The following is a 72089-nucleotide window of genomic DNA, read 5'->3' on the forward strand; positions in this document are numbered from 1 at the left end:
TCATTTGACTAACTAAACAAAGACTAATTAAACCCATGGTCGACCCATACAGCCCATGTCAGTAAATATAAAATTACCAAAATACCCCTCACATAAAAATCCTAGAAAACATGAAAATAATCATAAAATAGAACTATAATAATATTAGAAACATGATTACGTATGGTTCCTATCGATTTCTCTTTGAAACCATTCCAATTTCCAAATATCGCCTCTTCTTTGAATTTACTCTTACTCAAACTTCTTATATTTTGCATTAATTTCATTTCAGCATAACATATTGACAAGCATCAAATTAAGTACCCTCTAAACTAGCCATGTTTGCAATCACAAAGAATACAAATGCTACTCATAAGCATAGTTCCATTGAAAAGCTTTTAGTTCAAAGATAAGTCCCACAAACTATGACAATGAAATTGAATAAACACAAGTACATTATCCAATAAAAACAATTAGCTAGAGTTTATAACTACAAATGCCTTTCTTTTTTCCTCAACCATAGAAAATCGATTAGTTTCTTGTATTTTTATATGCAACCATAAAAGAAATTAGATCAAGCGGAAGAAACAAAAAGAAAACAAAATGAAACATCTAGTTTGTGCATTATGTTATGCTAGGGTATTCCGACTGAAACCAAGATCAATTCAAATTCTTTCAAGTGGTCGTGTAGGCAAAAGGGCAAATGCCACAATCTAAAATATCAATTAGAGAGAGAGCAGGGGTTGGTTTTTGTTGTGTTTGTTTTGAGGCAGAGTGTGTAATTTATTATAGTCAAAACAATGTTGGAATACCTTATAATAAGTAATACGACACTTTAGAAAAGTTGGGGCAGGTCAATATCTAGCAATGGGTTACAAAACTGAAAAATTAAATAAATAACTTTAAATTTTGGCCAAAAGTTAAACAAACATATTACTTCAAACCCCATAATGCACCAAGGGGGAAAAAAGATAACGAAAACTCAACGCCATTGAGACAATACTTACCATTCCAGCATTATTAGTTGCCATTATTTAAACAACTAATTGCATAAATGTGGAAGTGAAAAATATGGAAGCAAACCTCCAATACAAGAGCATAAATATGGAAGCATACCCCTAATAGGTTATCAAATGAAGTTGTCAAGCTTTCTCTAAACCCAAGGTGCACATATCACCACAAGACCAGTCAATAGTATACAAGGATTCCATGAAAAGTACATTTATAGTTTACACCAAATATATATAGATCAGTGATCAAACAGTGAAATAAATTCAAAAATCTTAAAATCCCCGAAATATTGATTTGTGATTATGTATCAATTTTAAACAATAAATAACAATCTCAATCAAACAATCAAAGACAAATTGACACAACGATTTAACGTGAAAAATCACTTTTGGAGTGCCTCCAATTAAATAAAAAAAAAAAACCACGGGCAAAAGCTACAAAACAAAACAATTCACTAAGAAGACAAAAAGGAATTACACAAGTGTACCCTCAATTACCTAGCAAATCCATGCCCGAATTGAACTGACCCCTATGTGTCTCTTCCACCACCGTCTTCACCTCGGAATTGTCTTGCCCAACGTTAAATCCACAACACCGATGTCGAATCCACGACAATAAGCCACTCTAGAATCCACCAAAGCTTCAGGCCCAAGTTTCATGGTATCCACCGAAGAATAACTCTCTCTTTTGTGAATAAATGAAAACGAAAAAATCCTTGATGATGTTATTATGAAGTTCACGGATCCATTGATCATTCTTAAATCATCAAGAAAACACTCAGAAAGCACCCTCCAATATAAAACACTTTGTATCTTATTCCTCTCTAAAAATATGGACGGCTCAAACACTAGAAACAACGATGTAGACACCGCATTTTTTATCGCCCGCAAGGCTCGAGCGCTTTATGTGGTACACATGATGATGAAAGTGGTGTTGTACGTGGTTCGAGGTCTCAACGAAGGGGTTATGTTTAAGCTTTGAAACAATCCCAAACCTTCCATATTCCCACTGATAAAACCCCAGAAATCCATTTTTACACATTGTACCACCATATGCTGAGTCTGAAGCAGAAAAACAGAGGATCACATTGAGGCCCGGCTATGCCTCATTGAGAGCTGACCGTGGCTATTGATGGCCGACCATGCCTTGGTAGCGAGAAACACTGTTCTGGGTAGGCACCTGCCAGCTGTCCATTTATGAAGATATTTATGACCCCTCTTGCTCAAAGTCTATAAAAACGAAGTTGTATCTCTGTTTTGAGAGTTGAAGAATTTCTAAAAAGCTTATACACCTTCTTGAGAGCTTCTTTTTCTTGTGCAAGCAACCTTTGAGCAAGCTTACTACCTTGAACCTATATCCATACATCATATACACCTTCACACTTTAGCCTTGAAACCTTGGTTTAGCCTTGAGCATCACAATTCAAGCTTCAGAGTGTGTTTGGACTTAGTTTGATTCACAACAAAGAGCTTACCTTTCTTGAGAGGTATAAACTTAGTATCTCTTCTCTTGCTTTTATTTCTATCATTTGCTATAAAGTTCTTGCATTTTTGTATTGTTTTGATCTTCCTTCAAGTGTCTAAGCTTGGGTTTGGAGATCCACCAAAGGGTAAAGAGAGTTAACACTCTTTCTTACACCCCCACCTATAGCTCAAACCCTTGTTTTTACACCCTTTTCTTTGCTTTCTGAATTGATTTTAAGAGTTTAAAAGAGGCTAAAAATCATGCTTGGAGGTTTCAAAAGTAAAGGGGTTAGCGACCCCTCCTTGTTCTTTCTTACTAGCCTTATTTTCTTTCTTTGTTGTTTAGCTTTTTAGGCTCTTTTCATGCACTTTAAGCCACTGTTTTTTTACCTATTAGAGGCTATTTTAGGGCTATCCTAGTTTGTTTAATCAATTCATGATTTGATTAGTTTGCTTGTTGTATCACAAGTCCATATACATAGCTTGTTGCATATTGTTATTGGCCTTTCTTTGTTTAATTTCCATGTTTAAGAGCCTCATTTTAATAATCAACTCACCATTCATTTCTTTCATTTGAGAGTTGTTTCAATCGGTTGACGGTTATTCAAAACATGAACTACAGATCTCTACTTAATGGCTTAATCTCTACAGAGGTTGATTGTCAACGACATAGCCTCTTTTTCATGTCGAGAATCACTTCCCATTTGACAGGCTTCTCACTTAGTGGACGTAATCTTTAGTGGATGTAATCATCACATTGGAGTTAATGGATTGAAGGATGGCAAAGACTAATGAATTTAGCTTAAAATGAACTAACCCACATAAAGAAAATGAAGTATATTGCTTGGATTTGGCCGGACGTTATGCCGAGTCTATTGTGTCAAGGGTTGTCTTACATCAATTCAAGGTGTTTTGACGATCCTTGAAGCGCCTTTACTTCCCCTCTTTTAAGCTCATCCCATGATAAATGGGAGGGATGGTTGTTATTCATTGCATTTATTAATCTTTGTCCAAATTGTGTCTGAAATCATCAAGCAATCAACTTACTCATTGATGGTTTTCGAAACGATTCCAACCTTCTCTTGAGGTTTTCCCATGATAAAGAAGTGTGAGAGAGACAAACAGAGTTTAAAATAATCTGTCTACGTTGTTTTCACTTCAGAGCACAAAACAGAATTTTGTATAAAATTAAGGCACGACCGGCCTTATTTAGGCCCAGTCAGGCTTCATTGGGGGCCGACCAGCCATCAATGTTTCGTCAGCAGTACATTTTGCAAAAAACAGAGGACAGTGGCTGAAAGTGAAACAGAGCAGGCCTAGACAAACAGAGCAGTTCTTGGACATTGTGCATGCAACCCTTGTGCATCCTTACTTACATCAATGTTGTAAATTAATGCTCTGAGTATTGTTATAATTAAGTATTATTGTTGTTACAATTAGTCTTGTTGTAATTATTATTATTGTTGTTTATTTGTAATTGTTATCGTTAGTTAACTTAAATAGCTAGTTTATTTCTCATTATTATCCTTATTGTAATAAAGTAGCTAGCTAGTTAGTTCTTTGCTTATTTATTCATTCGGTTTTGTAATAATTAGTTAATTCAGACTTTCGGACTTTGATTCGCACCCTCTTATGTGAGGACTAACATGTAATAAGTTGTATGTCTTCCAACTCCACGTCTTTCTCCCTTTTACTTACTTGCTGACAATGGTTAGTATAGAACATCATGTTTCAAATTAGCATTCTTATGCTTTGCATCCATTGTCTTGCATGCATCCAAGGTTCGGCTCATCATACTAACCCAATATCTATATTCAAATTCATTGCTTGAATATGTGTTTTATCGCATGTCTTGAATGGAATCATATGCCATGCTCATAGCTGAGCCTATAAATTACATAATGGGTGCGTTGCATTTAGTCATATTGCATTAGTTAAGAGCATGCATATTTTCTAATTATTTTTCTTTGTTTTGGCTCAGAGTACTAGGTGAGCAATTTTGAGTTTTAGCATCTTGCACTATATGTCTATGTTGTCATATCTAGCATAAATACCATGAGTCTAATTGCTTAAATGTTATACTTGTTTGAATGCCGATGGGTGAAAGGTAATTGCTTAAATTGGGACAAATTGATTAATGTACAAACTCACAAGTGACGAGTATCAAAAACAATTTTTCAAATGAAACATGAAATCAAAGTGTTCCAATCTTCGCACTATCAAGATATCATCTATCGTTACTAGATTTTGTCTTGAAACATACCTACAAAAACTTGATTTTTCTATTAGTACCCATATTTTCTTAGGATAGAAAAAGTAGCCACATTAGGCCTCTTAACCAAGGTCTTACCGGTATCCCTCGTATGCTCGGTATGAAACTTATTCCTTATGCCCTTCTTTAGCTATTACACTCATTAGCATGTTATTAAAGGAAAGTCTTACTATATTGTGATACTCCTATCTATGTCTATCTAGTCAAGGAAAGATCTCTAGTTAGCCTTACTTTTATTGGAACTAGGCGGCTATGACGAGAAGATGAGAGACCTATAGATATTATCTTACAAGTACTCTAAAATGAGAAACTTAACATTAACAAATGAAATATCATATAAGGGCCTTTACCCTGGCCTGCTCTAGCCCTTTATCTAGCTGGCTTTCTTTCTTTCGTAGTCTACCATTGAAAGCAATAGCAAAATGATTTCTTTTAACAGGACATGAATGTGAAATATGATATTTTTTACCACAAAAATGACATGTAAGATGTGAGTGTCTAGAAGATGCATAAATAAAATTATTTTTGAAAGTTTTTCCTTTTGAAAAAGGTTTATACCCAATTCCAGCTCTACCAAAGGTACAATTTTGACTTTTAAGAAGTTTATCTGAAGTGTCTCTTTCTTGAGTGAATTTCGAAAGAATGTTTTTTAAATCTTCTATATTTTCGTTTAAAACAACTTTATCCTTTTTTTTAAAGAATCATTTTTAATTTTGAAATTATTTAATTCCTTTTGTAAAATAAGGGATTCTTTTGATTTTAAAATTTCATTTTCTTCTTTTATTTATTTTTTGTAATGCTTCAATTTTATTAGATAAAGATTCATTTTGTTTTGTTGAACTTGAAAGCAATTTTTTAAGAGCAATATTTTTAGTGCCAAGTTTTCGAAATTTATCATGCAATTCTTCAAATATGAATTCTAATTCATCAAAAGAATAATATTCATTGTTTACCTCATCATCATCTCCAAATTCCATTAGGCATAGGTTGGCAACTTCATGGTTGCTGTCATCATTTTCTGAGTCACTTTCATCGCTATCTCTCCATGCAACAATCATGGCTCTTCTTTTGTCTTTCTCGTATTGTTTCTTGATTTCCAGACAATTGGCCTTGATGTGATCTGGCTTGTTACACTCATAACAAGTGATTTCAGTTTTCTTATTATTTTCTCCTTTTGTAAAATCTTTTCTACTATATTCTCCTTTGCTAAAATCTCATTTGAAAAATCTTTTCCCTCTTTGATTCTTTTTCATAAATTTCTGAAACCTTTTGTTAAGAAGGTAATTTCTTCATCATCAAATTATGAATTATCTTCATCATTCTTTTCATGAGTAGCAGTGGTTTGAAAGCTATTCCCTTCTTTTTCTTGTTGTCTTCTTCTTCATCTCTTTATTTCATAATGAGCTTTTGTGTGAGAAAAGATCCCATTAGCTTGTTTAGACTTAGCTTTGATAAGTCCTTGGCTTTTGTGATGACAATGACTTTTCTCTCCTAACTCTTTGGTAATGACCTTAGCACTTTTGTACAATTTTAGCATTTTAGTATATATTTTATCAAGAGAGATAAACCCATTTATAATATTAGTAAAACGAGTAAACATTTGAGTAACTAAAGAGCTCATAATCATGGACTAACAAGCTAACTTTAGACTCTTTAACTTGGTCTATTCCCTCATGAGTCACTATGAGTTTATCCCAAACTTCTTTTGCTATCTTACATGTAGAAATTCTATTGAACTCGTTGGCATCCAAGGCATAGTACAACCCATTTGTGGCTTTAACATTGGATTGAGCAATTCTCGTATCAGCTTTTGTCTACTCATCTTCAGGTTTTGGTATCTTGTGGCCTTCTACGGTTTTGATAAGGGGTTTTGAATCATTACAAATGATTTTCCAACATCATAATCGTTGGATTATATGTGTATGATCATCATGGTTTTCCAATTACTAAAGTTTATGTCACTAAACAATGGTAATCTATTGGATGTTTGTCCCTTAGGTAATGAATAACTAGGAATTGCCATAATCTACTCTAAGACGGTTAAGTAAAAAATACTAGAGTCCTTGCTTTGATACCAACTGTTATCCAGGTAGGCAAACCAAGAGGGATGTGAATTGGGTTATTAAAAATAATTTCACAATATTAAATATAATAGCCAAAATATTTCAATTTAACAAATAAAAAATAGAACAATAATAATTAATATAAAAATAAAAGTGATAAGGAAAAAAAAATCAAACACAGCGATTTATAGTGGTTCAGCATGTCAGGCCTACGTCCACTCCTCAAGGATCCTCTTTGAGAATTTCTTCACTATCAAAATGAATCAATACACTACCAAAGCTTCACCAAGTTTGTGGATTTTACACAAGTCATATTCTTATCTGTTGAGCCTCACTTAACAATAAATGTCTCACTCTTACAAAATCCTCTCACAAAATAATCGATAAAGATAAGTAATATTTCAACCTCTTTTATAATGATTCTCTCACAAAGAGTAGATATGAAAGTGTAAGAACAAAGACAGCACTTAGATCTGAAAGTGAAGAGCAAAGTGAAAGTACAATCAAGATTTCTATGCACACAAATTTTTGCTCTCAAAGTTCTTGATTTTTCTCCAAACAAAACACTTATATTTATACCCAAAAATCTATTCGTTGGGAAGATAGACACTCCTCTGCACAGCGCTTGAACAAACAGTACGCAGCTAACTTTACTTTTTTTTCTAACTTTCCAGTTTTGCAGCTAGCAAATTCAAACACTTCACCAAGGGATTGATTTGATTATATAAATATAATATAAAACTCAATCATTCTCCTGTAATCAATACCTTTGAATATTATATTATTTATATATATATATATATATGTATATATGATATCATTATAATATAAATGATATTCACGTATATATTTTTTGTAATAAACAATATACATACACATAACATCATATATATTAAACATAATCAAATAAAAGATTCGCCCTGAGACACCACTTGAGTATGTTTTTTTTGATCTTTTTAAATTATATATTCAAGTGATGCAAAATAATGGCTCATGATATACTCATCATGTGGGTGTGTCTTACGTACAATTAAACTATTAAAAAATGAAAAACAAATTTGAATTCGGTACAACATGTATCAAAAAGATATAATATATTTTTATATTTTGTGTCAAATTATTATAACATATGTATATTAAAAAAATCACAAATTATCAAATAATATTTAAGGCATTATCAAAATTAAACCACATAATTAACAAAATGGGTTTCAGTTGTTGAGATATTTCTACAACAACGCAATCTTCCACCGACTATTAACAACAGTTATCTCTATCAAAATATTCTAAACAGGCAACATTAGAGCATAACTAACAACAATATATAATGACACTCTCAACAAGTTCAACAATGTATAAAGTGGAGCAATTTCAAATCATTATTCATCTAAATCAATTATTCAAATTCTCATCATTTCATTACATTCATACTTAAAACTCCCAGATCGAGTTCTTTGGTCATGGTGTATCGGTGGCCTATATTGGTAGGAGTCAGGATTTTCTAGTTTCCCCAAAAAGATTAGGTGGCGACTCTAGGTCTAGTGAGACGGTCTTTATTTGGTATTTTGATAGCTTAGTAAATTTTCTACGAATTTACCAAATTTAGACGCTCACTCGTTTCACATTATACATTATGAACAAGACTGGGGTGAATTGTCGGTGTAAACACCTCATTTTGACTAACCATAAGACTTAGGTGTTTGGATGCTTCCCGATGATAAAAATAGTGTAGTTTGACAAAAGATTGTGTTTGGGCCACTGTTGGGCTCGTTGAACATCTTTTTGTTCCATCAAAACTAGCCATTTCAATATCTTTCAAAAAGAGAAGGAAGGAGGCCCAATTAAAATCAAGTTTACAGATTTTACAAATAAAAAACTATTTTCATGATATCAATTGGAGTTTTATTGGCCTTTCTTATGCAACTAGATAGTCCAAGACTTGAAGCGTGTACCCACATGTCCAATAGGTACGCATGTTTTTTAAGCCTTTGTATATCTTTGGCCCACCCGCACATCCCACTAAGGGCCGTAAAACAGGTTCACAGTTGCACTACGTATGTTCTGTGGCCACCTCACCATTGTATGGGCACATGCATGAAAATGTGGCCGCATGGGGATCTTTGCCTCAGCAGATTCAATTTTTCAAAGATCTTGTTACCTTATCGGGAGAGAGGCGCTACGAGAAGAAGTGTACATGCATTAGGTTTAGCCCTAATATGTAAGTAATAGTTTAATAGATATAAATAACAGTTAGCCAGTAAAATTTATGTTACATTTTTATTCTTGGCAATCCCGGTTGACAAGACTCCTTTCAGTTATACTTATTTTCGCGCTTTTTTCAGTGAGGCTATGAGTTTTTAGATGCGAATCCAACCCGAATTGTGCCTTGCAGAGAAGTTTGTGATGTTAATACTTTCAAGATTGCCACTTCGCTGATTATGACGGGGATCGAGCTACCCGGTTAGCTTGCGGGGGTCTAGGGGGCAGCGCCCCTTGGCGGGTCCGGGGCAGTGCCCAGGCGGGGTCAAGGGATAGCGCCCCCGAAGCAAAATGAAAAATTGCATTAAAAGTTGCATGTCCGCCCTTCCTCGCTCGAGCGAAGTAGTTCTCACTCGAGCGAAGGCTGCGTCTGTAAAAAACCTAAGAAGGATGATTTTACACTCGAGCACAGGTTGTTTGGCTCGAGCGATGCCACTTATAGAAAACACGTGTTTTTGGTTCCTCACTCGAGCGAGAGAGTCTTCGCTCGAGCGAGCTTTGCAGTCCTAGATTTCTATAAGTACGTTTTTCTATCAGATTTTAGGATTACTTCTCCAGATCTTCTTTTTGGATATTAAGGTTTATATCTAGGGATATTTTATTAGTTTTCTTTGATGTTTAATTGAGTATTCAACTCATGGGTTAAGAAGAATACATCAAAGGTTCGTTTGTTCATTCTATACAAAAGAGAGAGTTATGCTTCGGTGGATTCTGAAGAATTTGAGCCTGAAGCTTCGGTGGATTCTGGAGTGGCTCATTGTCAAGACAATTCCGAGGTGAAGACAGGGTTTGGAAAAGACACATAGGGGTTGGTTCAATTTGGGCGTGGATTCGGAAGGTAATTGAGAGTATACCTATATAATTCCTTTATGTCTTTTTAGTGGATTGTTTTGTGACTTTTGCTCGTGATTTTTTATCACAATTGGAGGTATCCAATTGTGGTTTTTCCACATAAAATCGTTGTGTCGATTTGCCTTGATTGTTTGATTGGAATTGTTGTTCACTGCTTAAAATTGATACATGATCACAAATCAACATCTAAGGGATTTCTAAATTTTTCAATTTAAATAGTAATGGTTAAACTATAACTGTAAAACTCAAGGCTACTAGAGTCCACCAAAGAGACTTGTCCTCCTAACCATTAAGATTGGACATCATAATATTTGGAGCTCCCTCTTTTGCGACTTTGAAAACCTTATCACAGATGTCTACACCGATTATATACCTGCAACGCCATCGGTAGACCTCAAAAGAGATGGTAAAATATTCAAAAGGCTAAATTACCAACATGTACCAATTGACTAAAAGCCACGCTTTGTTTTTAACCTTCCATATTTTAAATTTTTCTCAATTTATTTTTAAAATTAATTTTTTTTTTCTTTTGAAATTAGACAGAAAATGACACATTAATAGTCACTTGATATAAAAATATTTTATTATATATAATTTGCACCTCTGACATAAATTCAAATTTTAATATAATAATATATTTTTTATGATATGTGGTAATTATTGTGATATTTTCTGTCTAATTTTGAACATAAGTTAACTTTGAGAGTAAACTATAAGAAATTTAAAATATGAAAGGCTAAAGTAGGAAAAAATAAACTTTAAAGACCAAAATAAAAAATTAACCAAATATAAAAGGGCAAAGTGTAATTTACCTTTTATTTTATCATTGTTTTCTGAGAAATTCTATTTATATCACCAATTTAACTCCTTACACCCTCAAAATTTTATTTTTTTATTTTTTTTATAATTTATGTAATTCCTTTATTACCTTTGTCCCTAACCTTCCTCCTCATCATTACACCCAAAACCTAAAAAACCCAAATCCTAATTCTCTATCACCATCACCTCCAACCACCATCTTCATCGCTACGAGCCCTCTAACCACCTTATTTTTCTTCTGTCCCAAACCTAACCCTGATATCATTACCCACTGCCGCCTTCTGCAACTACCATCGCAGACACCACCACGCAATCACCACCCTCTCACTACTACTGCCATCGTATGGAGTCGTTGTCGAAGAAAGTGCCATTACCACTTTTTGTCGCTACGATCCTCATGATGATGATGATTTGTGGTATGAGAACTAGGATTGGTGAAATCCATGGCAGAATTGTCTGTGATCTCTATGGTGATTCTTCTATTGACCCTAAAGGTCATGTTTTACAAGGTCTGTCCATCTCTCTCTCTCTCTCTCTCTCTCTCCCTCTCTCTCTTTATTTGTAGACATATATATGTAATGGACTACAAATCTCATGGATTGTTTGTTCTTCAATCAAATTTTTGTCCATCAAACAACCTGATTGAATTGAATTGAATTAATTGCGTTGTTGCTTGGTGATAGGAAAAGTTGACCTTGATCTTGATGCTTTCATTACTTCATTTCAACTTTATGGTTTTGGTTGCGATTTATGATAATCTTTATAAGTTACCTCCATATCTATGTTGGGTAAGGTTCGGTTTTTCTTTACTTGTTGGGCTGTAATTGTAAAGAACTAATAAAATTAGGGTAGTGGAGTGGTGGCGGAGTGACAGTAGAGTGGCGGTGCGGGTAGTAGGCCAGTGGAGGTGGTGATAATGGGAAAGAATTAGGGTTAGGGTTTTTTAGGTTTTGGGTGTAAAAAGAAGGAGAATGAGGAAGGTTAGGGATGTAGGTAATAAAAGAATTATAGAAATTTAACAAAATATAAAATAAAATAAGAGGGTTGCTATTGGCACTTGCTTAAATTCTTTGGACCGCCCATTTCTTTGAGCCCCCACCCTAGACCCTAAATTTCAATAAAATTTCTTTGAACACCCCACTTAATACCAAATTTACCCTTATTCATAATATTATCACACCTACAGCACACCCACTTAATTTTGCACACCTTCTCTCATTCTCCTTTTGATGACCGTCCATCTCCTGTTAAAAAGAACACTGACGGTCATTACATCAGTAAACACCATTGCCTTAGTGAAGAGCATATTGCATCGACAGTCCATCATTGAAATTCCTATCAACTCTCAACGAAAGGAGGAATCAATTCGACGGTGTCCAAAGAATACCGTTGAAAAACTCGTCGGAAATTCCTGTCCACTATTGTGGAAAACTCGTCGAAAATTCCTCTTAGGTAAATATCGACTCCCCACCTTATCAACAACATTGCCTCTTTTCTTTCTATCACATTTTTTTTTTTTGGTTTATTTCGGCATAAAAAGGAGTTTTAGAGGGAAAAACCTTCACGAAAAACACAATCTGGTGTTAAAGATACAAAAATTGAATCGTTTGGTACACTAGTGCCAAAAATAAAGGTTATATTCGGTTCAACAGTACCAACTATCTGCATATTGTTCGGAACCCATATATTAAACATAATAGCAATGATTGAAAATGACAAACCATTACCGAACGGTTTGAACAAAATAGCAAAGATTGAAACTGATCGAGAATGTTAATATAAGACAGATAAACTTACCAATAGAATGCCAGCCTCATTAGAATTGTTGTTATCATCCTCAATTGCTCTACAAGGTGAAATAACGGATGAAGAGTAATACGTTGGACTTAAAAAGAGCTTTCTGGTTCAGGGTTTCTGATTCAAGAGGGTTTATGATGGTGATGAAGAGGCTATATTCAGGGTTTAAGATGGTTATGAAGAGTAACAGGTTTAGGGTTTATGTTGGTTAGTTATGAAGAATAAAATGTTTAGGGTTTAGAAAGGTGAAATACATATAGTTAGAGGTGGAGGTGGAGGTAGAGGTGGAGGTGGAGGTGGAGTTGGAGGTGGGGGTGGGTGTATAATATTGTATAGTGTTAGTTCTTATTTAATAGGTGAGTGTTCCATTAAATGATATTTTTTAATGTAATTTGATTTTAGGGTATAATTGTAATAAAAGAAAAATGGGGGATTTTGTGATAGACCCCTCACTGTTTAATTTGTCTTTTAAAAGGACAAGAATTATACAGATCCTTTCAAAACCCCCTAATATTTTAAAACTCGTTTCTTTTACTATATCCTATCCTCATATATATATATATATATATATATATATATATATATATATATATATATATCAGCTCTCCTGTAAAGTCATCCTCGCAGTATATATTTCAAAGTAAAATTTTACTTTGAATCCTAGTAAATTTTACTTTGATTCAAAGTAAAATTTTACTCTGAAATTTTACTCTCATTCTCTCAAAAAAAAAAAAAGGACATACCAAAGAAAAAAATAGAGAAATAGAGAGATAGAGAGAGCATATATATTGACTTAGATTTGGTTCAAACCAGATTAAAATTTTACTGTCTGAAAAACAGAGCATGATGAGAAGACAAAGAGAAAAAGAGAGAGAAAATATAAATCTGAGATGATCGATCTCAAATCTAAGGTCATCAATCCCAAATTTGAAGTCTTAGACACCAAGGATGACAATGGTGGCATCGAATGGCGCTGGTGGTTAAGATGCTAGTGGTGAAACAGTGGTGGCAGTGGTGATGACAAACAGCATCGATGGTTGAGACGGTGTTGGTGGAGACGACAGAGGTGGTGGAAACGATGGTAGTCACGGTAGTTGTGGTAGTATAGATAGTGATGGTGGTGGTGGTGTAGACGGTGGTGGTGGTGGTGGTGGTGGAGAGAGATCTTAGGAAGACATAAAGAAAGAAAGAGCTGAGAGAGAGAGGACAAACTGATGGAGAGAAGGAGGAGAAAAATAGAGACTGTGTGTGTGAAGGGATAAATTTGTCACACAAAATATAAATTTGAAAATTTTTGTCCTTTATACAAGACTTTATAATTATGAAGGGGTTTTGAAAGTATAATTTTTTTTTTTTTTGGTCCTTTTAACAAGAAAAGGAAGATAAAAGGAGTTTATGGCCAAATTTTCCAAGAAAAATTAGAAATTGGGGTGTCCAAAAAATTTAAGCATGTGTTAATACTCTAAAAAAAAATTGAATTTTATAGGTGCAAGGAGTTAAATTGGTGATATAAGTAGAATTTTCCTTATTTTCTTGCATCAATCTTAATGAATTTTTATATGTGTCGTGATACTTTAACGATATGTTTGGATATTTTATTTTTATTTATGGGAGAAAATAAAAAAGCTAGAAACTGTGTGGGCTATTTCAATTTTGAACTTACGAAACCGTGTGGACTATTCAATGAACACAAGGTTTTGTTGGTAAAGGTGTCAAAATCAAATGATCAAAAACGTTGCATATATACCGATCAAATGTTGAGAATTCCAGAAATAATCAAATGTTGGGAATTCACTAAGAAAAAAAAAGTTTAATACTTATCAATTTGAAGATTTAACTAATATATGATATACATATAAAGTAATACAATTTTAATACTTGATTAGTGCACTTGAGGATGCGTGACTAACTAGATACATATGAAAGCATGGCAAATATTTATTTATTTATTTTGCATGATATTTAGTGATTCAAGAAAATATAGGCTTGAATCTTATTTTTAAATATTTTTCATGTCTAAAAAGTTAATCCTCCCCATTTGTACACATATATTGATTTGTTCACTATACTAATTGATTCATAGCCGAGTTAGTACCCAATTCACTATAGATATGATAAATTCACAATTAATACGATTATTATAAAGGCATTTTTCTCTTTAATTCTTTGAAATTACAAGCTAATTACCAATTTTCATTTTTATTAATTGTCATTCCATTAAAACTCGTCCTTTTTCTATTGTGTGTATCATGTGAGGCGAAAATAAGTCCAACATTATGACAATTATCACTATTTTATTTTATGGATTTTTAATGGTCCAGACAACTATATATGTGGCTCTGATAGTGTCATTGAAACCATACTAGTGATCCACAATGTTTCCCTTTCTGAGGGGTAATAATATTCAATAATGGTGACCAAAGACCAACAAGAAGGAAGGGATACATTTGAAATTATGCTATGGATATAGAAGTCTTTGCTAAAAGGTACTGGTTGACTTTGAAGTCTTTTCCTTTGCCTAAAAAACACTTTGGTCTTTGTTTTTTTATTCATTCATTTTCATCTACCCAAATCGAGCTTTATCTATCTATCAATGGCTTGTGCTCTACCTCATCATCTACTCTTCTTCTTCTTGTTGCTCTTCCTCCTGCCATTTTCTATTGTTGCTAGAACTAATGGAACCGTGGATGTGGGTACATATATCACTGCAAATAACAAGGACACCTCATGGCTTTCACCCTTTGGTGTTTTTGCATATCACCAAATACTAGACCAAACCATTGTCTGGTATTTTGATAGAGTTTTCACAGGCATTACATAGATTTGTATAGAATTATGAGACTTCCTAAACTAGCTATAAAAAAATAAAAAAATAAAAGAAAAAGAAAGAAACTGTTAAAATATCATTAATTTCTAAAATTAATTTAAGACCAAATAAGAAACAAAAACAAAGACTAATTAAATAATTTGACCCACAAGGTGACTCATGGGCGACCCATACAACCCATGTCAATAAATATAAAATTACCAAAATACCCCTCGCAAAAAAATCCTAGAAAACATAAAAATAATCATAAATAGAACTATAATTATATTAGAAACATGATTACGTATTGTTCCTATCAATTTCTCTTTGAAACCATTCCAATTTCCAAATATCGCCCCTTCTTTGAATTTACTCTTCCTCAAACTTCTTATATTCTGCATCACATTCATTTCAACATAACATATTGACAAGAATCAAATTGAGAACCCTCTAAACTAGCCGTGTTTTCTATCACAAAGAATACAAATAGTACTCATAAGCATATAGTTCCATTGAAAAGCTTTTAGTTCATAGACAAGTCCCACCAACTATGGCAATGAAATTGAATAAACACAAGTACATTATCCAATAAAAACAATTAGCTAGAGTTTATAACTACAAATGCCTTTCTTTTTTCCTCAGCCATAGAAAATCAATTAGTTTCTTGTATTTTTATATGCAACCATAAAAGAAATTAGATCAAGCGGAAAAAACAAAATGAAACATCCAATTTGTACATTATGCTATGCCAGGGTATTTCGACTGAAACCAAGATCAATTCAAATGCTTTCAAGTGGTCATGTAGACAAAAGAGCATATGCCACAATCCAAAATATCAATTAGAGAGAGAAAAGGGGTTGGTTTTTGTTGTGTTTGTTTTGAGGCAGAGTGTGTAATTTATTATAGTCAAAACAATCTCGGAATACCTTAGAATAAGTAATACGGTACCTTAGAAAAGTTGGGGCAGGTCAATATCTAGCAATGGGCTAGAAACCTGAAAAATTAAATAATTACCTTTAAATTTTGGCCAAAAGTCAAACAAACATATTACTTCAAACCCCATAATGCACCAAGGCGGCAAAAAGATAACAAAAATTCAACGCCATTGAGACAATTCTTACCATTCCAGCATGATTAGTTGCCACCATTTAAACAACTAATTGCATAAATATGGAAGTGAAAAATATGGAAGCAAACCTTCAATACAAGAGCATAAATATGGAAGCATACCCCTAATAGGTTATCAAATGAAGCTGTCAAACTTTCTCCAAACCCAAGTTGCATATATCACCACTAGACCAATCAGTAGTATACAAGGATTCCATAAAAGGTACATTTACAGTTTACACCAAATATATAGAGATCAATGATCAAGCAGTGAAATAAATAAAGACCCAAAGCAAGTCAGGAAATAACAAATACAGGACAAAAATTGAAAAAACACTTTCAAATACACACACACACACACATATTCAGATTTGGAAATCGGCAGCAAAAAAAAAATGCAGATTTGGAAGAACCAACAGCAGAAACATCAAGGGTTGCACACATTTCAAATTTGCAAATTTGTAAATTGAAGATAATGCAACTGGAAGAAAATTGTAACCATTAGACAAATTGATGGTGAATAAACAAACGATATATTTGGTGTAATAGCCATTTCCAATACAGGCCAGGCTTCTCTCCAGTCTGAGATTGGACTGGAGCGTACGGTTGGGCCCGTGGGGGCTCATCATGGGTCCTGTTTTGATAATTATTGACAAAAATGGGATCCAATTAAATAATAATCGATATCCAATCAACGTGGGACAAAGTATTCAATGAGCTCTATACATTGACTCGTTCGGATTATCGAAATAGAACTCGTGATGGGCCTCACGGGTCCAACAGTACTTTCCAGTCCACAAAATGGACTGAAGACAAGCCTTGCCATTCCAAATCTGATAAAGTGACAAAGATAATGAGCGATATTCCATTTAATATAGAGAGATAGAGTCTAGATGTCAAAGCAATGATGAGAATAAATGAATTTCAAACACACTTAGAGAGAGAGAGAGAGAGACTGGAAATGACAAAACAATGACCCTTTAAATTCCGTTTGAATTCCGTTTACCACATTTACCAGACATCAAAAAATTGTCCATTCCTAATACAGTGTTTTTTAAAATGTTTCCTAACGTAAAATTTTAGTGACGCTATAAAAACATTATTTTATAAACGCCACAATAACCCATGTTTCTTGTATGGATGGTTTGGTGAAGTTGTGGCTACCATGGGCATGGAATTCTCCATTTCAAGATTTTTCTTCACTAAATGAACAGGTGAGAAAGATCCCTCATGTGACACAAACGAGTTTGAGACATTATCCAACCGTTGTTATTGTTCTGGTGAACAGTTTTCTAGGTTTGAGAAGAAAGCTAATATAGTAGGGTGATGCTATGGTACATTTAGGTGTACCATACATTTAGTTATGAACTTATATGATTTTATATCATAACCTATACCATATTAGTCATAACTATCACCATATTAACTCATAACTTAGTTATATTCAATTATTTACTTATACCATATTACTTCATAACTAGGTCATTAAAAGTGACCTGCTAAACAGGTCACTTTTTATAGTTATGAGCTAAAATCATATTTCTTCATAACTATAATCAAATTGATCATAACTTAGCTATAACTACATCTCATAACCAACACCATTTTGTTCATAACTAATATCACATATTTCATAACCACATCTCATAACCAACACCATTTTAGTCATAACAAACATCACATATCTCATAACCAACACCACTTTGATCATAACAAATATCACATATCTCATAACTATTGATCACATATCTCATAACCACATTTCATAACCAATCCCTTTGAGTCATAACCAATATCACATATCTCACAACCACTAGTCACATATCTCATAACCAACACCTTTTTGTCATAACTAATATCACATATCTCATAACCACTAATCACACATCTCATAACTACTACCCACATACATCATAACCACATCTCATAACCAATCCCTTTGAGTCATAACCAACATCACATATCTCATAACCACTAGTTACATATCTCGTAACCAACACCTTTTTGTCATGACCAATATCACATATTTCATAACCACTAATCACATATATTATAATTAACACCTTTTTGCTCATAACCACATCACTTTGATCATAACCAACATCACATATCTCATAATTCCTAGTCATATATCTAATAACAAACATCACATATCTCACAACCACTAGTCACATAACCAATATCTCATAACTCATAACCATTAATACATATAGCATAACCACACCCTTTGACACCACTTTGCTCATAACCATTACCCACATATCTCATAACCACTAACACATATAGCATAACCAAATACCCTTTGACACCACTTTGCTCATAACCATTACCCACATATCTCATAACTACTAACACATATAGCATAACCAAATACCCTTTGACACCACTTTGCTCATAACCATTACTCACATATCTCATAACCACTCATAACTATTACCCACATATCTCATAACCACTAACACATGTAGCATAACCAAATACCCTTTGACACCACTTTGCTCATAACCATTACACACATATCTCATAACCACTCATAACCATTACCCACATATCTCATAACCACTAACACATATAGTATAACCAAACACCCTTTGACACCACTTTACTCATAACCATTACCCACATATCTCATAACCACTCATAACCATTACCCACATATCTCATAACCACTAACACATATAGCATAACCAAACACCCTTTGACACCACTTTGCTCATAACCATTACCCACATATCTCATAACCACTCATAACCATTATCCACATATTTCATAACCACTAACACATATACCATAACCAAACATCCTTTGGCACCACTTTACTCATAACCATTACCCACATATCTCATAACCACTAACACATATAGCATAACCAAACACCTTTTGACACCACTTTGCTCATAACTATTACCCACATATCTCATAACCACTCATAACCATTACCCACATATCTCATAACCACTAACACATATAGCATAACCAAACACCTTTTGACACCACTTTGCTCATAACTATTACCCACATATCTCATAACCACTAACACGTATAGCATAACCAAATACCCTTTGACACCACTTTGCTCGTAACCATTAGCCACATATCTCATAACCACTAACACATATAGCATAACCAAACACCATTTGACACCACTTTGCTCATAACCATTACCCACATATCTCATAACCACTAACACATATAGCATAACCAAACACCCTTTGACACCACTTTACTCATAACCATTACCCACATATCTCATAACCAACATCACATATATCATAACTACTAATCACATATCTCATAGAGCAATGAAGAGAAGAGAAGAGAAGAAGAGAATAGAAGAGAAGAGAAGAATACCTGCAAATCGATGATTCGATCGCTGCTCGCCGCCGTTGTCGCCGATCGCCGATCGTTGCTAGCCACCACTATCGCTGCTCGTCGTTGCCTCCGTGAGAGAGAGATAGAGACAGTGTTGTTTTGAAAGTTAGGGCTCCGAAACTTGGGCTCTACAAACCTGAAAGGAAATGAAAAAAAATGGGGAAAGACGGGGAAAAAACAAGGGGGAAATTGAGGTTTTGTTAGGTTTAGATTTTCGGAATATTTTTAATATTTTAATTTTCTAAATATTTTTAATATTTTTAATGTTTATACAGGCCTAAAAAATTAATTGACAGAAAATAATTGACATAGAAGTTGTTGGAAAAAAAAATGATTTGAAAAAAAAAATATTCAAAAAAATTACTTAAAAACAATTAATTGAAAAAAAAAACATTTTTTTAGTTGAGTATTTTAAAAATAGTTTGGTTATGACTGTTGATCAAAAATACGGATATGGAGTTATGAGTTGTGTGTTTGATTATCAATTATATGTTGAATTAAGTTTTGAAAACTATTTTGAAAACTCATCACCAAACAAATTTTTTTATTTCACATGTCACATCAAACTTTCAAAACTCAATTCCACATACAAATCAAAACTCAATTCAACACTCTATTAAAAAATCATAACCAAACAATTTTTTGTAGTAGAGGAAAGGGAGCGACAGTAGTGGTGAAAGTGATAGATAAGAGGTGGTGGTGGTGGTGGTGGCGGTGGTGGTGATGGCGAAGGAGATTAGTGATGAAGTTGTGGTAGTGGTATGGGAGATGGAGTGGCGGTGGTGGATGAGAGGTAATAGTAGTAGTAGTAGTGGTGGTAGTGGAGTGGTGGCAATGGTAGTAGTCATGGTAGTCGTAGAGGTGAAGTGGCGACAGTGGAAGTAGTGGTAGTGGTGGAATGGCATTTGCAGTAGTGGTGAAGGTGGTAGAGGAGATGGGTGGTGAGAGAGAGATGAATGAGAGACAGATAAAGGAGAGAGAGAGAGAGAGAGAGAGAGAGAAAGAAAGAGAGAGAGAGAGAGAGAGAAAGAGAGACAGAGTGATGAGCGAGAGAGAGACAAAGTGGTCGCTAAAAGTACATTTTCTTGTAGTGCATCGATAAATCGAGAGGGAGCTCAGTAAATAGAGAAGACGGGAGGGAGAGAGTGAGCAACGCAAACATAGTGGGAGAAGAGAGAGGGAGAGAAAGAGAAAGAGAAAGAGATAGAGATAGAGATAGAGATAGAGATAGAAAGTGAGAGACAGAAAAGAGACAGAGAGAGAAGAGAGATAGACGAGAGAGACAGAGAGAGATAGAGAGAAGAGAGATGAACGAGAGAGACAATGAGAAAGATAAAGAGACAGAGAGAAAGATAGAGAGATGAGCGAGAGAGACAGAGAAAGATGAGAGATGAGAGAGGTTGAGAGAAGAGAGATGGGCGAGAGAGATAAAGAGAAGAGAGATGAACGAAAGAGACAGAGAGAGAAAAGAGATGAGAGAAGAGATAGATGAGTGAGAGACACACACAGAGAAAGAGACAAATAGACAGACAAATAGAGAGAGAAGAGTGATGAGTAAGAGAGAGAGAGAGAAAGAGAAGAAAGAGATGGAGATGAAAAAATGGATGAAAAGATATAGACAGAGAGAGAGAGAGAGAGAGAGAGAGAAAAGAGCGAAAAGAGATAAACGAGAGAGAGACAGAGAGAGATGAGCGAGAGAGATAAAGAGAAAAGAGATGAGAGAGATAAAGAGAAGAAAGATGGACGAGAGACACAGAGAGAAAGAGAGACAGACAGAGAAGAGTGATGAGTGAGAGAGAGAAAGAGAAGAGAGACAGAGACATAGAGAGACAAAGAAGAGTGATGAGTGCGAGAGAGAGAGAGAAGAGAGATAGAAAGATGAAAAAATGGGTGAAAAGAGAAATGTTCAAAAGAGTAAGACGACGTCGTTTTTATTTCTTTTTTGTAACAGAAAAATACTGTTGCATTTATTTAAACCATTTTATGACTATATATATATGAAGCTGTCTCAAAGCCACAATATATATATATATATATATTTTTTTTTTTATTTTTTATTTTTTTTTGCAACGGTACGTATTACAATCGCAAAAAACTCTTTTTTTTTTTTTTTTTTGCGACTGCAGCTGGTACCGTTGCAAAAACTCTATTTTTTTTTTGCGACAGCAATCTCTGCCATCGCAAATACTCTTTTTTTTTGTATGACGGCAATTTCTGCCGTCACAAATACTCTATTTTTTGCGACGACAAGTTGTGCCGTCTCAAAAAGTCACATTTTTTGGCGACAACAAGTTATGCTGTCTCAAAAAGTCATATTTTTTGCTTGAGACGGCAAGTTGTGCTGTCGCAAAAAGTTCCGTCTCATAAGCCCACTTTTCTTGTAGTGAATCGTAGATAAAAATTTTCAACACATTTTTTATTAAAATTTAGTCAAATTATTTATATGTATGTCTATGTGTATATAAATATTTTAAAATGTATATTGTTTGTATATTACCCTTTTTATTGTATTTAGTAAATAAATCTAACATAGAGATATGTGGTTAGTGGTTTTGAGTTGGTTATGATCAAAGTTAGGGGTTATGGGTGAAAATGATGTTAGTTATAAGATGTGGTTATGAGATATGTGATGGTGGTTATGATCAAAATGGTATGGTTACGAGCCAAAAGGTATTGGTTATGAGATGTGGTTATGAGATATGTGATTAGTGGTTATGAGTAAAGTGGTGTGGTTGTGAGCCAAAGAATGTTGGTTATGAGATATGTGATTAGTGGTTATGAGTAAAGTGGTGTGGTTGTGAGCCAAAGAATGTTGGTTATGAGATATGTGATTAGTGGTTATGAGTAAAGTGGTGTGGTTATGAGCCAAAGAATGTTGGTTATGAGATATGTGATTAGTGGTTATAAGTAAAGTGGTATGGTTATGAGCCAAAGAGTATTGATTATGAGATATATGACTAATGGTTATGAGATATGTGATGTTAATTATGATCAAAGTGGTGTGACTATGAGCCAAAGGGTGTTATGAGATATGTGATTAGTAGTTATGATATATGTGATGTTAGTTATGAGCCAAAGAGTGTTGGTTATGAGATATGTAGGTAATGGTTATGAGATATATGATTGTTGATTATGAGATATGTGATTTTGGTTATGAGCAAAGTAATGTAGTTATGAGTCAAAAAGGTGTTTGGTTATGAGATATGTGGTTATTAGTTATAAGATATGTGATATTGGTTATGATCAAAGTGATGTGGTTATGAGCAAAAGGGTGTTGATTATGAGATATGTAATGTTGGTTATGAGTCAAAGGGGATTGGTTATAAGATGTGGTTATGAGCTATGGGGATTGGTTATAAGATATGGTTATGAGCTATATGAGTAGTAGTTATGAGATATGTGATTAATAGTTATGAGATATGTGATAGTGGTTATGATTAGAGTGGTGTGATTATGAGCTAAAGGATATTGGTTATGAGATGTAGTTATGAGATATGTGATTGTAGTTGTGAAATATGTGATATTGGTTATCAACAAAATGGTGCTGGTTATGAAATATGGTTATGAGATAAGTGATGAGAGCTCATAACTAAGTTATGATTAATTTGATTCTAGTTATGAACAAATATGATTTTGGCTCATAACTATAAAAAGTGACCTGCTTACCAGGTCACTTTTAATGATGTGGCTCAATCTGAGCCATTGATTTTCGATGTACCATACATTTTTTAAACAAAATATACTATAGACTTTGGTTATTGTCATTTTTAGCTAATATTTTATCAAAAATTTTAGGTACCTTAGGTTTGAATTATCTACCTGGGTTAATGGTTTTGAATAAGTCTTGGTGACTTTTAGGGTTGTTAACAGCCAGGATAATAGTTATTGTCACAATCTCATCCATGTCTACTGGTTCCCACTCTACCAAATCAAAATAGGTGAAAGATAGAGTTGCTATATATATATATATGGCCCTTCCTTTTCTACGTGGAACCTATGTATGCACGTACTTTATGTTGGACAATTCAAATTTTACAAGGCACAAACTTTATTGTCAACTAACATATTGAATCAGAGACTTCTATGGTTTTCCAATAATGAATTCATTTTCACATTTTCCCTGTTTCTTTTCCTCAGCAAAATTAATTAGTGTGTTTGGTTTGAGTTTTGTGAATTAAGTTTTTTGAAAATTGAGTGTTTTGTTTTTCGTGTTTTTTTTTGTTTTTAGTGAATATTTTTTAAATTTTAAGCATTTTTTTTAACCTTTTTAGATGCATCTTACTTATATGTGTCTAAGAAGTAAAATATTTGTGAAAAAATATTTTAAAAAATTAATAAATACATAAAAATACAAAAAATATACTAAAATTTGATATATATATATATATATATATATATATTTATATTTTTTGTATTTAGTGAATTTTTTAAAGACTTTTTTCACAAAAATTATACTTTTTAAGTGTATTTATGTTAGATGTATCTAAAAATTAACCAAAAAAAAATTGCTTAAAATATTAAACAAATTTAGTCAAAAGAAAAAATATGAAAAACAAGAAAATAGAATTTTCTGAAAAATGTTTTAGAAAACTCAAACCAAACAAAGTGAATAATCATATAGTTAGCTTTCACGTATTCTTTCTGGAATTCTATTTTTGGCAAAGACCCAATCTACACTCATTGTTCACGATGCCATGTTTGACCTGTGTATAGCTGGGTAAATTCGGGATACCTAGAATTAGCATAGAAAAAAAACACACAACGTATAGAGTTGATAACAAAATTGTCACATAATACACCACTATGGGACCCACACATTGTCAGATCCCATAAAATAGATGATTTACTTTAAGAATTATACTTGTCAGTTCATTTTTTTAGACATGAATATGATAAAATTAAATGTTATGATTATTGAATCGACTTAATTTTTTTTTCATGAGTGATATACATGGAAGACCTTACAAAACGAATGGTTTGGTTCATTGAAACATAACCCATAATGACCCCACAAGCCCGAACATGACTGTCAAGTTTAGATTTGAACTTCAGAAAAACCCAACCTTAGATGAAATTATTCATAGAAACATTTAATTTCATCTCAATTTTATTTTCCTAATTTACAAAAATTGTACCTTATTCTTATATATTTTTTTACTATATTGACTCTAAAATAAGGTTTTGAAAAGCAGTTGCGGTCGCCATAATGGTTGCGGTGACGTAGTAGCGGTTGCGGGATGTAAAGGCCGTAGTGTAACGGTTGCGGTAATCGGAACCGTGATTTTTTTTTTTTAGTGATTCAAGAAAATATAGGCTTGAATCTTATTTTCAAATTTTTTTCATGTCTAAAAAGTTAATCCTCTCCACTTAGTACATGTGTATTGATCTGTTCACTATACCAATTGATTCATAGCCGAGTTAATACCTAATTCACTATAGATATGATGAATCCTCACTTAGTACATGTGTATTGATCTATTCACTATACTAATTGATTCATAGCCGAGTTAATACCTAATTCACTATAAATATGATGAATTCACAATCAATAGGATTATTATAAAAGTGCTTTTCTCATTAATTCATTGCTGGAAATTAGACTTTTAAAGGCGTTTAAAAAATGTCGTTATAGCTATTAAAAAGGCCGCTAATTCTTCTTGCGACATTTAGTACCAAACGCTGAAGATGCGGCCGTTGCTATAACTTTATGGTGCTTGAAAAACGTCGCTATATAAATATAGGTGGCATTTTTTTAAAACGCCGCTAAATGTGTTGGATAACACTACAATGACGTCACACGTATTTAGCGACGTTCTAAAAATGTTGTTATAGCTTCATTTTTTTTTTTTTTTTTGGTTGTTGAAATTGTGCTATTTCTATGAGATTTAATTTTTCAAATCTAATGTCTTTCAATCACTTCTTTTTATCTTTTTGATAAGCCAAGATCAACTCCATCTGAAATCCAACTATTCAAAAACACCATTCTGTCATGTCTCAAATTACATGATTCAAGACAATACTATCTTATCAAATTCTAAAGCATAGAGAAAGTGCAACCTAAGAGTGCAACCTGCATCGGAATCAAGACTACATGGTTACAGCTAATTTAACAAAAAGGACATCGAATGTGATACAACAAAAATGAAAATTTTGTTAATTACAATTTTCTCAAATATCTGAGATGCCAAGCTTTCCTCCCAAGACAGCAGCAGTAGTGCAAAATGCTTGTCCGTTGTTAAAGGCAAAACATAATCAGTCCAACATAATAAAAATTAAATGTCATTTTATTACCTTAACTATAAAGAGTATCACATATATTTTCTCAAGATTGTAATGTAAACAAAATTACTGAGAGACATTGTTAAGTCAGAACTAGTGCAAGGAGAGGTCACACATTCTAGGTGAAATTGAAAACCTAAGTATGATTTTTTCTCAGGTGAAAAAAGGAGGGTGCTAACATATGTTTGCTGCCAGTTTTTAGGGTTTCATGCAACCAAGAAATTTGTGGCTGTAAAGGTCCTGTCAATCTTTTAAGTAACAATTATCAATTCATGAAAGATCCAAAGGGTCTAATATACTGTCCTGGCATCATTAATCACCAACCTATGTGGGCACGAGGGTAGATGTGTATCTGTGCATGTGGGGGCTAGTGCGGTGCTGGTCTACAACTGTGCATGAGAGAGAGTGCGTTTTCATATTTGCAGTGATGGGTGTAGCTGGTCAACATATTTTCCAGCGATGGTTCTGGCTACTACCAGTCCAGCTGCCAAAGCAGCGCCGAATGTAACGCCCTCAAAATAAACCCATAATATCATACATTCAAGATATAGGAAAGAGATATTATATTACAATCATCAGAGTATTCTTACAACATGTAATACAACAAAAGGTGGTCTAATAGCCTCAAGCCTTCCAAGCTATGTCCTTGGAGGTGGCATAACACCTGTACCTGAAAATGATGTCCCATATAAGGTGAGCCAACGCCCAGTAGAAATATGCTAAACATAGTATGAACAGTAACTAAAACGTTAGCAATTGATAAACGTTTAACTCTTACACAACAACTTATAACACACTACAATCCCATGACTAATATGACCATGTTCTATTCCAGTTTCCATTTCTTATCAGATTCCCAATTCATAACTATGACTCATAACTTGGCCAATCAATTTAAACGAGATCACATCTCATATCAACCGTATTTCTATTTCAGGCGAGATAATAACTCATTTTAAAAATTTCATACCTCATAATAGATGCACATTTTAGTACTGTATCAATCTCAAACAAAACACTTCCATACTTCACAAATGATACACATTTTAGTGTTGTATCAATAACAAACAAAAACACTTCTATACTTCACAAATGATACACATTTTAGTGCTGTATCAATATCAAACAAAAATCCGGTTTAGAGGTCCATCCCCCATCTTCCAATAAACCGTGGAGTACATCCCCTATCTCTTCCCACACAAAACAATGTATATAACCGATTAACATGTACAAATTCGATCAATCAATACAAAATTTTGATGTATTATACCAACCACCCTATTCAATAGCATACTCAACTGATTAGTTTTAGTTTGCCTAATCCCCATGCATTGTCTACAACCCTCAAGACTATCCTCCACCGATAGCCTAAAATAGTTATTTTTAAACAGAGGATAAATGCACCAAATGGATAAAATATCAACATTTTGTCTAGGTGAGCGATAAATTAATCCAACTACACCCTTTTAATCCCATACCTTTCTAATTTGAATATTTCCTATTCAATTTCTCATTTCCCTAAATTAATTATACAAATTAATTTATCATAACAATTAGGGTTTTTCCCCATATTCTCAACATCAACCCTAAGGCTCCAATATTACTAACAACCTCAACAATCTCTATTTTAGAGCCAAAACACGTATGGATGAGTCAAATAAACAAAACCCCTCTTTTCAAAATAGCACATTTCAAAACCCTAACTTCCCAAATCAAACCATTTAAACAAAAGCCCAACATCTAGGTTAAAGCTCATAAAGATGAGTAGGAATCCTCACCTCGAAGTGAAGAACTCAAACGGAGATGATGACCAAAGACCAACGTGCTCCAAATCCCAAGTTTCTCATATTAAAACGAAGCCCTCAACCCACTCTATCTTTTTAATAAAGGACTAAGGTTAGATACTCACCCTAGGTAGATCAATTCTTAGAGAGAAGACAAGTTCAGAGAGACAGAGAGTTGGCTCTAGGGTTTGAAAAGAAAAGATGATGAAAAAAAACATGTTTAACCTGCTGCTGCCTACTGATATGTAACAAGCCATTAGGACCTTACAGTTACACCAAAAATAATGACCATTAAACAAGAAAATGGTTACACCAAAATAATGACCATTAACTAAGAAAATGGTTACACCAAAAATGACCATTAACCAAGTTCATGAATTCTATTTAACCTCCATTTATGACCAAGAGGTTACCAAAGTAATGAAACCCCATAAACAAATATAAGATATTAAGGATTGGTCGCTCTAATGGACCACTAATAAGGATAGTAACTGAACCACTAATAAGGATATTAAATGAACCACTAATAAGGATATTAAATGAACCATTAGGAAAATTTAATGGACACTAACCCTTGGTTTCCAAACGCAACCAACCTATTTTAAACCTACCCAACATGACCCAAGACTCATATACAAAGAGTAAAGGATGGAAACGGGAAAAAGATAACAACACATCCACGGAACCGAGTCTGAAATACAATTAAACAATGAAGGGAAAACCGGGATCGCTATACGGAATATACTATGCAATCTCACACAGTAATACTTCGCCATAAAGATCTCCATTTTGTCCTATAAGAATGAAGTCTCAATACCATAATAGAGAACTAATCCGATTCAGCTATAAAAAGAGTAAGAACTAGGGTTCATAACCATCCAACATGTAATTCTATAGTAAAAATTGAAGCTTAAAATGTTACTACTCACCTTGTAGTTCTGCTCAACGTAGTTGACGACTAGTTTTCCAACGAGCAAGGTTAGGGCACAGAGAAACTGAAACAAAGCTATGATTAGATTTAGAATCTTGGGACGGGTAAGTATGATGCACTCCAAATGGCACTAAAGATCATGTGGCACAGTTAGTCGAATGATAACTTTGTAAATCAAAACAAAGCATAACAAGAAGGATGGCCCAAACATAGAAGAATGAAAACTTGCTGGGAGCCTTACTTGCCAACTATATTTACAACTGATTCTTTCTTAGTCTTATCTACTCCGGTATCAAAATCATAAACGTTGTTGCTGCCCATTTTACACAGAAAACAAAGGAGTAAAAGATAGTTCTACTATGAAGATGTTTACAGTTGTCTTGCGCATTTTCGAGTCATATTAAACTGAATTCCAAAAACTATCAAGGCGTCTTAGTATCACACCTTAAATTTAGACAAGTGATTATAAGAATTGAGGAAGCGAATAACACAATAACGTCTAGTAGAGTACAGGCCGGTCTGCAAATAAGCAGCTGCACTTCCAACCTGTTTTTGTAGAAGTCGAATTCTAGAAATTTCAAATCGACTGAGCTATTTGGCAAAAAATAACCCAATAATAGAAAATACTGGATTTAAAAAGAAAAACAAAACTAGTTAATCAAAATTTTAATTGATGACTATGAAGATCAAAGAGTTAAAAATTGACTCACAGTGAGAGGAACCAAGGCAATTGAGTAAATTGGTAATTTGATTGCTCTCCATATCAAGATTGCTCTAGAAATGTCCTCTTCCTTTTCCTCTTCATAAGTAGAATTCTTGGAGGAGAGGCACTGGCATCTATGCCACCAATTGAGTCATCTTGTGGAAGTCCTATTGAGATATCAGAACACATAATAGCAACCATAATAAAAGCAGAACACATGCTCATTGGAACAAACAAGTATAAAGTGAAGATGTGACCCAATTTGTTCCAATGCCAGCACATTATAGTAGTCATTGGTTCCAAATCATCAAGGACTTTAAAAAATTAATAACAATCCACAAGGAGGAAACGAATTCACAGTACCTAAGTCAAATCATTTGAAAATAATAAAATCTACAATTTTTAGTAACATAAATTGATATATATTTGCACACAAACAAATATGAACACTGATACATGCATATCATCTCAGTTTCTCATTGGTGAACGTGAGTATGCATATATATATATATAAATCATCACCTCAGTTTCTCGTTAGTGAACGTGAGTATTCAACAAAGTCAACCGCTTCAGATTTCAGAGATGCCTCAGAAGATCAGCTTCAGGTCTTGTAGATCTAAATCTTTTGATTGGAGATCAAGTCCATCATCTCATTCGAATCAATCTCGCGTAAATCTAAATCATGGATAAGATTTCAGCAACTACAAAGGATAGGGTATGTCTAATCATGGTGGATTTGGCAATGTTGTTTAGGTCACTGGAGTCAAATCTAAACCAAGATGGAAATGCATAGGGAGTAAACATGCATTGTAGTTTGTGAATTATTGGGTGAATGATACAAGTAAAAACAACACAATGAGAAATATAAAACAAGTGTGGAGACTGGAAAGTACTTAAGCAGAAGGAAAAAATGCAATCACCTTGCATTAAAGAGGCCTCAAAAGCCTAGATTCATGGTCGCTGTCAAGCTCATTTTCTCAGCTAGCCTGAGTTGCAAAATCACCCTCCCAAGTCCACAACTAGTATTGCCGCGACTTGGTTGCTGCCACAGCTGATGTTATTGAGATCTTTAACCAATAATCTGATAACAGTCTAATCCAAATTAAATTATCTTATGAACAATCCAAGAGGGGCTTATGGCATCACCAATAGAAATTGAGCACGAGACTTAAAATTTATGGTTAGAAATTGAGCTATTATAATGATTTAAAGTTTAGATGGTACAGAGGGATCTCATTTCTCCCTATCATATGGTATTTTATTTTATTTTAAAGTTAGTATATAAAAATAAAACAAAAGATTACAGCCAACAAAAATTGAAAACAGAACAAAAAATATTTACCTTTTTTGTCACAAAATACAAGGCCAACAGAGGAGCTTTATCTAGATAGTTCAACCCATGCTTCCTCCTGTCCACTATCTAGATTTGACAAAACAATATATCTCCATGATATAAAAAATATTGGACAAGGAACTCACAAATCACAAATGCATCAAAATAAAAAATAATTTACTATTTTTGGAAAAGGAAAGAACAAACAGTCATCATGCAATACAAAATCAACGTTCCACCCTTACTCTTCTTAACTGCAACCTCTTCAAGAGTTCACTGATTGCTGAGATATTGTCATTGCCCTCCTCAAGTTCTCGCCCACTGAGGCTTAAAAACAAGGAAGAGAAAAGAACAGAAAATTTTCAGCATATTTGAAACAATGAAAAAGCAATTTTGACACACATTACATGTGCCAGTGCTATAACAAGATAGCAGTAAAGAATAAGAATAAGAAACAACGGGAAAAGAGAATCTGGAAAGAAAAGGAAAGAAGAGCAGAGACAGGCAGCTGTAATATCTCGAAGTTTGAAAATTATCAATACAAAAGACAAGTTTGAAAATTATCAATACAAAAGACAAGAGATTTGAAAATTATTTATTCTTTAAAAAGTTTGTAGATTATCAGCACAGAAAAGTTAGAAAATTCCATCTCCAGATAAGAGGAGGTTCCATTTGTTCAACAAATAATAGATGCAAATCAGCCTTAAACTTTATTAACTTATTAACTTATTAACTTGTGCCTCTGAAATGCATTAAGCCACTGCTAACATATCAAATCGCAAACAAAGGGACTGAAATATAATCAAAACAACATTTAAACAATAGAGATATTTAAACATCTAACTGAAGCTCCTTGGCTTCTTAAATACAGTTAACATGATTCTAAAGACATAATTTGAAGAAATTCACTTTTAAAACAGATATGGCACATCACAACAAGTAAACCAGACATTCATTATCTTCGAATCAAAAAGAAGGTTGATATGTGCACCTATGACCAAAATATAACACCGGCTAAAAATGCAAGGGTGTGTGCACTATTTCATTCTCTGCATTGAGACCTGTGTACACAAGGAAGTCTCTTGATCTCTGGAGTAAAGAAGAAAAATTAGATACAGAGAATAGTGTTCCAGCACAACCAATCCATAATCTAACAACATACCACTCACCTTCCATTATTTGTTGCAACACTATTTCATTCTCTGCGTTGACAATCAATAATGAAATAGTACCACAAACACCATAAGATACACACCATGGGAAGGTTGAACCAATAAATTAATGTTTCACCTACATTTTTTCCTTCACCATAACAAAAGTTATTCATCAATGGACTTGAAACTGCAAGATTTTAAATGCTTAATTAAATGATGCTACTGTCACAAGGGGAGAAATTATGCTGAAGTTAGGCACAACTAAAAGAAAAATAGGCATCCATGAAGTAACTAGTTAGTCTCTATCAATTCATCCTGATTGAGTTCACTAATTCTACACAGCAGACAAACCCAAATGATCTTACTTTTCTTGTAGTGACTCCTTGTAACTTAAAGTTGTTCCAGCTATTGATCACAATGTGGAACATCTGACTATTCAGCGATGTTAACCTGCTGACCACGACATTGTTTGAATTGCTGAATTCTAGGGTTTGTAGTTTAATGTTTCAATTAATTACTTCAATCAATCATCTAAGAATAAAAAAAGCAACTAAATTAGGGAATATATTGTTACTGGTCCCAACAAAATATAACTATTGATATTAGAGAAGCACTAAAATCAAGCTTGTCTTATTCTATGTTTCACAAACTCTTCAAAATAAATCAAATACCCATATCGGACACCCGACACTTGGACATGGGTATGGAATATGTGTAGGATACTTTTCAACGGATACTTCTTATATAATTGTATATAACACTACTATTATATGTACATATTGTTGTATAATTATTATAAATGTCATTTTGACACTGTAAGTTACATATAGTACCATTTTATCTCACATACTAGAAAATATAAAAATATGACATTTTTTTGCCAAGTCTGCATACCCTTAAATTTATGATTTTATGAGTCCGACCTCTAGATACATACCCGCACCCGACACCTATACTCGAGTCCGTGTAACATAGGTCTTATTTAATTCTAAAATAAGACTAAAATATCAAATATTACCGTGAACGTTCATTTTTATTTCTTTATCTCTTATATATATGTGTATATATCTATATAAACCCTATCACTTATCATTATACATAATATACAATATCATCTTTCATTTTTATTAGTATTGTCATTTTTATAGTTGTAAAATTAACCTGCCTACTGCTCCTCCTCCTCTGCCACCTCCCTGATTTGCCCTGCCCCCAATATGATTTGAGGTGGGGATGCGGCACTACAAACCAGTGCCCGCTGTCATCCCTAGCTGTGATTTATAAACATATGATGAAATGCAATATATACTCTACCTTGGTAATAATAGGATCAAGATTGCCAAGTATACTCTGAGATGTAGCCATCGCTAGCCTTGTGGATATAACTGAGATGTAACAAAGAGTTAAAACAATGTTGGTTGGGAGGACATGAGGATCAATATTCTCTTTTGATCTTAAATCTCTGTTTCAGTGGAAAAAAAAATATGAAGAAGAATAAAAATTGGAAACTAATTTCTTATACTTTCTATCCTACTAAAAAATGAAATTAAAAATTGCTAAAAAATTAATAAAACAACATATATATATATATATATATATATAGAGGGAGAGAGAGGGGGGGGGACATATACCCTCCAGCTATATGGCTGTAGGAATGGCAAAGCTGTGGAGAAAGAAGAATGCAGTGGCGCTATAATAACCAAGAAGGTGCGTAGGGTAGCCATTGAAGGTGCAATTATGTTTAGAATTCAATTGCATATCTAATATCACTATAAAGGCTAGGGATACTCTTTGAGATTGTGTTTGGATTATAAATTTAATTTATTTTTTTTTTAAACGCAATGATAATATGAATAGAACATAAATTAATTGTTTTTCTTTATTTTGCTTTACCTTTCTAAATGTCGTTAATTAAATGAAGAAGAATCGAAGAAGAATCACTGAACTGAAGAAGAATCGAGAGAGACTTGAATGAGAGAGAGAGAGAGCAACTAACCTCTGATCGAAGAAGACAAAGAGTTCCAAATCCACGGAGATAAATCACGGAGCTATGCTCAAAATCAAACTTCGAAATCGCAATCCAAGATGAATCACCGAACTGAAGAAGAATCGAAGAAGAATCACTGAACTGAAGAAGAATCGAGAGAGATTTGAGTGTGAGAGAGAGAGAGAGAGAGAGCAAGGAGTGAGTGAGAGATTTGAGTGAGCGAGAAGGAAACAGTAGTGCTCAAAATAGGGTTTTCAAAATAAAAGTTTAGAGAGATAGAAGAGGGTGTGAAGAGAGATAAGGTTTAGAGGCGTTTTTTAAACGTCTTCTATTTACAAAATGGTACCATTTTACCTAACAACAAAGGCGACGTTTAAAAAACGCCGTTAATTATAAAAAAAAAAAAGGTGAGGTTTAATAAAATATCGTTCATTAAACACCGTTAAATCCTCATTTTCCTGCAGTGATTCTTTAAAATTACAAGCTAACCAATTTTCATTTTTATTAATTGTCATTCCATTAAAACTCGTCCTTTTTGTATTGGGCGTATCATGTGAGGTGAAAATAAGACCAGCATTATAACAATTATCGGTATTCTAATTAATGGACTTTTAATGGTCCAGGCAACTATATATGTGGCTCTGATAGAGTCATTAAAGAATGGTGGCCAAAGACCAATAATGCTATGGATGTAGAAGTCTTTGCTGAAAGGTACAGGTTGACTTCAAAGTCTTTTCCTTTTCCTAAAAAAACACTATGATCTTTCTTTTTTTATTTATTCATTTCCATCTACCCAAATCGAGCTTGATCTATCAATCAATGGCTTGTGCTCTACCTCATCATCCACTCTTCCACTTCTTGTTGCTCTTCCTCCTGCCATTTTCTATTGTTGCTCGGACTAATGGTACTGTGGCTGTGGACACATCTATCACTGCAAATAACAAGGACACCCCATGGCTGTCACCCTCTGGTGTTTTTGCATTTGGGTTTAAACCACTTGATGAAAAGAATCTCTTCTTGCTTTCCATATGGTATTACAAAATACCAGACCAAACCATTGTCTGATATGGGCATGATGGTGTCCTTGTCTCAATTGGATCCAAACTAGGCCTAACTGTTGTTAGAGGGCTAGTGCTCAGTGACCCTCAAGGCAAAGAATTATGGAACTCTCAGCTTATTCTCAACAATAATGTTGCTCATGGTTTTATGAATGATATTGGCAACTTTGTACTTGTGCACAGCGATTCTGTTAATCTATGGAAGAGTTTCAAAAATCCAACTGATACCATGTTGCCTACACAGATTATGGAATCCGGTGGGGTAATATTTTCTTGCCTTTCGGAGACCAATTTCTCGCAGGGAAGGTTTCAACTCCGTATGCTCCAGGATGGAAATCTTGTCCTTAATACCAGAGACATCCCTTCCAATTTTTCTTATGATGCTTACTATACCAACGGCATGTCTGATTCCTCCAATTCGTCCAATTCTGGTTACCGAGTGATCTTCGATGACAAAGGAGTCATGTATATATTAAGAAGGAATAACGAAATATTCTATATCAAACCACAAGGTATGTTGTTCCCAGCTACTGAATATTTTCACAAAGCAACTCTAGATTTTGATGGAGTTTTCACCTAATATTATCATCCGAAGACTTTCAATAGTAGTACAAAGTGGACTCCTATTTGGTCACAACCCGATAATATATGTGTTGATATTGGTGGAGGTGAAGGCAGTGGGGCTTGTGGGTTTAACAGCATTTGCAGACTCAATGATAACCAAAGGCCAGATTGCAAATGCCACCAGGGTATTCCTTACTTGATCTGAACAATACATATGGCAGCTACAAGCCAAATTTCACACAAAGCTGTTTAGAAGATGACATCAATTCTGTGGAAGATATCTACGATTTTGAGACACTAATCAATACTGATTGGCCAACATCTGACTATGAACAATTCGTGCCTGCGACTGAAGCGCAATGCAAAAGGTCTTGCATCAATGACTGTTGTTGTGCTATTGCCATTTTGGGAGAGGGTAGTTGCTGGAAGAAGCTGCCACTTTCAAATGGGAGAGAGGACAATGTTGTTAATCGTCATGCTTTCTTGAAGTTTAGGAAAAGCGATCCTCGAACTCTTCCTTCTCCTCTGGTTCCAGAAACAAAGAAGAACCAGGGGACCTTAATTCTCGTTGGATTGGTTCTATTGGGTAGCTCTGTGTTCATCAATTTTGTATTGATTGGTGCTATTTGCTTGGGCTTTTTCCTCATCCACCACAGGAAGAGCATAAAAAATCATCATGGGGATCACAGTGCTGTGGAGACTAATCTTTGTTGTTTTGCTTACAAAGAGCTTGTAGAAACTACAAATGGTTTCAAGGAAGAACTGGGAAGTAGAGCTTTTGGTATTGTTTACAATGGGGCAATACAAATGTGTTCCAGAGTTGTTGTTGCAGTGAAGAAACTAGATAGGGAGGTTCAAGAGAAACAGAAGGAATTCAAAACTGAAGTAAATGTAATTGGGTAGACACATCACAAGAATCTGGTCCGACTGTTCGGATTTTGTGAGGAAGGACAACATCGGATGTTAGTGTACAAGTTCATGAGCAATGGGACTTTAGCAAGCTTTCTCTTTGGGGAAAAGAAGCCAAGTTGGAACCAAAGGACCCAAATTGCATTGGGGATTGCTAGAGGACTTGTGTACCTGCATGAAGAATGTAGTACCTAGATCATCCATTGAGATATAAAGCCTCAGAACATACTTTTGCATGATTATTACTGTCACACTCCAAACCCGAGTATGATCAGCCATGGCCCACAGGGCCTTAGCCCAAGGCACACGTAAGCCTAAATACGAAACCATACACATTGAATAACTATAAAATAGTCCATTAATAAATAACCAAAACTCAATCCAGTGTCATGCCACAAGTATAAACGGCAAAATCAACTGTAATCAATACCATCCAAACTTATGGGATAAAAACAACCCACATATCAAAATAATCCTAAATGAACCTCAATAAAAATAAATATAAACATGCACGAACTTGACATAATAGTCTAAAACAAAATAAATGAATGTCCTAGAGGTCCAGGCAATTGAGTCCTCGATACGCCATGAGTCCGCTCTAGGTCCTTCTAACACCTGGAAATGGTAAACAACTAAGACAACTGATAGCTCAGTGAGTAGCAACATGGATAGTAAATACAGTTTTGAAAATAAGGTTCGATTCCAAAATAAGATATATATCACAAAAACTAAATTGGCATACAGTTTTGATAAAGATAATCTGTTTCAAAAAGAATGTTCCACAGTTCAACTGTTAAAATATTCATGTCTCTCAAGAACATGTTAAATGACATTTTCCACTTAAAACAGATTACAACATGAACACCAATAATTTTCTAGGTACCAATAAAAAACAAATAATATGTCACACAGTTCTCAAGGCTATAAGCCCCGTTGGATCCAATACTAAACTAAGAGTCATCCTCAGGGTGGCAACCTGGGTCTTTTCTTTAAGACGATTAGATTGAAGGTCACCTAGCTTAACCTAGGTCTTTTCCTTACAACTGTTGAGCACTAGAGTCATCACGGCCGAACCCGGATCTGTTCCCTAGTGGCCAGAGTCACCACACATAGTGGAATAATTTCCCTCGACTAAAACACACAGAGGGTCCTAATAATCAATGCACATCAGTTTCGCAAAACATGGTAGTTCACCATTATAAACGTATTAGACCAAAACAAATAGTTTACAATATGCCAAGTTCACACATGTTTCAGAAATAATTTAATTCCATTGATAATATAATAATTTATCAAAACAGTTTAGTCCTGAAACAACAATTAAATTTTTCAACAGTTCAGGGTAGGGAAACATTTATAAAAATGTGTAGCATGAAACTACTCACCTGAAAACGAAATAATATAATCCTCGAATAGAGTATGAAAGTCCAATTAGTGCCCTGAACCAAGTATGAAAACTACACGTCACTACAAATTTAAAAATACTAAAGAATAAGAACTAAGTAACCCCAAACTAAAGCGCACTAACACGGCTCAACCCAACTCACCGTTACTCTTAAATATTACCTACATTCATGTTCTTCAAGGTCTAAAATCATCCAGGACATGGGTTTCGGTCGAAACTTAATTAAATGTGACTTTCAGATAAAATAGAATTTTTGATAGGTTTTCCCGAACTGTTCACTAACTCTGAAAATTAAAAACCCACTTTACACCATTCGAAAAATTCCAAAACCCTTCAGATATCAACTAATATATCCTAAGTTTCAAACCCAATTGGTTTTACTTGATTTGCTTATCAAAATAATTATTTACAATTAATTACGCCCAAACAGGTTGTTTTTTGCAGCACTTTAAATAAATTAATGGTTCTCTTAGTATACAGGAGCAATCAAGGCAAGGCCAAAAATATAAGAAACTAGACTCGTAACCGGTTCTAATGACACTGATTTGATAATTTTTTGATTTATACCCAAAGAGAACAACACTCCCGAATTTACTGTTTAAACCAGTTTTCTGGACATATTTGAACACATCTGTTTATATGGATGTTGACTCCCAAAAATTATGAAAAAAATCAGATATTCAACTCAATATGTAATTGATCTACTGCAAAAATTTCAGCTCAAAATTCATTCGTTTGATATGGTTTCGTGATTTCTAAAGTTTGCTGGCAGATTAATATTCTTAGGAGCAACATTATGAAATCAATTAAAATTTCTAGAATACTATCCCAATCAGCCAATCCATTCCTTTTTCTTCCACCAAATCGCAACACCCACAAGCACCATAACTATGTAAACAATATATTATAATAGAACAAGAATAGATTGATTAATACCTTAGAGAGTTGTTGAGACACAAGGGTGCTTTCTCTCCCTCTCTTTTCTATCTCTTGCTCTCTCTTCCTCTCTCATGTTTCTACTGCTGCTGCTGCTATAGTGTTGATTAGGAACCCTAGGGTTGTCATATATATATATATAAACAAAACTCTAAATAATTATCCTTTGTTTTGTATTATTTTTTTTCCTCTCACCATTAATTTAAATAAAATATAACTATTATTATATCAAAATATACTTACTAACTTGTCTCCTATTTTTTTTTTTAATAAAAAATCTTACCTCTAAATTAAAGACTTTTACCATAAATTTATTTTAGGTTTTAAAATTAATTAAAAGATCCTCCAATAAAATTTAATTTGCACCTTATGATTCACCATCAAGATATTTGAGATTGTAAAATAATTATTATTTAATTATTTACTAAATCTTTATATTCGGGTTCTCACAATTACAATGCTCAGATTTCTGACTTTGGGTCGGCTAAACTTCTGAAGTTGAATCAGAGTAAGACTAATCCTGCTACCATTAGAGGGGCAAGAGGGTATGTTGTTGCAGAGTGGTTCAACAGTGATCCAATCACTGCAAAGGTTGATGTCTATAGCTATGGTGTGTTGCTACTGGAGATCATTTCTTATCGAAAAAGCATCAGCGATTTGGAGGTTGGTGAAGAAGAGAAAGTAATCCTGACTTATTGGGCTTGTGACTGCTTTCATGAAGGAAGATTGGATACTTTGGTTGAAAACGATATGGAAGCGTTAAATGACTGGAAGAGGCAGAGAGATTTCTAATTGTTGCCATTTGGTGTATTCAAGAAGATCCATCTCTGAGGCCTACAATGAGGAAGGTCACCCTGATGCTTGAAGGAGTTGTTGAAGTTGATGTGCCTCCATGTCCATCTCAGGTTTCTTTTACTAGTTAGGCTTGCTTTTGTTGCTCTGCTATAGTGGTCCTGTTATGTATGTTGTTCACTTAAAAATAATGTATGGTCATTCAATTTGTGTGTTGTCTATAGCAAGAGAGCTCGTTAATTGAACAGATATAGTGTATGGTTAGCTAAGTTTTTGAGTACAGGTAAGTTCATCGTGTATTGGCAGGTTCCGTCTTGTGTTGTTCCTGTTATATGGCATCGACTCCCATTTATATTATTAGAAAGTACTCACTGAAACTCTCTATATTTCAAAGGAAAGACTAAAAACAGCTTTTGGGATAGTGAGACAGGATGGTTTGATGACATTTTGTTAATACTCACAGAGAATGAAAACTTCAACAATTTGGTTTTGCTAAAGAGATAGTATAACTGTGGTATCACTGCAGGAAATCATGCTCTTAGTGTTTCATAAGTGCCACCTTAGGTCTGAAAAAACGCTACCATAAGAAAAGGGGACATTTCTAAATTGCATCACATTAGGCTTCCGACATTTAAAAAATGTCAATAATGTCTTACAACAACAATTATGAAAAAAAGTTTCTATATCCTAACGTCTATCACCTTCTTTCCGTCTCTGTTAACTAATGATGTCATATCCAACATTTAGTGGCGCTTTCAAGAAATGCCACATTTTTTTAATTTTTTTTCTTTTTGGAACTTCCAAACCCTTATCATACCAATTTTAGCCTTTTGGTTTAAAAAAAAAAAAACAAAATCTAGTATTCCACCAAATCAAAAAATCATTTGAAAATTCTCACAAAAAAAAAAAAAAAGATCATTTGAAGAAGAAAAAAAATCATAGGACGACCATTATTCCTACAAAACCAAATATTGTCTTGAAACCACACAATCCATAGTTTTAGGCTCAAAATGGAAGAAGATTGGAGAGGGGAGGGGAAACAAAGGGTGATGAAATAAAGAACCTATTCTTATATATATATATATAGTAAGTTGAGGCAACCTTTTTAGACATTTAGATAAGAGCTAATTGACTTGTAAGCAGATTTCTTGTACAAACTTCTTACATACACTCCGTAAAACTCCCATTAGTCATCACCTGCATCAAAACCAATTAAAACCAAAAGATCAGTCAGGTTCACAAACCAAGAAAAATTAAAAACTAACACACACACACACACACACACAAAAAGGGCTAAGAATGTAAACAGAGCCAAACTGATGTAGGATAGCATGTGCATAACATGTGACAGTTAGTGAAGCGAAAATTATAGCTTGTTTTCTAGAAGAGGATAACCACTTTGTAACTAACTTTTAAACATGAATATTGATTGATTGAGATATTTCTCTCTAAATTCCCTCTCCCTAAATTCTCTCTCATTCTTGATTGGGCTCTTCATTATTTGGTATCAAAGCACAAGAGTTAGATCCTAGCCTATTGATTATCACAGACCATTACCTCAAAAATAGCCTGATCTTTAAAATCCCAATCTTAGTCAGATTTATGAATTGATCTCTAGAATCGTCATTACAGATTGAATTGAAGCCCTAATTTGATTGGCAATACTGAAACTGGTTCATTCTTGCTTCGAATGGAATTGTGATTGGAGTTAGCTCTCGGAAACGAATGTCGCAGAACTTGAGTTCATTCGAAACTAAGATCGATACCCAGTCAAGATTTCGATTCATCATCATGATTCGAGTTGTGGGTTTGACTCAAAATTTGGCTTTGCTAATTCACTGTTGATCAAGCGTTGGAACTTTCGATTCAAGTTCGCTGATTGAATCTTTGCTTGGGTTCTTTGCTGGGAGTTCGTCTAAAGAACATTGGTGGGCAAATCAATTTTGATTTGACATCCATACAATCGATTTCGTGATTCGATCCAGTGCCGTAGTGCGACTTCGTGGATTCAAGGCTTCAAGGCTTACTGTGACTTACAACTGGGATTTAACACCCCACTTCTGGGTCGTTAAATAAATATATATAAGTTTTTCTCCGAAAAATAATAACTACAAAGTTGTCTCCAAATTGTATAGTATTCTCTAAAATAAACAATATTACAACTATCTCCAAATTTAATAATTACAGTGGTGGGTCCCTAATCTCTATATTAATAAATCTTTCTAATCTTAATTTTGATTCTGCTACAATCTGCTCCACACCTGAAAAATAAATTAATTCAGGAAGTATACAATACGACAGGAATACAAGGCTCGGATACAGAATAAATTAACAGGAATCTAACAATTTATGACATTAAATCAACGATACGATTATCAAACAATTTACCAAATTGCACAACAAATCAACCAACTATATAATAATTTATCCAGGACCAAATATCTGGTCCTACTCAGTACATGACCAGTGAACAAATTCATTAATTCACCTACCTCACCCAAGCTCCACGCTTGTGACGACCCTGCCACATATAATATTTTATATTTGGTTAATTAAGGAGATTTGGGATTTTAAGTAGTCATTATCCTAATTTAATTTGGGATTTATGAGAATTGTGGAATTTGATTCGTATATGATTCTATTGAAGATTTATTTTAAGGGTCCAAATGGCTTAAGGAAGTGAAATTAAGAAGTTGAATCGATTTAATTTTAATTACGGACCCATTTGGGAGTTAATTAAATGTTTGATTCAGTTTAGTAAATTTGAGATTCGATTAATTAGGCCTGAATTGGAGCTAATTAAGTTTATTAAATTATGAGGATTGAGAATGGTAATTATTATGAATTAAATTTATTTATGGGATGTTCAATTTGAATATGCAATTTATTGACAAAAATTTGGAGTCTGATTAGAAATTGAAGGCCTAAATGGTTTGGAAAATCGAAATTGATGATGACAATAAGTTTAATTTAATATTTGGAGCCTTCTGGGAGTTTGATTAAAAATATGATTCAGATTGATAGTTTTAAATATAATTAATTGGGTTCTAAAGGAAGTCAAATTAGATAAATTAAATCATGTGGAATTTATGATTAGTAGTAATTAATTTAATTATGTATTAATTAAGATTTGTAAAGACTATGTGTTATTTAATTAATCTAATCTTAATCATAAATCAAATTAAGAAGAATCCAAAATTGTGAGTGCATGGGTGTGCAGAAAAACCTGTGTGGGTGTGCAGAGAAATCAGATATGTGTATATTGTTGTTGTGTTGGCAGCTTGGATCTGTGCACGTGTGTAGTGTGGATGCCTCAAGAGAAGTTGTGTGTGTGTGTAATACATGTGTTGGAAATTAGATTCAAACAAATAGAAAAGAGGAAAGAGAGAACTAAGAGAGAGAGATCAAAGAGTGTGCTGGAGAAGGTGATTGAAGTAGACTATTGAGAGAGAGAAAGCCATGAATTGAAGGGAAAAAAAGAAGCTCAAGAATTCATCAATTGTACACCAAATTGAAGATTAAAGGTAAGGATTTCAAGCTTAAATCTTGTAGAATCCTTATATTACACTTCAATTAAAGATGAGTTTGGGTTCAATTTCATATAATTTGGAAGAAATTAGAAAACAAAGATGAAGAAATTAAGGTAGGTCCATGGTTATGGAAATTAATTATTTTGGATTTGATGATGTAGTCTTGCATGAAATTAAGCCTCATTGTTACATGCATGGGCAAACTCTACAAGATTAATACTTTAATTAAGCATGCATTATAGAATTTCAAGGTTTTGAATTTTAATTCATGATTAAAAGGTTTATGGATTTGAATTTGAGTCTAATGTGGAGAAAATTAATAATTAGAGCTATTCTGATCAAAATTATTTAGTTTTGACCTTAATTTCATACATGCAAAGTTTCATAACTCCAATTTCATGATTTAAACGAATTTTGATGTAAATGATTTAAAAATTGATCATATTCTTTTCGGTCAATTAAGAGTTTGTGTGTTTTTAAACAAGCCATGCTAGGTCCCAAATTTTGAGAGTGTATTTTGAAAGTTTAATTCCTATTTTAAAATTTATGAGTTTGAAATTGGGTTCAATATGAAGGAAAATTAATTTGGATAAATCAAGAAATTAATTATGATTTAGAATTTGACAATCAAGAATTGACTTGATTTTAATTTGAATTCATACTTGCAAATATTTTTCAAAGAGCTTGTAGCTTAATTTTATATTTTGTAAGAAAGGAAGAAAAGTATTAAAATCGTTAAATTCATGAAGATTTGAGCTAGGAGTTAGAAATGACTTTAAATATATATGTTTTTGGGAGTGTCATTGCATATTTGAATGTATTATACAAGGAGTGGACCTTTGGAAGTGTGTTTTGAGCTTCAAAGAAAATTCTAGAAATTCCAGAATTTAACATGTCTGCTTAAGCGAGGAAAGTGTCGCTCGAGCGGAGAAATCAAGCTTCCAGAAATTTTGAAAATTTTGCACCCGACTAAAGTTGCGCTCGAGCAGAGAGCCCTGTTTAAATTGTTTTTGAAAAGCTAGTTCATATTTCGATTTCCGTTCTCTTTCACTTCTAAGCACTCTTAGGCATGTACTGCGTATTATAAATGAACTACAGAGTTGGAAAGAGCCTAAGAGAATTAAACAAATTAAAGAACGGAATGAATTGTATTGTGACCCGATTTCTATGTGTATTACGAATTGTGTAGGGTCAAGTGCAAGGATGCATCGAGCATTGGAATACTGTGAGTAATATCCTAGTAAAGATATTTTCATGTATATTGTCTTCTAAATGCTACTCATGTGTAAGTTTTCTGGCTTGTGACTTTGAATTATGAATGAGCATTCTATTCGTTTGATACGTCTGATAAGAGTATAAATTGGGCCTGAGGCTGTTTGTCGTTTGAAATGTTTGAATATTTTGATGGGCCAAACGCCGTTTGAATATTCTGATAGGCCAAAGGCCGTTTGAATATTTTGATGGGCCCAAGGTCGTTTGAATATTTTATTAGGCCAAAGGCCGTTTGATATTTTGATGGGCCAAAGGCCGTTTGAATAACTTAATGGGCCAAAGGCCGTTTGAATATGAATGTAATAGGCTAAAGGCCATTTGAATAAAAAGCGACCATGATCATGAATATGAAATGTGCATAGATACAAATACGGAAATAATGGGCCACAGGCCATTGAATAAAAAGTGATCATGATCATGAATACGAAATGCACATAGACACGAATACTGAAATAATGGGCCCGAGGCTGTTTGGTACGTTGAAGTGTTTAAATTGGGCTCGAGGCCGGTTGATAAGCCCGACAAGTTATGCAGTGGGCCTGAGGCCGTCTGACATGTTTGATGCAATGGGCCCGAGGCCGTTTGATATGTTTGATAAAAATCTAAATTGGGCTCAAGGCCATTTGACATGTACAAGAAAACACAGAATGGGCCTAAGGCCGTTTGTATATGAAATTTATGGGTTCCATGTACTTAATATGAATCTCATTCGTATAACCTCTTTACTATGGTATTATTCATTGGGCTTTTGCTCACTCTTCATATATATGTATGTAGGTGAGCAGTAGGATGCCCAACCCTAACCGTAATGAACCCAAGAATGAATGTCAAGTTTGTTAACTCAACCATGACACATCTCACGAAGGAGGCCTTAGTTTCAGAACTATCGTTTTGACCCTTTTGTCTTCTTTTGATGGTCATGTTTGACCTTATCTATATATAAGCTATGATTTTGTATAAATATGCTATTACATAGATCTAGACATAGAATGTCTTTTATGTGGGTATGTTTGGTGTGAGTTATTAATATAAGAAATGTTTTTGTTCATTCCATTTATGCACAAGCTCATTGGACAATTGTATCTTTTGCTTCCACTTTTGGCCCCATATGATTATTTAAAATTTGTTTTCTATCTGAGGCCGTAGGTAATCTAATGATTACAAGACGTTATGATCCTAACCTATAGGGGCGGTTCGGGTCATGAAAATGTTTATCCAGGCATATTGGTGTAAACAGATTAACAAGATTCACTCGATCTATATACGGAGTATTTCTATGTCATTCAGCCAGACAAATCACCATTTTAACACAGAAATATTTACAGAGAATTTTACCAAATGACCAGAATATCAACGATTCGACAACAAATGATTTTACAAAATCTATCAATAATCACAATAATTAAGTGGATTACAAATTGAGGAAAATTAAAAATAGAGAACTCTTTGCAAAGAGATTTAAATAGAGCATATTGTGTACAACCCGAATTTACCTCAAAATAATTAACTCTGTCACCATAAATTTGAAATTGCTCCATGGATCTCCAAAAATAACTTTGATTAAACTTCTAAGACATAAAGTATGTATGATTTAATAAAATCTACAACTCTCAGTTTTTTTTTTATTATAAAATACTCACTTTCACTCTAAACACTCCCATATCTAAACTTAATATTTCTACTCTACACAATCTATGAGGCAGAGAGCTGAATGTAGAGAATGAATGAAGAAGAAGAAAGGAATGTGAGGAGCTCCCCTCACTCTGCTCGTTTATAGAGAGGAAATGAAAGAGAGAAAGAAGATTAAAAGATTAAAAATAAATGAAAATACAAAATGATGGAAACGTGGGTTTGGTGTGGGAGGCAAGGAAAACTATGGGTTGTTGCCCACGGTTTTGTTTTTGTTTTTGTTTTTCTTTTCCTCCTTGTGATGGGGGAAATTTGGGAAAATTTGATAAATTTATTATTAAATGAGAATAAATAACAACGAGATAGATATAAAAGAGATGAGTTAAATACAAATAAATAATTTTAAATTAGATTCCTATCTAAAAATCTCACCACTAAATTATTATAACAAATCACCAATACCACTCACTAAATATTAATACCTCAAAATACAGGGTGTTACATGGAATGCTTTTGAGTTTGGGACTTTGATTCTTAATTTGTAATTGGACTCTGGTTCTACACAGGTATTTCCAATCTTTGTTTTCAATTCTTAGGCTGTTCAAATTCCTTATACAGATTATTTGAATCAATTCTTGATATTATAGTCTTGTTGTTGACTTTTGAATATTTGAGACTTCATACTGCTGTGAGTTGATAGTTACACTGAGTTATCCTAATCTGTGAATTAGATATGAAATCTGTATAGCTTGACTACTTTGGAAACATACTGGGTTGTTGTTATGGCTAATCGGGGTCAAGGTCGTAGGGGTGGTCGTGGTAGGGGTTATGCCTCGGATTTGGGTAATGATACCGACAATAATAGGGTTCCATATCCGAGAGATAAAATGGCCGAGATGAGATGGCAAATTGCCATGCTAACCAAGACGGTGCAACGTCTCTTTCCTTCTTCTACTGATGGTAGAGATGATTCTTATGATATTGAAGGTGGTACTCATCATTCTTTTGATAATATCTTTTGGGCTCCACGAAGGCGTCAAATGGATGTGGGTAGGATGGAACACAAATGGGAGAACATCAAGATTAAGTTTCCCGACTTTCATGAAAGCCTTAATCCCGATGAATTCATTGATTGGCTCAACACTATCAAGTGAATCTTTGATTATGGTAAGCTTTTTGACGATAAGAAGGTCAAGCTTGTTGTCATTTGATTAAAGGGAAGAGCTTCTGCTTTGTGGGAACAACTTAATCATTGGCGATGTAGCAAGGAGAAAATTCGTGATTGGGAGAAGATGAAAAAGAAGTTGAAGGGTCATTTCTTACCATTTAACTACCTTGAAAGTGTCTACCAAGCACTTCATGCTTTCAAGCAAGTTAGGAGTGTGGGTGAGTACACCGAGTCTTTCTATCAATTTATTGCTCGGGTTGATTTTAATGAGAGTGAAGAGCAATGGGTGGCTCGTTATGTGAGTGGCTTGAAGTCTTCGATCCAAGATGTTCTTGCCTTGCGTACATTGTGTAATGTTTCCGAAGTCTATAATCGAGCCTCAGTCATGGAAAAGCAACAAAGTTGTCGTGTCTCTCAAATGGGACAATACTCCCAAGGAGGGTTTCGAGGTGCTTCTAGGCTGAGTCTTTCTCCTCCTAGCTTTGGCAAAACTAGTCCTCCTTCCAAGTTTATAGACAAGGGTGCTTCTTCCTCTCAAGCTCCTTATTCTAATGGTGCCTCCAAAACCGAAATCCACCTCAAGCTGGAACTTTAAAATGCTTCAATGCGGAGAACGGGCCATAGATCTTCCGATTTACGCAAGAATATGGGTACTAATCAAAACAAGGCACTTCTTATTGAAGAAGTTGAGGAACACGGTGACTATGAAAGTGCTCCAATTTATGACATTTCGGAAAATATTGAAATTGGTGGAGATAATGATGAAGAAGAGGGTCTTGCTCTTATGGTGAAGAAGACGCTTATATCACCAAAGCTAGAGAGCCAAGAAGATTGGTTGTGTACCAATATCTTTTTTACCACTTGTAATATTTGTGGACATGTTTGTAACATGATTATTAATAGTGGAAGTTATGAGAATGTGGTTTCTCAAGAGGTGGTGGCTAAGCTTAACCTTCCTGTGGAGTACTATCCACATCCTTATTCTCTATCTTAGTTCAAGAAAGGCAATGAAATCAAGGTGACCAAACAGTGTTTGATGATGTTTTCTATTCGAAAGAAGTACTTTGGCAAGGTGTAGTGTGATGTCGTGCCTATGGATGCATGTCACATTCTACTTGGGCATCCTTGGCAATATCACCGGGAATTTTTGCATGATGGCAAAAGGAACACTTACACCGTTCTCAAGGATGAAAGCCATTTTACCTTGCTTCCAATGAAGGAGAAAGTTACTTCTAAACTATCTTCTAGTTTTACCACCTTGCTTGCCTCCAACGAATTTTGGAAGAAACTCTAGATTTTGAGGTTATATTGGCCTTGGTTTCGATTGTGCACTCAAATGCTACTAAGGAAAAGGTTGATGTCACTACTCTTTTGGAAGAGTATACCGATGTCTTTCCCTAAGAAATTCCTCCTGATTTGCCTCCCATGTGTGACATCCAACATCGTATTGATTTGGTACCTAGGTCGGTGTAGACACCCCATTTATGACCGACCTTAAGACTTAGACTTCATCGATTGAGCGCTCGGTGATGCTGCATGTTGTGCTCGTTCTGAGGTTTCGGAGTTTCGGCGGAGAGCCTTACCCCCGGACCTCGGGACCCTTTTGTGCTTTGCCTCGATTTGTGAACCAGGTCTTGTTTTCTCTTCCCGAAGGGAGGGAGAGGTCTCGTAGACCATCTCTCAGTGGCCGTAGGCTACTTTTCGTGGTTGTAGGCCACTTTTCCTGTTTGGAGACCAGTTTCCGGTTTTCGGAGACGTCGGTCATGCGCCTCGGTTCAGGACCGCTTAACTTTCTCAGTTTGGCACAGTTTTTGGCACACACCTTGCTTTCTCTCTCCAGAGGGACACTGTGGCCTAGGAGACCACCTTTGTGGTCGCGCGCCACTTTCGATGCTTAACAGCCTGTTTTCAGGGCACCCGGCTGTGCGTTTTGACACCCGAACCCTCGTTTTGCATCTATCTTGGTTCATTTTTGGCATGGACCTTGTTTTCATTGTTTGGGAGGTGGTACAAGGGTGGAAGACCACATTTTCTCCTTGGAGACCACTTTTCTCCTGCCAGCCGATTTTTTTGTCAAAAAGCTGGTCTCCTTGGTCTTTGAGCCACATTTACTGGTCTTCCACCATACCACTAGCTTGCATTTAATGTGGAGACCATCAAATGGGGCTGCTGACCACCTTTCATTGAGTTGAACCTTTTGAACTGGTCGGCCTGCCTCCCCCAGTTGTTGCCAGCTATACCAGCTGGAAAGCACAGACTGGATCCTCCATACACGTGTATGGAGGATCTTCAACCTTGGTTTTTAGCTTCTTTGAGAAGCTTTGGTCCCTTTTGGCTATAAAGGAGGGCCTCCCCCTCCTTTGTGAGGGTTGAGAAGTTTATTGAGGGCATACAATACATCTCCCTCTATATCTCTCTATTTTGGCTCAAAAAGTGTATTGTTCTTGCACCTTTGCACACCACCTCATAGCCTAACCCTTCCACCATTGCTTGGAGCTTCTTGGAGGCCATTTTCAGAGGTTAAGGAGTTGGGTTTTGGGTCCAGAAGTTGCTGTCTTGCTGAGCTTCAAGGGTAACACACTTTTTTCCTCTTTTAAGCATTATTTCGATCCATCTCTTAGCCTTATTTTCATGCATATTTGAGCTTTGTTGTCAACTAAAAAAAGTCTTTTTCTAAGGTCCTTTGATGTTTTTTTAAGGCCCTTTTGGTGTTGGGGGTCTTCTACCCTCTTGCATGCCTCATTTGGCCTTGTTTTGTGCCATGCAATAGGGCCTTTTAGCTAGTCCTTGCTTGGCCTTTTAGCCACTGAAATCCAGCAGATTTTCAGTGGTTGGCATGTGGTTTTGAGGTCCTAAATCAGAGAGGGGTGACCCTCTCTCTTTTTGATCTTGTTTGCTTGCATTTTGGCCTATCAAAGGAGCCTTCATTTTCACACCTCCAAGTCTTGTTTCAGGCCCTTTTCAGTGACTTTTAGGGCTTGCCTAGGCTCTGTCCAGAGTTGGTTTTGCCACCTTGGGTGTGTCTATTGCATGTGTAGAATAGCCCCTCTTATAGCCTATCAAAGGAGCATGACATTCTTGCATGCATTGATCATGTTTCAGTGGATTTTTGGGCTTTATTTGGCATGTCATGTCTCTAAATTTTTCTGTTTTAGTGGCCTCTTGAATGCTTCATATGCTTGTAGTGTAATCCATGTTCACTAGCTCACATTGCATGTTGTTTTGACCCTTGATTCTAGCATATTTTGGCCATGTTCTAAACTGATTTTATTCATGATTTGGGTTGCCTTAGCTCTGTTTTGTGGTCCCATGGTCGAATGATGCTTGCCATGCATGCTTGTAGTGTAATACCCTTGCCTAGCTTCGAGTTTTGAAGCCTCTTGCATGCTTAACTTGAGTTGTTTTCATGTTTTGGCATCATTGAACATGTTATTTCAAAGCTTATACTTGTGCCATATTCCCATGTTTTCCACTCTTTAAATGCGTTTGAGAGTTGCGCTTGTATGCCTCATTTTTGGACTATTGCATGAGCTTCATTTTTGTGCATTGCAAGCCATCATTTTAGTCCACTTTGCCACTGTTTTGGGTCTACATAGGGACTGTTTGCGGTTGGTTTGGTCATTTGGGCATCATTTTGCATACCTCTAGTGTAATGCACTTCACTAGTTTCGATAATTGTGCCATCCAACATGCATCGGGTGAGTTGTTTGCATGATTCGGGACCATCTTATATGTCATTTCAGAGCTGGAACATGTGTCATTGTATGCCATATTTCATCCTTGTCATGCTTTGGTAGAGTTGCACTTTGTTCCTTAGGTTTGGTCCCTTGTATTTGTGCATGTTTGCATGTACCTTGTTGCCTCATTTTCATCATATTGGCCACTGATTTGGGTGCGGCTGAGGTCCATCCATCTTGGTTTAAGTCCATCTTGCATTGTGTATGCCATATAATCCATGTTATCGCATGTTCGATCATTGCATTGCGTATGCCTCATTCATAACATTGCGTATGTTAGTGCATTGTGTATGCATGCCATATAATCCACGTGCATTGAGTATGCCCTTGATTAGTCCATAGCATTGTGTATGCTAGTTGCATGCTTGCATGTTATTCTTTGCATGTTTGCATCATTTAGTCGCATTACATTTAGGATTGCATACTAGAGTTGCATTTGTACATGCCATGCCATCCTACTTGTTGCATTGTGTTTGGAATAGGAGTCAGTCCAAACACGGGAAACGAGGGACGTTTCATACTCCAAGTGATGAAACATGCCTCGATTCTCGGTCGCTGACACTCTCGATCACCCATGATGGAGTTGTTGGCTTTAGTTGCTTATATGTGCATTCATGTCCCATTGAGTCGTGCAATTCGACTCCTCGACCATCATGCATCGGGATGCGTGATTGGTGGCCCGAGGATCGAGCACTACGCTCCCTAGAGCTTATGCAATGATGGGGGGAGTGGTCATGCACACATATGTTGAAAATACCTTGCTTTCTCTCTCTCTTGCCCTTGTTGCAGAAAAAGCAGAAACCAGGATAATAAACTGGTCGGCCGACCAGGTTTTCTGGCAGGCCGACCACCTTTTCTGGTCTTTACCACCAAGGGTGGTCGGCAGGTGGTCTCCCTTGCCCATAGCTGGTTGGCAGCCTTCCCCACAGCTTCCCTGGGTGGAGTTTCATCTCTCTGGAGCCTCATGCAACTTTCTGAAACCAATTGCAAACAAAGGCGAGTCAAGGCATCACGATGGATTTCTCGACAAGATGACTCGGGCATGCATGCATCCTTTATCATTCAAGGTAGAGCTGAGGCAATCCATTTCATGTAGCTTGCATGCTAGTTTATTTGCTTCCTTAGTTAATTTGTTAATTAGCTCGTGTTGTGTAATAATTAGCTGTAATTCGTTATTCATCTGGGTTGTGTAATAATTAGTTTAATTAGCTTAGATTAGCCAGTTGGTTCTATATTATTCATTCGGACCCTCTGAGGAGGGCAATGTTGTAATAAGTGTGCGTGTGTGTGATGTATGTCTTCCAACCCCACTCCTTTCTCCCTTTTATTTACCAGCTTATGATGGTTAGTTTTAGGGCACGTTTCAATTAGCATCCTTATGCTCGTATGTTTGCATCCATTTATCTGTTTTGCATGCACCGGGCTCGGCGCATCATACTAACTGCATCGTATTTCAATTCCAAGTTGAATACATGTTACCTGTAGCATCTCATATGCCATCTTAGAATAGCCGAGCCTATCTTAGTTGCATTCTTGCATGTGTTGCATTAGGCATCTCAGCATAGTTAGGATTCATACATGTTTTCTAATTAGCTTCTTTCTTTGGCTCGGAGTACTCGGTAAGTGTTTATGCTTTAGCATCTTTGCATGCGTGTGAGTGGCTGCCATGATAGCATGTTTACCATAAGGCTATGTGCTTATGTGATCTAACTGCCTGAATGCCTATGGGTGAAGGTTAGGTTGTTTGAATTGGAATAATTCGTCGAAACCCGTGTTTTAGCCTACCTGCGAGTAGCAAACTTCAATCCATTTTCAAAACAAACGGATATGCAATGCTTTGTTCCAACTCAAGAAATCTAGTCTATACTTGTATGCTGTGCGCATCACATAGTAATTCTAGGTTAATAGCCGGAATAAATGCACATGTGTTTTCAAAAACAAGATATCATGCTTAGTAGTGGCCGATCTTTGATCGGGCGAGGGGGGGTGCTCATGAAATGACCCTCTCCAATCGTACCCAAGTTCCCAAGCCGAGGTAACTTTGGTGATGACGGACACGTGGCCTTGGGCACGAGTCAGGGTTTCTTAAATTCCCCCAAAATAAAATATTTAGGTGGCGACTCTGTATCTAGCAAAACAGTCCATGTTTGGCACTTCTTTCTAAAAATCAATTTTTCAAAACGATTTGCCAGATTTGGACTCTTTGGTGATTTATCGATCTTGCATTGCACTTTGCGAGATTAGATTCAGAACCATGACATTGAGTCCGAACTATAGTGAGCCCAATGAATAAAACGAGATTCTTCCCAGGACGTTCGGGCATGTCTACAGTCGGCACTTCCAAATAAACTAGCCTATCGCATGTCACCAAAGGAGAAAAAGGAGTTACAACAGCAAGTAGACGAGCTCTTGGTTAAAGGGTATATTCGACCTAGCCTTCGTCCCTATGGTGTTCTAGCTCTTTTGACACCCAAAAAGGATGGGTCATGGTGCATGTGTGTGGATAGTTGTGCCATCAATAAAATTACCATCAAATATCACTTTCCAATTCCAAGACTGGATGATATGTTGGATTGTCTTGTAGGGTCAAAGGTGTTTTCTAAGATTGATCTTAGAAGCGGTTATCATCAAATCTGCATTAAATCGAGTGATGAGGGGAAAACGACTTTTAAAACACCTCATGCACTATTTGAGTGGCTTATGATGTCATTTGGACTTACCAACGCTCCAAGCACTTTTATGAGAGTGATGACACAAATGTTGCAACCACTTTTGGGTGTTTGTGTAACGGTTTATTTTGATAATATATTGATCTATAGTCGAAGCTTGGAAGATCATTTGTGCCATCTTCGGCAAGTCTTTGAGCTTTTGAGGCGAGAAAAGTTCTATGGCAACACTAAGAAGTGTACATTTGTCATTAGATCAAGTCATTTTTTGGGGTTATGTTGTGTCTCTCGTGTGGTACTTATGGACACGAAGAAGGTCAAAGCGATTGTGGATTGGCCTACTCCTTCTAGTATTTAAGAAGTGCGGAGTTTTCATGGGTTGGCTACCTTCTATAGGCGGTTTATCAAGAACATTAGTAGTCTCGATGCTCCTTTAACTAATATTCTCAAGCTTAAGACTTTTGAATGGAGCAAAGAAGCCGCCAATAGCTTCCAACTTTTGAAGAAGGTACATACTGAAGCTCCAATTTTGGCACTATCGGACTTTGACAAAACCTTTGAACTTGATTGTGATGCCTCGGGATTGGGCATTGAGGGCGTCCTTAGCCAAGAAGGGCAGCCAATTGCCTTCTTTAGTGAAAACTTGAATAAAGCCAAACTCAAGTATTCTACTTATGACTTGGAATTTTATGCCATTCTCTAAGCCATCAAGCATTGGAGCTACTACCTCACTTATAAGGAGTTTTTGCTTAGCACTAATCATGAGGCCTTCAAGTACATCAATAGCCAATCCCATCTCAACAACAGACATACCAAATGGGTCGCTTACTTGCAACAATTTACATTTTCTTTGCGACATAAATATGGGGTTCTTAATAAAGTGGCTGACGGTTTGAGTAGGCGAACGACTCTTTTGGTTGAGATGAAGAATAAAGTTGTGGATTTTGATGAGTTGCGCACCTTCTATGCAAGTGATCCTTATTTTTTCAAGATTTTTGATGCTTTGCAAATGGGGGATAGAGTTACTTATCCAAGCTACATGATTAGGGATGGTTTCCTTTTCCAAGGCCTTAAGTTGTGTGTGCCTAGTTGTTCTTTGAAGATGCATTTGTTGGTTGAGCATCACAAATTGGGACATTTTAGCAAAGACAAGACCCTTGGGTTACTTCAAGATGCTTACTATTAGCCAATCATGACCAAGGATGGGGACAATTATGTGAAGCGATGTCAAATTTGTCAAAGAAGCAAAGGAACTACAACTAATGCAAGATTATATATGCCTTTACCGGTGTCGAATGCTCCTTGGCAATGCTTTAGTATGGACTTTGTGTTGGGTTTACCTCCTACACAAAGGAGGAGTGATTCTATCATGGTGGTGGTGGACCGTTTCTCTAAGGTGGCACATTTCGTACATTGCAAAAAGACTATGGATGCTACAAATATTGTTAATCTCTTCTTCAAGGAAGCCTATAAGCTACATTGGATGCCTACCTCTATTGTGTCTGATAGAGACACTAAGTTCCTTGCTTACTTTTGGAGAACTTTGTGGGAGAAAATTGGCACAGACTTGAACTTTAGCACTACATTTCATCCTCAAACTGATGGCCAAACGGAGGTAGTGAATCGAAGTGTTAGTAACTTGTTGAGGTGTCTTGCGGGAGATCATCCCAAGGGTTGGGATGGTATTATGCATTTGGCCAAGTTTGCTTACAATTCATCGGTCAACCGCACCATAAATACTTCTCCCTTTGAAGTATTTCATGAAATGAAACCTTCAAGTGTTGTGGACTTGGCTCCTTTGTCTATCTCAAGGAATGGAAATGTTGAAGTGGAGGACATGGCCACATTCATAAAGAATGTTCATGCTCATGTTAGGGCCCAAATTAACAAGTCCAATGCCAAATACAAGTCGGTCGTCGATGTGCATAAATGAAAAGTGTTGTTTGAAGTAGGAGATCTTGTTTGGGTTATGTTAAGCAAAGAAAGGTATCCTCATGGTGTTTACACCAAGTTAAGTGATAGGAACGTGGGTCCTTGTGAAGTGTTGCACAAAGTCAGTGACAATGCTTATCAAGTCAAATTGCAGCCTCATTTATGCATCTCCTACACTTTTAATGTGCAACACCTTGTATCTTATTTGCCAAATGATTCCCATGCCAACATCATTGCAGATAAGTTCTTCATTGCGAGATTTGATTGGATTGTATCTTCTAGTTTTGGTTTCAATCTAGTGCGTTAATTGTGTTTTGTTGTCTTCACTTGAGGACAAGTTCTTTTGAGTGGGAGAGTATGACGTAGGATAGCATGTACATAACATGTGATAGTTAGTCGAGGGAAAATTGTAGCCTATAGCTAGAAGAGGATAACCCCTTTGTAACTAACTTTTAGATATGAATATTGATTGATTGAGATATTTCCCTCTCTAAATTCCCTCTTTCTAAATTCTCTCTCATTCTTGATTGGGCTCTTCATAAAAAACCCATTGAAGAAACAAAGAAAATTACCTAATCTTTTTTTAGAAAACTTATCAACCTAATCATAGATTATAAAACATGTAAACTCTATGAACTACAAAAAGAAAAATCAAGGGAATAACAACAATTCAACATCCTCTTAACCAAATAAACAGTAATCATTGACAACGTAGTTTTCAAATAGACAACTGTTAGCTTTCTTCTTAGTTTTTAAATAGACAACAATCAAAGAAAAATCAACCTACTTGTTAACCACTACTCAAAGCAGTAGAGCCATATATAGAATTAGCTTACCATAATGAGCTCTAGCAGAGGGATGACATCTATATCCAGTAATATCTGATTCTTGAGGACAGCCCAACATTGATATGTTCCGAGAAGCCATAAATAATTTAGAGCCCCTATCAGATCCTCCAACATAACTCTAGTATAAGTAGGTATCAACTACAACAAAAAAGAAAACTTGTGACAAAACAAATAATGCAAGAAAGGAAAAATTCAATATTATAGTTGAAGTGTAAAAGTATGCAAAACTTTGATTAGGGCTAGAGAGAAAAAGAGAATGAACAAAGAGAAGACTGTATATATTATTAAATGTATCTTTCTTTGTTCCTTTTATAAACCTAAAACATCAGCAAACATATATGGAATACAATATGACCATAGTACCCTCACTCAACACAAAAAATAACAAGTACTATATATTCTAACACTCTTCTTAAGCTGGAGCAAAGAGATTGAACACACCCATCTTGGCAGAGAGATGCTGAAACGAAGAATGAGCAAGTGGTTTGGTGAAGATATCACCCAATTGATCATCAGAGCAAACATATGGTATCACAAGTTGCTGACACAAAAACAAATCCCGTATAAAATGACAGTTAACTTCAACATGCTTCATACGCTCATGAAACACGTGGTTATTGGCAATGAAAATAGCAACTTGATCATAGGAGTAGGAACACAAATACCAAAATCCTTCAAAAGATAATAAACCTATAATATCTCAGAGACGGTATGCGCCATAACACGATACTCAGCCTCAGCACTCGAACGAGCAACAAGTGGTTGTTTCTTGCTATGCCAAGTAACAAGGTTACTTCCAACAAAGGTGCAATATCCAAATGTTGAACGACGGTTAGTCTGACTGCCAGCCTAATTAGCATCACTGAAGCCAGTGACAGTCAAGGACAATAAAGTAAACCTTAACCTGGAGCCCATTTGAGATAATGCAAGATTCGACACACAGCATCAAAATGGGGTTCACGAGAAGCATGCATAAATTAGCTAACAACACTCACAGTATAAGTGATATCCGGACGAGTGATGGTAAGATAAATCAACTTCCCAACTAAACGACAATACCGGCGAATATTAGGAAACAACTCTCCAATCTCACTATCAAGTTTAACCGAGGAGTCCATAGGAGTATATCACTTGAACAAGTGCCCAGACGACCAGTTTCAACAAGAAGATCAAGAACATACTTACGTTGAGAAAGAAACAAACCCCGAGAGGAGTGAGCAATCTCAATCCCAAGAAAATACCGCAAATTACCCAAGTCCTTTGTGTGAAATTGCTAACCCAAATAAAGCTTCAAATCAGCAATACTAGCAAAGTCACTGCCAGAGATGATGATGTCATCCACAAAAATAATGAGAACATTAACCCAGTAGATGAGTGGCGAGAAAAAATAGAGTGATCAGAAGTGGAACGACAGAACCCATATACAAGCACAACGGCACTAAAGTAATCAAACCAAGCATGAAGAGATTGTTTGAGACCATACAAAGCCTTCCGTAACTAAAAACCATATTCTTATGACTAGGAACAATATAGCCAGTGGGCTGATCCACATAGACCTCCTTGTTGAGATCCCCATGAAGAAAAGCATTCTTTATATCAAGCTGATATAAAGGCCAAGCCTGACTAATGGCAACAGAGAGGAGAATCCGAACAGAATTTAGGCGAGCCACGGGAGAGAAGGTCTCCAGATAATCAACGCTATAGGTTTAAGTATAACCTTTGCCACAAGATGGGCATTAAGCCGCTCAACAGTACTATTAGGAAGATACATAACAGTATAAACCCAACGACAGCCAACAACAGGTTTCCTAAAAGAAAGAGGTGTAAGTTCCCAAGTCTGATTATGTAACCTTTTCTCTCTCTTCTTGTGTTTTACAGGACCTCCAAACCAAGAAGATGATTGGTTCGAGGCATGAGAAGGATGGCTTACATTTTTTGGACACTGTTGGTTCTCCTCCTTCTGGTTCTGCTATTTGAGTGCTACCATGTCTCCCTTGTAATGGCATTTTCGTCTAGGTCATTCGTCCTTAGCAAAGCTTAAGTTAGCTATTCAGAGTTTAAGCCACTTGTCTCAACTTGAATGTGAAGCATGTTAGCTCAGCCAGCATCACTGTAATTCTTTTTCTAGTCATAGTATTAGTCGTGTGTCAATGTCTTTTGATTTTTGATTCAGGCTAAAGAGAATGAGAGAAGGAACAAAAAGAAGACTGTATATATTATTAAACGTATGTTTCTTGGTTCCTTTTATAAACCTAAAACATCAACAAATATATAGAATACAATATGACCATAGTACCCTCCCTCAACACAAAAAATAACATATACTATATATTCTAACAATTATCACCAAAGCATTTGCTAAATCCATAGTTTTGCAGAAAATACTAACAAAGATTGTGTCAAACATCCATGACATCAACACATAGCAAATAAGAAAAACAAAAAGCAAGTCACCAATTCACTAGATAATAGATGTTTAAAATTCTACAATCTCCGAAAAAGTTCATACCAAATATGCGTTTTGGTAAGATGCTATTACTTAAAGAGTGAAAAATGTAAAAGCCCCGAAGATATTGATTCATGATTATGTTTCAATTTTAAATAGTGAATTCCAATCCGAATCAAACAATCAATAACAAATCGACACAACGATTTAATGTTGAAAAAATCTCAATTGGAGCGCCTCCAGTTGTGATAAAAAAACCACAGGCCAAATCCACAAAAAATCCACTAAGAACATAAAAAGAAATTGCACATGTGTACCCTCAATTACCTAACGAATCCTCCCGAATTGAACCGACCTCAATATGCCTCTTCCACCACCTTCTTATTCTCGAAATTGTCTTGCCCAACGTTGAATCCACAACGTTAATGTCGAATCCATGACAATGAGCCACTCTAGAATCCACCAAAGCTTAAGGTCCAAGTTCTCTAGAATCCATCGAAGAACACCTTTCTCTTTTGTAAATAAAAAATTAAAGATAAACCCCTTGATGATACCAATATGAAGCTTGTAGATCCACCGATCACTCTCAAATCACCAAGGAAACACTTATAAAAATACCCTCCAAAATAAAAAACCGTGGTAGCTCTGCTCTCCTAGAATTTGGATGGCTTCAACCCTAAAAATAGAAAAAGGTGCACTTTATAATAAATAGTACCGCTCGAGCGGTGTGAGTAAAGGCGATGCAAAACATATAGGCCGGCCGCTCAAATGCAACATTCACTGCTTAAGCGGTAAAACTTACTTCCCAGAAGTTCAGTTTGTAGGCAGAGATACTGGATGCTCATATTCACCACTCGAGCACACAAATGACCGCTCAAGCGATCAAACAGCTTGATCCTTGTACAAAGTCAACAAAATGGCAAACACAAAAGGTTCAAGATCTCAAACTTCTCTACATCGGAACAATTCAGGTTGGATTCGCATCTAAATACTCACATCCTCATTGAAACAAAAAATTGAATAAAGTTACAACTGAAAGGAGTTTTGTCAAACGAGATTGTCAATTATAAAAACCTAGCAAAGAGAAACATGGAGAAATCAAACTTACCAAATAGGAAACAATTATAAATTCTAAATGCCACTTCCTCAATGCATTGTCACAATACCAACTAACCTATTATAAATACCAAAAATATTTCTATAAATGGACTTGTATAATAAGATATTGGAGGTAAGTTTCATCAACTAACATTTAGTTATTATCAACAAGCATAATTATCAAATTTCAATTCCTAAATTTCATAGGCCAATCCTTGCTTGCTTCAAATTTAATCATATGGTCAATTATGACAGGGCACATCAAACATATCATGTGAGTTCAACAATTCAAAAATAGAGAAAAACAAGTATGTTTGAAACTCCACCATATTCACCATAATAGAACCTCGTGGCCCCTCATTTAGTCAAGGAAACATATAAAAGTTCATTATAGAAGAAATTTTTTATGAATTATTTTTTAACAAAAAAGCTTACCATAGGCATCAGTAGTATGATAATGAGAATTAAAAGTTCATATATTATAATTACATAAAGAAACAAGAAACAATACCATTTTATTGCCAGTGAAATAACAATGAATGTTTATGGAATCAAATGATTGAAACTTACTTGTCATTCTGATGTAGGACAAATAGGGTCAGCATTAGATTTTCAAAACAGCGGTTATTTCATGGCCTATACAGTGAGTAATTTAGGATTTCAAGGGTTAAATTGAAGGTTAATAGGTAAAGGAAGGAATTAGGGTTGATTTGAGGGTGATGGGATAGAGTTGAGATTGAAAAGTGCACTTTAGGGGGCTATGAATAGTAATTCGAGAATAGTAAATTGAAACAGAAAAGAAGAAGAAAGAAGAGAAGAAGATAGATCTATGTATCACACCTATATTTGTCACGACCCAATTGTCACGACCCAAACCCGCCCCTACAGGTTTAACATCGTAACCGGCCAGTAATCATATGATTACCGAAGGCCTCTGAAATAGATTAGCAAAATAAGGGGCTAGCAGAAGTAAATAACAAAATATAATTGTCTATAGAGCTGTGCAGACTTATATGAGACATAAAATTTAAACTCATATATACATATATTATAACGTCATCTTTACATCAGCTAAAAATAGATATGTCAAAAGGGGACTTAACCTACCATACAAAATAACCATAACCATAAACTTGTCCAAACAAAAGAAAAGAAAAGAAAACTGTTCACTTAACATAACATTGACCACAAAGACTTCTGGGAACCTCCATGTGAGGCGCATTGGTTAGCTTGACAAGAACAGATCCAGACTGGAACTCTCAAGCCTGGTCACGTGCCTGGTCACCAACATACATAATATAAATAATGAGCTAGAGCCTAGTAAATAACAATAGAGTAAAGGTTTTATAAATGATGTCCATAACAGATTCAGAAATCATAATTCAAATCAGAAACAAATTCATATATATATTTAAACTTGTAAACAATCATACGTGGTACATCCATTAGTGCTAGCAGATTAGGTTGGTCATAAAGACCCATATACAGAGCAAATGGTCTTCAAGACCCTTATTCACACGAGATGGTGATAAAGACCCACTTGCAAATCATATAGTTGATTATGTATAATCAGCTCCATAAATGGAACCAAGTCACATATAACATATCAATCATGCTAAGGATACCACGATACATTTTGAAAATACAACAATCATTCATCTATACAGAAAATATCATTTCAAAAAACAGAGCTTATCATATCATTTCTTCAGAAATTTCATATGGTCAAACATAGCTTTACAGAGTTATTCCTCACTGATAGCTCCCAAAGCTGAAAAGATAACTTAAACAGATCAGATGGACAGTTGCGCATGACCTACACATAGACACATAATAGATACACATTGAAACACACACTCTGTTGATGTTTAAACTTATTACTTTCTTTCTATATGTGTTTCTAATTCATATCCCCATTAATATGGCCTAAACCATGGCTTAAGAATGCCTAAGATGGAATGGGGATACAATTATGCACTTTGAAACACTTGCAGAATTTTTAGAAAACAGGCCAGTTCGCTCGAGCGAAGCTTTGGTCGCTCGACCGGTCTGCAAAATTTACAAAAGTATTGGGAGCTCTTATTTTACGTGCGAGCCAACTTTTGATCGCTCAAGCCATGTACCTTGCAAAGGTAAGTTCGCTCAAGCGAAGCTTTGGTCGCTCGAGCCAACTACCTCGACTACAAAAGTACTGGGAGCATACAAAGTGCGCTCAAGCCAAGGGACCATCGCTTAAGCAATCAAGCAGAATTCTGAAATTTCTAGATTGCTGATCCAAGTTCAAAACTGAAATTAAACACATCAAAAATTAATCTTTTGGGCCAAAATGAAATTAAACATGTAGAAACTCTTAACACATCATGAGTTGAAGATCATTTCGCAAATCAAGGCCTAAAAGCATGTCAATTCTTCCAAAATCAAACTTGAAACTTAATGTATAACATATGCATGTATTGTTTTGAGTTCAAAACTTCCAAGACATGAATAAATGAAGTGTTTTCATGTAAAATCATGGTGAGCGCTCAAGATATAGCAAACATATGCACTTGCATGTAAGAATTTGTGAAAATAGAACTAAAAAATAGTGAATTATGGATGCAATGCATGAATTGATCTCAATTCTTGGTTTTATTCTCTAAATTCTCTTGAATTCACATGGCATCTAACTCAATGTCATAAATTTAGAGTTGAATTCTTACCTAGAAGCTTTAATTCCCTTGGATTCTAGCAAATCTTACTTACTTTCTCCAATTTCCTTCACTTATCTAGCAATTCTCCTAGCTTGATCCCAATTCCTCTTCAAAATTGGTTGTAATCTCTCTCTCTCTCTCTCTCTCTCTCTCTCACGGTTTAGAGCTCACAAAGATAAGGAAATGTATGTATATAAGATGGTCTAGAAGTCACTTACGCCTTATATAGGCTCGATTAACATTAGGCTAATTAAGTGTGATTAATTCTAATTACTTTATTCTAATTATTTGACTCCAAATCGAATTTCAATTAAACTTACCATAAAATCCTAAAAATCCAAATTAACACATTGACATAGTCAATTTCATATTCGAATGTCGATAAGGCCTTCAACTAACAGAATAAAGCAGAATTTTGAACAGATATTCCTACGGCTAACAGATAGGCATGCCAATGCTATACAAAATGCAAAATTAACACGTAATTTTATTCTTACAACTTAATTAGCATTCTTAATTACGGATTATGGGCTAATTACGAATCGGGGTTGTCACAACATTCCATAGGCATCACATATAGGGTTTGATTGCATTACACAATCTACAAAGAAGTTTCAAAGCTCTCAACTTTTTATAAAATATCAGCTCTCAACTTTTTATAAAATATCAACTTCCTAAACTAACAATAACTACAAAACAAAACAAAAAAAAAAACTAAAATATTTTTAATTTCTAAAACTAATTTAAGACCAAATAAGAAACAAAAACAAAGACTAATTAAATAATTTGACCCACAAGACAACCTATGGGTGACCCATACAACCCATGTCAGTAAATATAAAATTACCAAAATACCCCTCTCCTAAAATCCTAGAAAACATAAAAATAATCTTAAAAAAGAACTATAATAATATTAGAAACATGATTATGTATGGTTCCTATCGATTTCTCTTTGAAACCATTCCAATTTGCAAATATCGTCGCTTCTTTGAATTTACTCATCCTCAAACTTCTTATATTTTGCGTCACATTCATTTCAGCATAACATATTGACAAGCATCAATTCAGAACCCTCTAAACCAGCCATGTTTGCAATCACAATGAATACAAATACTACTCATAAGCATAGTTCCATTGAAAAGCTTTTAGCTCATAGATGAGTCCCTCCAACTATGGCAATGAAATTGAATAAACACAAGTACATTATCCAATAAAAACAATTAGCTAGAGTTTATGACTACAAACGCCTTTGTTTTTTCTTCAGAAATCGATTAGTTTCTTGTATTTTTATATGCAACCATAAAAGAAATTAGATCAAGCGGAAAAAACAAAAAGGAACAAAATGAAACATCCAGTTTGTGCATTATGTTATGCCAGGGTATTCCAACTAAAACCAAGATCAATTCAGTTGTATAGACTAAAGAGCAAATGCCACAATCCAAAATATCAATTAGAGAAAAGGGGTCGGTTTTTGTTGCGTCTGTATTGAGGCAAAGTGTGTAATTTGTTGTGTGTAATTTTTGAGACAATACATACCATTCCAGCATTATTAGTTGCCACTATTTAAACAACTAATTTCATAAATATGGAAGTGAAAAATATGGAAGCAAACCTCCAATACAAGAATATAAATATGGAAGCATACCCCCAATAGGTTATCAAATGAAGCTATCAAACTTGCTCTAAACCCAAGCTACGTATATCACCACAAGACCAATCAATATTATACAAGGATTTCATGAAAGGTACATTTACAATTTACACCAAATGTATAGAGTTCAATGATCAAATAGTGAAATAATTAAAGACCCAAAGCTAGTCAGGAAACAACAAATGCAGAACAAAAATAGAAAAACCACTTTCACACAAAGATTCAGATTGGGAAATCGACAGTAGAAAAAAAATGCAGATTTGAAAGAATCAAAAACAAAAACATCAAAGGCTGCGCACATCTCAAATTTGAAAATCTCTAAATTGAAGATAATGCAACCAGAAGAAAATTATAACCATTAGACAAATTGATGGTGAATAAACAAATGACATATTTGGTGTAATAGCCACTTCCAATATGGGTCAGGCTTCTCTCTAGTCTGAGATTAGACTGGAGCGTGCTGTTGGACCTATGAGGGCCCACCACAAATCCTGTTTTGATAATCAGAATCATTTAATATGTAGAGCTTGTCAAGTACTTTATCCTTGTAAAATATCATGTTAATCGAATATAGATAGCTACTTAATTAGATTAGATTTGTGTCAATGGTAAATAAAATTTTCAAAATAAATTATTAACAAAAAGCTGATCAAATCAAATAGCTATTGATGTCCAATCAACGTGATTTTTTATGGAAATAAAGTATTCAATGAGCTCTATACATTGACCGGTTCATATTATCGAAACAGGATCTGTAGTGGGCCCCACGAGCCCAACAGTACTGTCTAGGACTAGAGACAAGCATGGCTGTTGCAAATTTGATAAAGTAACAAAGATAATGAGCGATGTTCCATTTAATATAGAGAGATAGAGTCCAGTCCTCAAAGCAATGATAAGAATAAATGAATTTCAAACACACTTAGAGAGAGAAAGAGAGTGTGTGTGTGTGTGTATGTGTGTGTGTGTATGTGAAGAGAGACTAGGGAAATGATAAAACAATGACCCTTTAAATTCCTTTTGAATTCCGTTTACCACAGCTACCAAACATCAAAAACTTGTCCATTCCTAATATAGTGTTTTTTGAAACATTGCCTAACATAAAATTTTAGTGACACTTTAAAAACATATTTTATAAACACCACAATAACCCATTTTTCTTGTATGGATGACTTGATGAAGTTATGGCTACCATGGGCATGGAATTCTCCACTTCAAGACTTTTCTTCACTATAGAGAGATCCATCATGTGATACAAATGAGTTTGAGACATTATCCAACCGTTGTTATTGTTCTGGTGAACAGTTTGCCAAGTCTGAGAAGAAAGCTAATATAGTATCAAGAGTTGAACTTGATTATTGTCATTTTTAGCTAATATTTTATCAAAAAATTTAGGTCCCTTAGGTTTGAATTATCTAACTGGGTTAATGGTTTTGAATAAGTCTTGGTGAATTTTTCGGGTTGTTAATAGCCAGGATAGTAGTTATTGTAACAATCTCATTCATGTCTACTGGTTTCCACTTCACCAAATCAAAATAGGTGAAAAATAGAGTTGCTATATATATATATATATATATATGGCCCTTCTTTTCTATGTGGAACCTATGTATGCACATACTTTATGTTGGACAGTTCAAATTTTACGAGGTACAAACTGTATTGTCAACTAAACTATAGAATCAAAGACTTCTTTGGTTTTCCAAAATTGAATTCATTTTCACATTTTCCCTGTTTCTTTTCCTTTGCAAAATTATTAATCTTATAGTTGACTTTCACATATTCTTTCTGGAATTATATTTTTGGCCAAGACCCAATCTGCACTCATTGTTCGCAATGCCATGTTTGACCCGTGTACAGCTGGGTAAATCTGGGAAACCTAGAATTAGCGTAGAAAAAAACACACAACGTATAGCACTGATAACAAAACTATCACATAATACACCACTATGGGACCCACACATTGTCTGACCCCAAAAAATAGAAGATTTATTTTAAGAATTATACTTGTCAGTTCATTTTTTTAGGCATGAATATGATAAAATTAAATGTTACAATTATTTAATCGACTTAATTTTTTTTCATGAATGATATAAATGAAAGACCTTACAAAATGAATGGTTTAGATCATTGAAACATGACCCATAGTGACCCCACGAGCCTGAACATGACTGTCAAGTTTAGATTTGAACTTCAAAAAAACCCAACCTTAGATGAAATTATTCATAGAAACATTTAATTCCATCTCAATTTTATTTTCCTAATTTACAAAAACTGTACCTTATTCTTATAATTTTTTTTACTATATTGACTCTAAAACAAGGTTTTGAAAAGCAGTTGTAGACACCATAATGGTTATGGTGACGCAGTAGCGGTTGCGGGGTGTAAAGGTTGTAGTGTAATAGTTGCAGTAACCGGAACCGTGAATTTTTTTTTTTTTTTGTGCACAATTTGAAGAAAACTTACCGATACACATTTTTTTTAATGACATTTATTAGGGTTTAAAATAAATCTTGATCAATTTCTGTTAATTTTTAAATATGATCCAATATATTTCATATTTTCAAATCACTACAAAATGAGCTTTTTACATTTTATTTCAATAGTTATAATGATTTTAAAAATAATTAATTTTAAATGTCTAAAATTATTTTTTACCGACACATGAACTAACTGAATAAAAAATATTCACAATTATTATTAAATGAAAGGATTATAAAATAAAAATTGTGCCATAAATTTTTTAAAAAAATTATAAAGAAAAAAAATTCATATAAGATTTTTTCTTTGGGCCTAGATCACTTGAGTATTTGTTCTTTTTTTGTAAGCTTTTTTTTTTCTTGGGAAAGTGAAGCTATTCAAAATATTATAAAAGGGTGTAACGGTGTCTAACGAACCGTTGCAGCCATTACATAACACTGAAACGGCAATTACACAGGTGAATTTTCGTCGCATCACTATAGTGGCCGTAACGAGTTATGGTAATCCCCACAACCGTTATATAACGGCATTACATAACGGTTGCGACCGCTTTTAAAATCTTGCTCTAAAAAGTTGACAAAAAATAGATTATCTTAATTAAAAACAAAATATACATATATATAAAATCCTATTTTACTTATTTTTTTAATCAGTTAGATGGAGATAAGGTATTCAAAAATATCATGGCATCCTTTAGAGGAAATATTATTAAAATGTATCTAATTTTTCATTAAACAAATTATAGTGTCAATCGTGTTATGCAGGTTAGACATTAACCTAACTCATTTAATATTTGCCTTAATATGTGGTGTCATATTCGTTTTAATGTAAAAAATAGTCAAGCCTAACCCACTAACTTCGTATACTATTTTATTTATATTACCTTGTGGGCCAAAAATTTTCACCCTTAGTTTTGTGTATCTAGAATGATTGGTGTATCATAAATGGTAGGAATGATGCTCTTTTGGAGGGAAAATAATTTGTGCCCATGAGGCAAGTCTATATGTTACCGCAACTTGATTTTCTGTCAATTATAATAGTGGGACTCAATATTTTCGTGTTGACTTTTGGGAGACAATATGACAAATCTCATGTCTATAAAGCACAAACAAGAGCATCTCCTCTCAAGAATACTTCATCTTCATGCCCCACAAGACTCTATTTCATGGGCCTTACAAGGCCCACAATGGTGATCCAAACCATTTATCTCGTAGTCCTTGAAGAGAACAACATATATATATATATGGAAAAAAAACATTAGCTTGTTTGGACATTGATAGACAAACTAACCAATCATGTTTTGTTTTAAGAAATGAGTAGTAAATATGATTTTAAACTAAAAGTGTCCACTTTATAAAATAAAATACCATAAATTGGTATGTCTATCAATATCCAATCAAACTAATTTATATATATGTTGTTCTCTTTGAGGACTACGAGATGAACTGTTTGGATCACCGTTGTGGGCCTCATCGGGCCCACAAACTGAAGTCTTGAGGGATATAGATGATGGAATCTTGAGGAGAGCAACTCACAACACCAACACTCAAAAACTTGTGTCATAGCAATGTCAAACACAAGGACACGATAGGGACACATATGAGACACATCACGTGGTATATCCCTTTATTTAATTATTTTTTTGAGGACATGCCAACTCGTTTCTCTCCTCCCCCCCCCCCCCCTAGTGCTTTTGATTCAATGTTGAATGCCTTTTTTTTAAGATTTTAAAAAAAAAAAAGAATGCAAATGATAAGAGTTAACTTAAGAATGAGTTTTTTTTTTCATTATTTTTTTTTAGTAGTGTTATTTTTTGTTAATTTTGATTGTCTATGTATATAATATTAATCTACATAGTAAATAAAATATATTAGAAATAGTTTTTATTTCCATGTCATCATCGTGTCTATGTTATCATTTTTTTGAAATTACTGTGTCCCCGTATCTGTGTCCGAGTTAGTGTTGACATCCGCATTTGTGTCTGTATCTATGCCTATGCTTCTCTCATGTGCTAAGGTGTGGATCATTGATCAAGACCACCAAATAAAGTTTTTATTTTTTTTAATAACCTACTCTAACTTAAATCTAAGGGAAAGGGGTTGCCCAATGCCCCATATGGGGCTTGAACTCATAACATCTCCTTTTGGAGGGGCAAGAATTTTGCAAAGATTGACCCACATTAGAATTTTTCTATAGACTTGTTGCAGCTTAGTAAAAACTTATAGTTTCAAGAACTTTATGAAGATTGTACCAGAGTTTCCTCGAACAGCTTCCAACAAATTACACAGGCGAGATTTGAGGGACAAACTAAAGAACGAGCTTCATGTTTGGAGTAAAATGTAACCGCAACATCATCAATTATGCGTATGGTGGTTTTCACCTTGTACTATGCTTGCATTTAATTTTTTTGAGATGGATGAATAAGAATGATAGGGTCATTAAATTCCTTTGAGAGCCAATTGATTCTATCAAAAAAGCCAGAAGAAAATCTTCATTTCTTTGGGTGAATCATTTATCATTATAGTGATTGTAAGATTTGTTATGGTTTGATGTATAACATGTGACTAATTGCTCAAACTATGCAAACAATGTTATGAATATGTCATGTAATTCAAGCTTTTTATTCTTTATTTTTTGATAATCGACTCCACATAGGAAGATGTGGACAATATGTATTGTACTGATGAGATGAAACATGCATTTTAGGCAAGTTTTTAGTTCGGTGACACAAATTTCTCACTCAAACTTCACTTAAATCAACTTCTCATTTGAGTAAATCAAAGTACAGAAGGACTCAAATCAGTAAAGTAGACTAGGTCTAACTTCAATTAAGCTTAGCAAAACTTTTGCTGAAAATTCGTGGCAGGCTTGATATTACTTAAAAACACAATTACGGAGAGAAGTTGATAGGAAGAGACTACCTTGTCATGCATCTCACTTACCTTGTCACACTTCTTTCACTACTCGTTAGATAGATACTCACAAGCTCCTAGGAACATGAATATGGTCTTATACATTTATCTAGGCATTAAATGACCCTTTAAATGGCTCTTGGATTACATACATTAACTATACTATGAATGTATTTGTAAACATAAATCTCTAAAACTCATAATTATGGAGATTATCTAAAATCAAATTTTGAACACCTCCACTTTAAACTTGATATTGCATTGATGTTCATGGCTAAGGATGTGAGAACCTGTATTTTGTTACTGGTAACAATATTAGTTATATAATATTTTTTTATATTAAATTACGTGTTAATGTTCTATATAAATAAAATAAATAAATAAATTGAGAATTGGACCACGATACTGAAGGCTCCATCCTAAACCACCAGAGACTACTCCTCTAAACTATGTAGTGTTTGAGAGTATAACTAGCAAATGGTTGGATACATTATCTGCCTTAAGTATACTAGCTCACAATATCAACTATAAACTTATAACCCGGTCCAAGGCCGTAAAATTAATAATATTGGGACACGCCCGAAACAATTAAGTATAGTAAATACCAACACTGGTTATTTACCACTTAAATTTTCACTTCCATACTTAGAATAATTTTCAACACTTAGCTATTTTTTTCTCAAAAATGTTTGTTCTGGCCAATTTTATCAATTTCCCCCTAGGTTTACAATAGTAATGTTTAGTCCTAGGTCGTAAACTTCACCTGTTTATGTTAGTGGGTACTCATTACTTAGTACTTGTATTATTTCCGGACTCATGATAATGACATATTTACATTTGATCTTTAAATATAATAATTGAGACATCCTTCGAGATGTGTAGAACCTTGATTGAGGTGTTAGTATGATGCCTAGGGAATATTAGATCAAACACTCTAAATTCGGATATTTATTTTTGAGTAGTCTTCACTCTTTTTTCCTTTTCTCTTTCCACACTTTGAATCTTAAAGTGAGGCTAAAACCATTGGAAAGCTTACTTACGGGGCTTCGATTTAGACACAAGAACAATCTAAGGCAGAGTTCGGATAAGGAAGTTATGCATGTTCAAAGTTTGGCTACCTAAGTTTTCGGCATAGCTCACTCGAGCGAACTTTGGACCGCTCAAGCAATCCATAGATCCAGATAGCTCTAATTTTAAAAAACTCAGATCCTGCAAGCACCCAATCACCACTCAAGAAGTCTGTTTGACTTTAGTGCGTGAAACTGCACTTTTGGCTAGATTTATAGGACCCAAAGCTACTTTTATGCTTCTACTACATATAGGGACCTTAGCCATTTATACACCACTCATTCTCTCTCTCTCTCTCTCTATATATATATATATATATATTTCTCTCCTCTTTGTACAATTTCTCTCCCTCCATTAAAGCTTGGATTTCACTAACTTAGAGTGAGAATCTATCTCTAATCCAAGGTATTACGTTGTGGAGCTCAACGAGGGTTTCAAGATCATCAAAGCTTAAAAGTCCATCAGACTCCTTTTCAATTTTCAGACTTCTCATCTCCTCCATTTGGTGTAGGGTTTTCATTCATTGGTTTAATATGAGTTTATGAATATATGTGCGGTATTTTGGTAGAAAGATTTTGAGAAAATGCATGACAGGGAGTTAGGGTTTGTTGATTGATTGGTTATTTCTCTATAATTTTCTTACTAAACCTATTTTCATTGTATAAAATTGCATGAGGGTGTTATAAATTGAGAAAGCCTTAATTTTGTGAAAAATCATAATTTATTAAATTGTGCAAAACTTGAAATTGGCAATATTATATTAAAATTGATGTTGAATGTATATAATTTATGGAATTATATTATTGTTAGAGATAATTGTATTGGCCATCGGTGGAGAATGTCATTGTTGTAGGCTTTTATATAATAGGTCAACAAAAACCCATTCGTTTATTACATTATCGGAAATGTTGATGTTATGAAAATAAAAAGTCATTGTTACATGGAGGTACTGGAGTACATTTTATGAAAATCAGATGGTTGCATGTTTTGCATTAATTACTTTAAAACATTATGGTTTTAATCAAACAATGGTAGTGTATCCGGATCATGTAGTTGAGGTTGGGAATATTTTTGCTTGATAGTTTATGGTGAAAGACCGAAAACCTACACGGTGTAAGTGTGAAGGTCTTTTCGGTTGGAAATCAGTAAATTTGGTGGGTGTTTAGGTGACGCTTAGCGATGGTTACTTACAGAGTGATGCTTCAAATAGCTCACTAAATTAGGTAGTGCTTAGCGATGACCACTAACATATACATGTACTTCAGAGAAGTCACCAGATTAATAGTAATGAAATTAAAGAACGATAACTTAACGAGAACGTTTGGCATTGGTCAT

General features: G+C 34.8%; 2 protein-coding genes across 2 annotated transcripts; both read left to right on the forward strand.

The window, feature by feature from the left end:
* The first annotated feature begins 34787 nt into the window (after positions 1–34787).
* Positions 34788–35606, forward strand: LOC145806775 (G-type lectin S-receptor-like serine/threonine-protein kinase LECRK3). The gene is made up of 2 exons (XM_082904587.1): positions 34788–34999; positions 35210–35606. Exons 1-2 carry the CDS (start codon positions 34788–34790, stop codon positions 35604–35606), a joined length of 609 nt encoding a protein of 202 aa, XP_082760713.1.
* Positions 35607–35764: 158 nt separating this feature from the next.
* LOC145806776 (G-type lectin S-receptor-like serine/threonine-protein kinase LECRK3) lies at positions 35765–39632 on the forward strand. Its single transcript, XM_082904589.1, has 2 exons — positions 35765–36481; positions 39306–39632. Exons 1-2 carry the CDS (start codon positions 35765–35767, stop codon positions 39630–39632), a joined length of 1044 nt encoding a protein of 347 aa, XP_082760715.1.
* The last annotated feature ends 32457 nt before the right edge of the window (positions 39633–72089 follow it).

Source organism: Camellia sinensis, chromosome 14 (assembly GCF_055761805.1).
Source record: "Camellia sinensis isolate YWXY chromosome 14, ASM5576180v1, whole genome shotgun sequence".
NCBI lineage: Eukaryota > Viridiplantae > Streptophyta > Magnoliopsida > Ericales > Theaceae > Camellia > Camellia sinensis.

Excerpts from the sequence above, each read along its gene's own strand:
- LOC145806775 (XM_082904587.1), top strand. The coding sequence starts at position 34,788 with ATGGCTTGTGCTCTACCTCATCATCCACTCTTCCACTTCTTGTTGCTC. Across the intron at positions 35,000-35,209 it reads CTCTTCTTGCTTTCCATATG|CGATTCTGTTAATCTATGGA; the intron begins GTATTACAAAAT and ends ACTTGTGCACAG.
- LOC145806776 (XM_082904589.1), top strand. The coding sequence starts at position 35,765 with ATGCCACCAGGGTATTCCTTACTTGATCTGAACAATACATATGGCAGC. Across the intron at positions 36,482-39,305 it reads AATTCAAAACTGAAGTAAAT|ATTTCTGACTTTGGGTCGGC; the intron begins GTAATTGGGTAG and ends TACAATGCTCAG.